At 50.1% G+C, this 69,462-nt stretch overlaps 5 protein-coding genes across 7 annotated transcripts in view; 2 read left to right on the forward strand and 3 right to left on the reverse strand.

Moving 5' to 3' along the window:
• STX4 (syntaxin 4) overlaps positions 1 to 807 on the forward strand; it is a 13,033-nt gene extending 12,226 nt beyond the window's left edge. Inside the window, exon 11 of the mRNA XM_044422577.1 lies at positions 1 to 807. This exon is cut by the window's left edge and continues 523 nt beyond it. The gene's annotated coding sequence lies outside the window, so the exon portion shown is untranslated.
• Positions 808 to 4,369: 3,562 nt separating this feature from the next.
• On the reverse strand, positions 4,370 to 7,778 carry LOC123019588 (perforin-1-like). Its single transcript, XM_044422569.1, has 3 exons — positions 7,737 to 7,778; positions 6,585 to 7,144; positions 4,370 to 5,720 (listed from the first exon to the last, which is right to left on the reverse strand). The coding sequence occupies exons 1-3, from the start codon at positions 7,776 to 7,778 to the stop codon at positions 4,571 to 4,573; spliced, it is 1,752 nt and encodes a 583-aa protein (XP_044278504.1). The 3' UTR covers positions 4,370 to 4,570.
• A 5,433-nt stretch (positions 7,779 to 13,211) lies between these two features.
• Positions 13,212 to 18,789, reverse strand: ZNF668 (zinc finger protein 668). 2 transcript variants are annotated; one of them, XM_044422560.1, is made up of 2 exons: positions 18,643 to 18,789; positions 13,212 to 15,457 (listed from the first exon to the last, which is right to left on the reverse strand). In XM_044422560.1, exons 1-2 carry the CDS (start codon positions 18,688 to 18,690, stop codon positions 13,640 to 13,642), a joined length of 1,866 nt encoding a protein of 621 aa, XP_044278495.1. In that variant the 5' UTR covers positions 18,691 to 18,789; the 3' UTR covers positions 13,212 to 13,639. The 2 variants fall into 2 exon arrangements, with proteins under 2 accessions (XP_044278495.1, XP_044278496.1); XM_044422561.1 differs by lacking the exon at positions 18,643 to 18,789 and adding an exon at positions 18,144 to 18,425.
• A 1,436-nt stretch (positions 18,790 to 20,225) lies between these two features.
• ZNF646 (zinc finger protein 646) lies at positions 20,226 to 32,478 on the forward strand. 2 transcript variants are annotated; one of them, XM_044422571.1, is made up of 3 exons: positions 20,226 to 20,469; positions 20,623 to 21,503; positions 27,228 to 32,478. In XM_044422571.1, exon 3 carries the CDS (start codon positions 27,359 to 27,361, stop codon positions 32,399 to 32,401), a length of 5,043 nt encoding a protein of 1,680 aa, XP_044278506.1. In that variant the 5' UTR covers positions 20,226 to 20,469; positions 20,623 to 21,503; positions 27,228 to 27,358; the 3' UTR covers positions 32,402 to 32,478. The 2 variants fall into 2 exon arrangements, with proteins under 2 accessions (XP_044278506.1, XP_044278507.1); XM_044422572.1 differs by having other exon boundaries at positions 20,226 to 20,450.
• Positions 32,479 to 39,482: 7,004 nt separating this feature from the next.
• Positions 39,483 to 56,355, reverse strand: PRSS53 (serine protease 53). The gene is given in 12 exon segments (XM_044422570.1): positions 39,483 to 39,511; positions 40,242 to 40,473; positions 41,959 to 42,122; positions 42,244 to 42,503; positions 43,418 to 43,568; positions 44,424 to 44,640; positions 45,339 to 45,505; positions 46,729 to 47,009; positions 48,307 to 48,481; positions 56,131 to 56,194; positions 56,196 to 56,261; positions 56,263 to 56,355. Coding segments are annotated over 12 exon segments (1,899 nt in total).
• Between the last annotated feature and the right edge of the window lie 13,107 nt (positions 56,356 to 69,462).

Consider the following 69,462-nt stretch of genomic DNA (forward strand, 5'->3'; position numbering starts at 1 on the left):
CTTTTTAAAGCTTCCCTCTTTCCACACTGAATGTCAGTTGTCTTAACTAGGAAGCAAAGGGACAGGTGGATATTCTGCAGAATGTCGGGGTGGGTCTTCGTCCTCCACACCACATACCCAGCTCTGAGTGCCTATTAGGGGAGGCAGCAGCAGACCTAAATCTGACGGTTCCTGGCTACTGCCATCATGCTGGACTGGCCTATGGGATTTTTGTTTGTTTCTGTGGCCTTTGAAAAGGGTTGTGGGGTCTCATTTGGTTGAAGCCAAGGCCTGCGGACCAGGTTTTGCCCATTTTGGCAAAACTCTTTTCCTGTTGCCTTCAGTTTTAAAGGTGAATCTTTGTATCTCTGTCCTCTCAGTGTTGACCCTCTCCTGTGTGCCTTAAGAGTTGCATGCCCAGCACTTGGGGAGCCTGTGTATTATCTTCCTGTCTCCTTCAGGGGTTTTTTAAGTCCCCCTTGTAAAGTTGAGAGCTACCCCAGTGCCAGCACTGAAAGGACCAGGACAAAGTGGCTTTGCTCTTTTGGGAAAGCAGGTCCACAGGGCTAGGTGGTATCGAGTCTGCAGTGTGGCTGCCCTCAGTTCTGGTTGAATTGGATGTGGAATTCACAGAGGAAACAAAAGCCAAGACCTTTGGGCTTTGTTCCTGAAAATTTGATACTGTACTACTTTAAGAAAGAAAACTATCTAAATCAAAGCATTGAACAAAATGTTCTGGTTGCCTTGGAGATTGAATGTATTACAAAGAAAAGTAGCCTGACTCAAATTATTTTGTAATATAAAAATAAAAGCACTTTTTACAACATCTACAAAGCCGTGGTCTCACTGTTGTCTGTAGTGCTTAATTACCCCCAAGCTTGGAAGCTTTGACCGGAAACTGGTGGGCAGAAGCTGTGAGCTCAGTGAGCAATAAGACAGGGTTGCCGCTCACCACTGATGTTTTGCTGCCTCATGGATTCCAGGCCTTGGCCGGCATATTAGAAACCATTTCTGGGCCTGAGGCCTAGTATGAGCTAAGCTCAGTTTGATAACTCTGCGCAGCCTGTTCCATCCCAGGCTGGCATTGTCTCAAACCCCCGAAGAAATGTTTCAGAGGTAGTTTGTTCTCTCCTGTGCTGCAGGGGAAAATAGCCACTGGCAGATACAAATGTTTCAGACCTGAGGAAGAGGAGGTTTTCTTACATTACAGACTTTTCTTGAATAGGGGTTTCAAATTTTGCCTTAAACCAGATCTCCCACAATATAAGCTCCAGATAGAACAAAGTTCTCTAACAGCTGCTTCATTCCACTGTGTTCCCTGCATCCAACGGGAAGGGATGAGGGATGGTACTGTATGAGACTTTTGAGATGCAAAGGAAAGTTACATATTTTGGGGCACGTTGTTACATTTTCTTCGGAACCTCCAGGAAGTGTCATCCATTTGCAGCATCAAGGGGCCATCAGATCCAAAAGGAAAGCTACAACGCTCTAGTAAATGCACTAAGGCTTGGTAGTGAGCACAGAGGTTTCCAATACATGTTCTAAGATTCAGAAGAGAGGAACCTAATTTCACAGTATAACCTCCACCATCCCAAATCATAAATCAGTCATGATGAGAAGTACTGGGCTTTTTACTCTAGAGATGCAGACACTTCCTGCTCTCTATTATCTCAATAGCTTTGAGAATTTTTATGGAATGAAAAGTTCAGGCTAGATTTTCAGGCCTGTAGGGGGTGCAGTCATCCTACTTCAGCATTTTAAATCAGGTGGACAGTTTTAAATCAGGTGTGTCCCTTCAGAGGTTCTGGACTAACTCCCTTTGGCTATGCTCGCTAAGGCTGATGGGAGTTGTAGTCAAAATAGTTGGAGAAGTATATAAGTGCTAAATATATATGAGATAATAAGCAAAAACCAAACTGTGTATAGTTCTTAGGTTCTGTAGCAGAAGGATGGAGGTTAGGGTCTAGTCTGGGAAGAAGAGAAGGTTTCTCTCACCTGCTTCTTTCCTCCCCTTTCGAAAGCGTTTAGAGGTGAAGTTTTTCTTCTACTGACGTAGCATCACTTCTCTATCTCCCCACTTCCTGCCTTACAGAAAAGACTGTGGGCAGGGCTGAAGTGTGATGTGGATTTCATGGTCTTATGCATGCGGTCACTTCAAAGAAAAAGTGTACTAAGCTTTTCCAATTCAACCTCAATCTCCTCTGTCTTGCTTACCATTCTGAACAATTTTGTTAATATAACTTGTGTGTGTAGGTGATTGTTTCCTAGCACACTGAATCTAGACATGAAACTAAGTCACCTAACTGTAGATAATTGGGGAATCTATCAAGCGATACATTTGCTTGTGTGCAATGGCTGGTTGCGAGCCAGCTTTCTCATAAAGAGCCTAAAGCAATACCATTTCTCACTTATCAAATGACGTGCGTGACTAGTGATATATCACTGAGTAACTTGATCTGAAACCGCCCCACCCACCCACCCACCCAAACATCCATTTCAGAAGGGAACACTTGGGTAAGTCCTGCATAATACTATAGGTCATATTTTCCCCACCGTTCTAGTATAGTCTATATTTGTACACCTGCTGAAGCATGTCTTAAGATGGCCAGCCTCTCAGGGTCATGAAATCTCTTACAGACCTTGTATTTCCATTTCTTCTATTTATTTTGTGGTGTTCTCCCTCCAGTTGGTTGAGAGGGGTTAGCTGAATACCATGCGTCCTTCATGATTGATTGGTCATGTTTCAGGTTTCCCTTCCATGGTTTGACCACCTGTGCTGATACCGCTTGCAGACAGTGTTGGCTGAGAAGTTACTGCTTTGCGAATGAGGGAGAGCACAGCACAGCAGTCATCATAGCTGTGGGATTTCAATGAAAACTTTCAGCAATCTTACAAAACAATTTCAGGTGTCTCTTGTGAGGGGCCCAAGCTAGTTAAAAATTTCTACCAGGTTTTTAAGTCTGGGAATGGGTAGGGGTGTATTTATAGGGTGCTTTCCAAAGAGTTTCCAAAGAGTTCTAGATGAAAAGTTTCTGTGTCAGAGCCTTGATTTGCTAGGAGTCCTGGCAAAGTCCAATACCATAATTTTATTCCAAACATTAATTGTATTATTTTTTCATTTCTATACTGTCCCACAGCCAAAGCTCTCTGGGTGGTTAGCTTGGCCCCTCTCCCCAAATCTTATAGTTGATAAGGAGGTGGCCATGGAAGGAGGCCTTTAAGCCTGCAATTTGCTTAGTATATGCAAATAAAGAGGTCTGAGGCAGTCACAGTTTGAGACTGAAAAGGATGCAGGCTGAGAAGCAAAGAATCTGGGCCCTGGGAACATACCTATGGATACCTAGATATCCAAAATCCCTGGAATCTGATGTTTTCACATTTTAATGGTGGTCCTATTTTATGGCCTGGAGTTTGTGCTGCTGCTGTGTGTGACCTCTAGTTTCTCCCAGGATCGATCCTGGCTTAAATGCAAGGCTACCGGAAGGCTTCGTTTCATTATTTGCAAGGCTCTCTGGGCTCTAGATTCAGCATCAGCATCTTAGATTTTATATATCTATACCTGAGAGCAACTTTGCAAATACCCTGGACAAGTTTTGTGAATACCCTGGACAGACAGAAAGACAAGCAAGTGGGTCTTGGATCAAAGCAAACCAGCACTTCCCCTAGAAGCAAACCTGACAAAGCCAAGGCTGTCATACCTGGGCACATGTTGAAAAGACACAACCCCCTGGAAACGACAATCATGCTAGGGAAAGTCATAAGCATGGGAAGAAAAGGAAGTCCAAATTTGACCCTTTAAAGGAAGTCACAGCCTTGAACTTAGATCAGCCAAGCAGGCATGGCATGGCTAGGATATTCTGGAGGGTTTTCATTCATAAGCTCACCATAAGTCGGAGTCGACTTGATGGCACATAATAACATACCTGGCAGCCACTGTAGCGTAATGGTTAGCATGTTGGACTGGGACTTGGGAGGTCCAGATTCTAGTCCCCACTCAGCCATGAAGCCCAGCAGGTGACTTTGCGTAATTCACGGACTTCAGCCTAACCTACTTCACGCAGTTGTTGCAGAGATAAAATAGATTATGTAAACCACCTTGGGTTCCTTGCAGGAAAAAGGTTGATATAATTAGTATGATTGTAAATATTTTAACATTCTAGCTGTCATTGTAGGGTTTTTTTTAGAGTATGGGTCATGGACTAGTAAAATGCCATTGAAAGTGGAGGCTGCTAAATTACCAAGGGCCAGAGGTATGACTTTAGCATCCTGCATAAAAATGTTGTGGATTATGCAAAACAACCAAACAATATTCTTTTTGTGTGACCTATACAGATCTTTGTGATACAGAAAGTACCTCTTCTGGGTGCAGGAATGGGTTTAATTTAAGTTCAGAGTGTACACTGATTAGAGAGAAATGATGTGAGAGTTCTGTGACATTTAAGGACTAACACAGATTGTGACAAGCTTTTTCAGGTGAAGCCCTTATTGCTGCAGGTCTGGGATTTTGCACTTAGAGGGAAAGAGGGTGGCTCGTGTTCTGCTTACAAGGAACACCTGTGGGCATCTCTGAAAGTCCAACTGCGCCACACAATCAAGGGGCCTTTTGCTTCACAGTGACTGCTTTGCCCTTGCGTAACAAGACCTCCCCACTTTTTGGCATCTGAGGAACATAATCGAAGCAGAAGGGGCCGCCCAGGTAGGGAGCACAGATCAAGTGGTATTGGAAATCCAGGCGCCCATGGTCTAAGTAGCAGACTTCATTATGTAGCTTCCCAGCCTCAAGAGTCTTCTCACAGAGCCCCAGACTGTCGTCGTCATATTTGTTGTCTTCATCCCAGACCTGGATTTGGAGCTTGCTGTTTTCCCCAAGTATCTGGATGTGTCCCAGATCCAAATGGATGTTCCATACTGGGTTGTCATTGTTCCACACAGTGGGCGTGCGAATCTCCCTCCCTTGGTAGAACACCATGACGTAGGCATCTGTCCGTGAGAAGGAATCTCCCCACAGGCCATGAGCCCGCTGGATCTTCACAGTCAGCTTGCCCAGGCCCCGTTTTCGTGAGCAGCACATGGAGCTGGTGGTGCCGTCACTGGGACACACGCAGGAACAGGGGTCCCGAACACTGCGCTGTGTTCCCGGTGGGCAAGGCTGGGTGCAGTTCCGCCAGAGGGCTCTTTCTGTCACGTACTCTCTCACGGCCTGCTGCAAGCCCTCCCTCCTAGGGTTCCCCTCGGGCACCAAGGTATGAATGGGGTCCAGCGAGTAGGAAAGCAGGCCGGGCACAGATATAACACCTTCCAACCACTCACTGAAGGTCTCAGGGTTGTGATTGTCGGGAAAAAGCAGGTCAATGTGACTAGTCCCACCCACCACCTCTGTGTGCCTCTCTCTGTACACCTGGTGGAAGCTGCCCTGGAAAGTCTGTTTCTTTTTCAGCTCTTCGCACGTCTTGTAGGCCGCATCCATTTTCACTGCGCCTCCAATACTGGCAGCTGCCTCAATCCTCAGGCAGTCTTTGACCTCATCGGCGGTTACCCCATTCAGCACCAACTCACACTCTCGCACGGCCGTCACGTCCCTTATGCGCCCGCCCAAGTGAAGCCGCGTGATGAAATGTGTCCCATAGGTGGCAATGAGCTGGCGATATTCCAGCTGGGTCGCATGGTGGTACTTCCCGGGGAGATTGTGTAGGGCAAGCTTGAAGTGCTTGCTGAGCTGCTGGTGGTGGTCAGTGCGGAAGCTGCGGCAAACAAGCAAGGAGCGCACATTAACCCAAGGAGAGTGTAACCCTTCACAATCCCTTTTTTGGAGTTACCAGGGCACGATGCGTAAGAAGATCTCGCAGAATTGGACAGAAGTTCCACCAAGTCCAGCATTCTGACCTTGATGTTGAATAACTGGATATCTCTGGAAAGCTCACAGACAGAGCTTGATGGAGAGGCCCACCAGGAGTTAGGACGCATCACTCTGTGAGCTTCCTCCGTTTTTTAAAAAAGGCCTTTATGCTAGTGGCCAGTCACAAGGAGCACCGTGGGGCCTTGCTCCAGTAAGATTCCCCCACCAAATTTTTGTTTTCAACCATGACTTATACTGTGGAAAGGGTTCTTGGCAGATATTGTTTTTAATATTGTTTTATACTGGGTTTTATTATTTAAGGTATCACTGCTTTACTAGCAAGATGCCTTGGAAAGATTTTATTCTGTAAAGAGGGATATAAATAACTGTAATAAAGAAATACACACCAAAATTGGAGGTATTGGACTGGGACTGGGAAAACCTGGGTTTAAGGCCCCACTCTGCCAGAAGCTCGCTGGGTGACTTTGGGCCAGTCAAGCACTTTCAGCCTAATCTACCCCACAAGGTTGTTGTGAGGGTAAAATAGTGACCATGAAGTCCACCTTGGGCTCCTTGGAAGAAATGGCAGGATATCAATGCAATAAATGAAACCAAAGATGAATTACAAGATTCTAGATGTTTCCATCGCTTATGAAGAAATTACTGATTTTTCCATTAAGTCCACTTGAAACCTCAACCTAACCTCAGTCTGACTCAGGGAGGCCCATCCAATTGAACCACGAAGTCCCTTCACCACCACCTTCCTTACCTGTAGTATGTGCAGGATACTTCATGTCTAGCGAAACTGTACTTGTCCTGTGAGGCTTTGTCCATGCTGAAGTCAGCTGTCTTGGAGTGGGATGCTGCCAAAGCCACTTGGATATTTGTCTGCGGCTTCACCTGTATATCCAGCCCGAGCTTCCAGTCATTCTGCACATCGGATCCGGCAGCGCTGACCACCCCAAAGCCATTGTTCTGCAGTGATGTGTGCACCTTCTGCTGGCACATGGTTTTGACCTCCCAGTCCACGGCAGCCAGCGGTAGCCTCTGGAGCGGCTTGTCCGGCAGCAGCTGATTCTGGCATAAGGTACAAGTCCCGTCTGGCTTCTGCCACTGATTCATATCCAGCACCTTGCCCCCTCTTTTTTCCAGTGTGGTGATGTCAATGCCCTCGCCAGCCAAGCTGTGGCCTGGCACGAAGTCCTTGTGCTCTTCGCATTCTTCAGCAGTGGCCACCTGGCATTGTGGGGAGACACTGGGGGGGGGGGGGGGGGGGGGGGAGAGGCCGGAGAGGGGCGGAGCGGGGGCCCACACCGGGCATGGCTGATCCTGCACGAGAGAGAGTATGGCAAGGTGTGAACATACCCATTGCGTGGACACGTCACACATTGTCTGGGGAGCAACGCATGGAGAAAGTGCTTTGAGAGAGCACCGCATGCAGTGATCACTACTTTATGGCATTTTACTGGCAAGAGATGTGGCTAGTGATGGCCACAGTTTTAAGAGGGGATTACAGAAATCCATGGTTTGCCAAAGCTGGCCACCTCTCTGCAGGCTAGATAAGGGGAAGCAGAAGGGGAACTGGGCAACAATGCTTGTGCTTCCAGCCTCCCAGAGCAATCGAACGGATTTCTGTTGACCCAGAACGCTGGTCTGGACAGCAGCACAAGCCTCGTGGGGTCTTAAAGGCAAGTGCTCGACTACGGCCTCTGGGCCTCCCTACCAGCACCTGCTCCCCTTTAACTAGCCCAATACACCTGGAGGGCACCAGGTTATGGGGAGGCTGCTCTTGCCTCCCTTTGGAACCTTTGGGTTGATGTTCGGCCACATTAAGGTAGGCAGCAAAACACAGCAGGAGAGCAAAATGCTTGGTTTCATTTCTGAATCTTCACTTATTTATTCATTTATTTTATTTCCCTACCGCTCCACAGTCGAAGCTCACTGGGCTGGTGGCGCAGTCCATAACAAGAGATGATAAAAATACAATTGAAATATCATAAAATCAGAAAAAATAAAAGTTTTAAACAGCTGAAAACAGACAATGGCAAGGAACAATACTAATAGCATGTGCTTTGGAAACACCGGTTCAGTGTTTCTTTCTAGCTTGGTGTGCTCCTCATCTCCACCCTGACGAGGGGCTAGGAAAGCTCAGCCTGAATGTGTCTGTCTGCCTTTGGTGCCAGATGCTGGGCGGGCAGGCGGGGGGTCGGGGGGACGCATGGTCCAGTGGCAAAGTGTTGGAGAATGACTGTGTGTGCTATTCAGTGCATGCTTGTGCCTGCCCTAAAGTGGCCACTGCCCTGGGGGCACTGAAGGAAGATTCACTTGTTAGCCTGGTACAAGTGTTGGAAGGGACATTATTTTGACCCGTGCCTCGGGGCCTGCCCTGATATTCTCCACGCGATTTGTGCTGTGGTCACGCCTGGAAAGAATCCCTGGCCTCGGGTTTCTACACATCTGCAGCCAGAAGCGTTGATGTTGGGGCCAACAGTGGGGACAGGGAAGGAGGGGGACTGTTCTGAAGCAGGCCGCTTACTATCTCTGCAGCGGTATTCTTTTAAAATCTGCAGTTGGGTAGATTGATGCCTGCACACGTTTCCTTTTACCTTCACAAGTAAGATGCTCTTTTGTTAAGGAAAGCTGAAAAGGCTGAAAAAGTTCCCACTTTCATTTTTTAAACAATATGCAATACAGTCCAGCTTGTCCTCCAAGCATTTCTGGTTCAAAGAAACAGAAAACCTTTGATGAAGAGAAACACACAGAGAGGGACTGCCTGCCAGGCAAAGTGTTTGGGCAGAGCTTCCTAGGGGGCGCTTTTCAGTTTTCCAGGCCATCCTCTCCCTTTAAAACCAATTTTACAAACTGGAAGCGGTGGCCATTTACGCATATCCCAAACAGGTCTCATATCTGCATAAAGCTTCCATGTGCTAATTTATAAGCATAGTCGCAAGGTCACAGAGCATGACTACAGTGTAAGTAGAAATGCAATATATTTCCTTGTGGCGGGTAAGCCTGCAGCCAGCTGACTTGTGGGCCTGCATGCTTAGCCTGCCCCTCGGCCGCCGACTGAAGGTAGCCGCAAAAGGCTTCTGTCGTGTTCCCTTCTGCTGTTGCACCGAGAGCTTTCAATGGGCAGCCCTTTACACCAGAAGTAATACCACAGATTGGCCCATTAAGGCTGGATCCCCAAATCTTTCCGTCGCAGTGCTGAATCTTGGGGAGGCCTCTGCTGCCCTCGCCCCCCCCCCCCAGATTGCTGTCAGTGGGCATTTGCTGAAACAAACGTACAGAGACCCTGAAGGTCTGGGTGGCATCAGACCCCCTGCCTGGCTGGCTTTTGCTGGCATGTGTTTCAGCTCCTGCTGCCTCCCCTGTCTTTCTGCCCAAGGTTTTTTCTCTAAACTCATATACCTTCCTTTCCCCTGCTCATTTATCCCTTTTTACAAATATAGCCATAGGAGATGAGGTCTTTTGAAGACACATTTTAAAGCATGGGCAAATTAGCACATGCAAATCCCCCCTTTTGTTCTGCAGGCCTGAGGCCTAGAGCAGAAGGCCTAGAAGGCCTGAGGCCTAGATCTCTCTGGCACCTCACACTTCCCCAGTTTAAACAGAGGTGTCTTCAAATAAAGAACCACCCCCAGAGACCCTTTCATATGGCGGCCCATGCTTTGTAACGTCCGGCACATAACCAGCCTATGGAGACACTTCTGCTGCATGAAATGGGCCTAAAACGGAGTTTCCCACAGATAGCGGTATCAGCTTTCCTCTGCCAGTGCGTCGGGATTGGAAAACTCTTCTCTGCCTCTTCCTCCTCATGGCCTTCATTACCCAAAGGTGCTGATTAAACCCCAGTGCAAAAGAAAACATTGCACATCATACTCTGAAGTGGCATCCAGCAGAGAATTCTGTACCCTGAAACATTTCACTGAGGGAAGTTAGGATGTGCCCACAACACTCCCGTCCGGGTGCTAAAGATGACTTCTTGCCGTATCCCCTCCACTGGCGTGCACCGAATGTCTTCACCACTACTTGCGCATCCAGTTACTTTTTACTAGACGTGCCCTATACTACTTTAAAAACCAAGAGGGGCAGGGGTTGGTGTTTTGATTAGAGACAGACTGTTGTTAAGTGTGTGTGGGGGGGGGGGCAGGGAGAAGTCTGTGTATTCTATCGCAATTTAACAACTTTTTAAAAATGCTACACAGAGCTGCAGCGTGCACATAATGGCAGGCTGTGCCTTGAGTGTTCTTGTGCATTCATCCAGCGGCCTTCTTCCAAAGATTTACCTTCTATGGGTCAAGGGAGGGAGAGATGCACCCTGAAGCATGAGGGCTTTAAGCAGGTCAGTTTTGGACAAAGCATCCTGCTCCCCTCCTGGTCAAATAGTCACAGTCATTTACAAGGCTCAGGAAACAGAAGTAGTTCAAATACATGCAGAATCTTACCTATGCTTTAAAACCAAAGCCAGCTTCCAGTCCTTCAGGTTGCTTGAAAGTGTTGGGAAGATGCCTGTTGAGATCCAACGAGAGATGAGCAGAATTTCCAGATGTGACTTGAGTTAAAAACTTGCATGGTCCCCCTTCACCCCATTTCCAGATCAGATAGAATGATTCACACCACGGAATCCAGTTTTATTCACATCTTTCTTCCACCCCAATTTGCAAGGAACCCAAAGCAGCGATCCTTTAAATCCCCCAGAAACGACATACCTCAGGCAGCATGTGGAGGGGTGCAAACTGCCAAGCTGTGGATACTGCTAGTCAGAAAGGATGGGTATGAGTTTTTGTGTGCACGCATCTGAATCTGTTTTCCAGGAACAGGATGTTGCAGTTTAGAAGGGGGAAAAGAAACTAAAGCTCAAATGTGACACCACCATAGATGAGCAGGGGTTTGCGAAGTGGACAGAGAGTGTGATTCTGAGGTTTGTGCTCATCATAGGTTCATCAGGAGAGTTTGAATATATGTTGTGCAACAACACAGCACAACTGCAGTAAAGCCTCAGCAATTCGAACCTCTGCAGATATTTTGCTCATTTGCTTCATTTTTAAAGTCCCACCTTTCTTTCAAGGGTCGGCGCATGCTCCTCTGCATTGTACGTCCTCAGAATGCCCCTGTGAAGTAGGGACATCCGAGAGAGGATGCATTTGGTCCCCCAGTGAGAGCAGTAGAGTTGGAAGGGGCCGTGCAGGCGGTTGGGTCTAACTCCCTGCTTTTGAGGGACACCACCTGACACCATCCCACTCAGATGGCTGTCCAGTTTCTTTTTGAATGTCTCTAGTGTGGAAGAGCCCACCACCTCTCTAAGCAGCTGGTTCCACTGCTGTATAGCTCTGACAGGGAGGAGCCTTTTCCTGATATTTAGCCTGAACCTGGGTTGTTGCAACTTGACTTAATTATTCCATGTCATACACTCTGGTATGAGCAAGAAGAGCTCTTGCTCTTCCTCTTTGTGACAGCCCTTCAGGTGCTTATAGTGATGTCATGTCCCCCTCAATCTTCTCTTCCCAAGGCTGAATATACCCAGTTCTCCTTCTCTCCTCCCAGGGCAATGTTTCCAAAACCTGGATCCTTTTTGTTGTCTTTCCCTGAACCCTTTCTAAAATTTTTGCATCTTTCTTAAATCTTGGTGCCCAGAACTGGACACAGTATTCCAAATGAGGTCTGACTAGTGAGGAGTATAGGGGAGCTACTATTTGGAAGTGATACTTCTATTAATGCACTCCAAAATAGCATTTGTCCTTTTTGCAGCTACATCACATTGTTGGCTCATATTTAGCCTGAAGTTCACGTAGCTGCAAGGCCTCTGAGCCACATATTCCCCATCTTGTATCGATGCATCTGGTTCTCTTAAATCAGCAGAGGAATTGGCATTTGTCCCGACTGAATCTCATTCTCTTGCTTTCTGCCCAGCATTCAAGCTTATCCAGAACATCCTGGATCTTCATTCTGTCTTTCAGGGTGTTCACTATTCCTCCCAGTGTTGTATCATCTGCAGATCTGATGATCAGTCCCTGTACCTCCTCATCTGGATCATTAAGAGATGTTGAAGAGCACTCCACTAGTTACCTTACTCCAGTTTGAGGTGCTGTTGAGGAGCACTCTTTGTGTCCAATTTAGTAGCCAGGTTTGGATCCACCTAATAGTTGAGTGTAGAGGCAGAAGCCATGGCTGCTTCTTTCATTGCTCAATAATACCATTAAAATAATAATGTTATTTCATTTTGTTGCTTTGTTTTGTGATTTACTGTTTATTGTTTTATACATTATTACTGTTTAATTCATTTATTTGAAGTTGTTGTTTTAAATTGTTCTTTTAAAGCACTGTAAGCCGTCCTGAGATATTTATATAACAGGACAGCATGAAAGACGGAAGGAAGGAAAGGCAAACTTGGCTGACAAACCACAACACATGATTGCAAGATTGGGCCAAATGGATGGGGTGGGATCATTAAAATCAGGGAAAGGTTTAAGAATCTCAGATTGGTTGCATATATGATCAACTCACAAAAGGACCAAACAGGCACAGCTACTACTATGTCTTTGGATGTGTAGGCCTTTGAAAAAATGCACTGGAAATTTATTTTTGCCACATTGAGGAGTGTTGGGCTTCCTCCAGATCTTCAGAGCCGAGTTAAAATTACACACGAAACCACAAACATGTTAAAACTTTTTTTCTTTTTTTGGTGATTTTCCCACTGATGTGATATCAGTATGATATGAACTGGCAGGAGTGGAGAAATGAGCTATGCGAAGCCCAGAGAAGCCACTGAATACAGAAGTGGTTGTCTGGTCACCCAGTTTGCGAGAAGATGAGGTGAGACAAGACAAAGAAAACATGCCTGAAGTGTCTGATCCAAGACAGCTTTCCGGCTAGATGTTTAGCAGCGTGTGCCCACAAGGTTTCCGCCTCACCTAAATTGGCTGAATGTGTCTGCTTTGCCTCAGCAGATTTGCTACATGGACCCTGGAAGCTGAGAACAGCCTCCAAGCCCCCACCATTGGTAGCCATGATGGTGTGCCCCTGAGACTTCTGGGAAAAGAGGGGGAAAGCAGGGATCCAATGCCTGCAGCCAAACCACTGACTTGCCATTGCAAAGCAACATTGCATTTCAGCACTGCACTGACGGGAGAAGCCAAAATTGCTAAGATACCCCAGTCTGGGCCTAGCAACCGCTGTCTCTGTGGCTCCCCACATGGCCTACCTTTGCCTTCTTGCTAATTCTGCATAAAACATTAGCAAGTTGCACCTCTGGAAGGATTGCAGAGTTTCGAAGCAGCTGAAGTGAGTTACGAAGGGACAAGAAAGGTACAGATCTCCTGAGTTGGGGTTCTGTTTCTCATAGCCTGATGTACATGACCCATGAGACCCGAAGTACATTGATTTTCTTAAAAACTCACACAAAACCCCCAAGGCTTTTATTTCAAGCTGTTTACATAAACCAGGGCAACATGAGACAGATTAATAGAAGTTCTAGAAGAGATAGAGGGGGTTGCTTTTATTTCCTTCTCCCCCTTCGCCACTGGTTTCTCAATTCAGTCTTGTTCCTCACCCAGAAAACTGCACAGTGTGATATTATAAACCAACAGAGATACACACGTCATACTGCAGGAGTGCACACACACAACAAATATAACCCCCGCCCCATTGTTGCCCGGGTTTGGGTGTCCATGTTCCAACAGTCCCTCCAGGCACATCTCTCTTTCGTCTGATACTGCGGAAATGGGGGGGGGGGCGAGGGGAGGTGGGGCTGCGAAGCAACATGGCCTGGTCTGCACCTGCGCGAAGTGCCGGAAGTCGCACGCCAGGGAAGAGGGGCAGCGCCTAAGAGGGCTCCGTGAGCGCCTCGGTCAGGCAGTTGGAGGGGGAGGCCTTGTCCGTCTCTGTCCTGTCGTCAGGGGCATGGGGGTGAATGTGGGCAGAGAGCAGCGGCTCGTAGGTGGCTATGGCAGCCGTCACGACGGGGTCCTCGGAGCGCCTGTTCTCGAGGCCCACATGGGTCTTGAGGTGCTTGCGCAGGTCCGAGGCACCCAGGAAGGCCTTGGAGCAGTGGGGGCAGGCGTGGGGGCGGACGCCCGAGTGGATGCGCTCGTGCTTGCGCAGGCCGGCCCGGTCCGAGAAGCCCTTGCCGCACTCGGGGCAGGGAAAGGGGCGCAGGCCAGGGTGGTGCAGCCGCTCATGGCGGCGCAGCTCCTGGGTGGAGGGAAAGGCCTCGCCGCACTCCCCGCAGGCGGGCACCACCGTGGCCACGACGATGGCCGCGGGGTCTCCAGGGGGTGGCTCGTGGCCGCCGACCAGCAGGGCCTTGTCCTCATGGTTCTCGCCACTGTGGGTGCGCTCGTGCTTCCGCAGGCTGGAGGACACCACAAAGGCCTTGCCACAGCGGCCACACTTGAAGGGCCGCTCGCCGGAGTGCACCCGGTAGTGCTTGGTGAGGCTGGCCCGCTCGGCAAAGCTCTTGCCACACTCCCCGCACTGGTGGGGGCGCTGCCCCGAGTGCACCAGCAGGTGGCGCTTGAGGTCCCAGGAGGCCACGAAGCTCTTGTCGCACTGTGCGCACTTGTGGGGCCGCTCGCCTGTGTGGATGCGCTGGTGCATGGCCAGGTCGGCCGGCTGGCGGAAGGCCTTGCCACACTTGTCGCAGGCATAGGGCTTCAGGCCCTGGTGGGCCCGCTGGTGCCGGCGGAAGCTGGAGGGGTCGCTGAACATGCGCCCGCACTGTGGGCAGAGGAAGGGCTTCTCCCCGGAGTGGGTGCGCTGGTGGCTCTGGAAGGAGGAGAGCTGGGTGAAGCCCTTGCCGCACAGGCTGCAGCGGTAGGGCTTGTGGGCCGCGTGGATGCGCTGGTGGCAAGCCAGCGACGAGGAGCGGGAGAAGGCCTTGCCGCAGTCCTGGCAGAGGAAGGGCCGCTCGCCCGTGTGCGAGCGCTCGTGGTTCTTGAGGTCCTTCAGCTCGGCGTAGGTCTTGCGGCACACTTCGCACTGGTAGGGCCGCAGGCCGGCATGGGTGCGGCGGTGCTTGCGGAAGACCGAGGGGTCGGCAAAGCGCTTGCCGCACTCGCCGCAGGCGTAGGGCTTCTCGCCCGTGTGGGAGCGCTGGTGGATCTTCAGCTTGGAGAGGGTGCCGTAGCCCTTGTGGCAGTGCTGGCAGCGGAAGGGCAGGTCCCCCGTGTGCCGGGCCATGTGGACCCGCAGGCAGACGGGCTGCATGAAGGCCTTGCCGCACTCGTGGCACACGAAGGGCTTCTCGCCGCTGTGGCTGCGGCCGTGGTTGCGCAGCTCGGGCGCCGTCTTGTAGGCCTTGCTGCAGAGCTGGCACTGGTGTGGCCGCTCGGTCTGGTGGCTGAGCTGGTGCTTGCGCAGCTGGCCACGGTCAGGGAACTCCTTCCTGCAGCTGGAGCAAGCAAATTTACCCTCCGTGCTCCCCCCGGCGCTGGCCGCATGGGACTTCAGATGCCGCAACACTCGCGGCACACTCGGGAACGTTTTGTTGCAGGTCAGGCATTTATAGCGCCGTCCGGACTGAACGTAGCCAGCCTCCTCCTCTTCTTCCTCCTCCTCCTCTTCTTCCTCCTCCTCTTCCAGCTTCACTTCCACGCCTGCCTCTTCCTCCTCTGTCTCAGCCATTTTCGGGGAGGAGACTGTCTGAAATGGAGTCAGGAAAAACGGTTCAGGGTGGGCTCACTGTGTGAACCACATTGTACAGCCCTCAGAGCACTGAACTTAATGCTGGAAGAAACCTCCCTGCAGCTCATGTGCTGCATGATACTGGGCCCACCACCTTTCTCAGCCAAACCCATCTCACAGGGTTGTTGTGAGGATAAAATGGCCAGGGTGTCAGGGGAGAATCTTGGACAGCACCCTGTCTGTGCTTCTAAGAGGAAAGCACAGTCATGCTCTATGAATGAATTCAATGTTACATCGGGCTACAATTCTCAGCACCCTCCAACAGCAGCCTGGGGAATGCTGGGAATTGTAGTCCAACACATCTGGAGGGCTTCAACTTGGACAAGGCTGATTCAAATGGAAATTCATGATTATTGAACTGTATTATTTTAACTAGGCATTTTAGTGCTATTTAAAAGATTGATTTTAAAAATTAAGGGGCAATTTTTAAAAAACTGACACCCACTGTAAAGGGTATGAGGTAAGGTAGGTTAAGTGGAAAATTACATCTGTGCATCCTTTCTCTTCTCTAGCAAAAGAGGTCTAGCAACTTGCTAGAGTTGGTTTCTCCCTTATTTAGCCCCCATTTGTGCTTGTCTGAGCCTCTCCAGGCCTGTCAGTGCTGAGCTAAAAGAAAGAGTGTCTAAACTCCAGTGCTTGCTCCAGTCTTTCTTTCTAGACTCAAGGGGGTCCATGTTCTTTAAAGGCAAGTGTAAGATATGCAGAACCACATACTTTGAGGGGTGGGAAGTGGGGGCAGATCTAGAAGAAGAACACCCAAGTGGACAGGATGGCTTCTCTGGCAGCCATCTTTGGGATGATCGGAAGACAACACACCTGGATGGTGCCAGATTGGGGTACCTGATGTCAGTGACAGCCATTCCCTGCAATCCTAGTCAAGCTGTTGGCATTGAAGTGATCCCTAAGGGATTCAAGAGGCTTTCCATGAAACCAAGAGAGAAGAGTGTGTCTCTTTGACAAAGCGGAAGACTTTGGGAGCAAAGGAAATGCTCTTCATATAAAAGAGACTCTGGCCTACAGGCAGGTTGTAAGGAATGCAGTGCTAAAAAGAATTTAAATTCTCCCTGGCTTCCAAAGAGCCATTGCAAAATGGCTGTCTGTAGGAGGAAGGGCCATTTCCAGCCACCAGGAGAAAAGAGAAAACAAAACAAAACAAAACAAAAGGAGCTTGTATAGAAGAGTTTGAAATCCAGAAGGAAGGGGTAAGATGGAGGAGGGGAGTTTCCCTGCTTAACAAGAACAGATTGGGAAGGAACTTTGCTTGCTCCCATGAGGCCTGGATGATGCTCTTTGCAAGATGGCTGGACTTGGAATACAGAGGAGAGGGAGGGAATGGGAGAAGGACAGAAGAGAAGAGAGCATCTTAAAATGCAAATATTGCTAGATCTACCAGACAAGAAGACAATTTTGGCGGAAGAGAAAGTAAATTAATCTATAATTCTCCTTCTTGTGGAGATCTGGACATTTGCAAGGGAGAAACAATTTTGCTTGGTTTCATACAGGCAGAGAGCCAGGGATGTAAAATGGCTGGCTTTAAGACCAAGAAAGAGAAGACAGCTGAAAGTCATGGAATTTGCACAGCAGGGGTGGGGGAGTCAGAGAGAGATTAAAAAAAAAAAAAAAAGCCAAGCTGCATAATAAAGGCAGCATGGAAGAGAATGTTTTCCTCAGGTTTAATCTGAGCTAAGGTTCAGTCTCCAGGACCCATTTCTAGATCTGGAACACAGAAGAGCCTCTGAGCACATCTAGAGTGCCTGATTCCTCCTGTAGGATCAAAGCCAACCAGACGTTATAGCCTACCCTATCAAACGAGGGCAGAAAAGCCTCCTTTTGGAAAAATCCAGCTTAGCACTTACACTATGGCCAAACCACAAAGAGACAGATTTGACGTGGCTTGGCAGCAATCTTGGCTGGATCAAGGAAAAGATCTAGACAATAGTCAGTTCACAGATTTAGGGGAGGGAGAAGGAATTGCAGAATTTGTAGCTCATCCTGCTTGTACTGGGATGTTGTAGACACATCCGATTGCCCCTATTTATCGGATACCGTTCCTATTTGGGGGAACCTGCCTCTTATTAAACACTTGGGTTGGAGAATTCTCCATGCACGGTGAGATTAAGCAGTCTATTAAAAAGCGTGGTGCCATGCAGTGAGTCCGCTTAACATATAGGGCACAGAAAAGATGCTTTGGCTTGGACCTAAGATGAGCAGTATTTTCGTCTCTGAAATGCATAAAGGAAGGGGTCTATTTAGAATCGAGACCTGCCTTCTTGGAAAAGTAAAGACATTCGAGAAGTGCTTGTGTAGCTTGCGTGGCAGGTAGGTCTGTGGCAAAACTCAGCCCCATTTGGAGAACAGAACCGCAATACACGGCATGTAAAGGCATTCTGAGCTTGTTTGCTGAATGAATTGGAAGGACAAAGGGAACAGGCATGTATCGTGGATGAGACAGCGTTTTAGGGACCAAATGTACAGGGACCAATTACAATTTCCAGGGAGGTAACCGCGTTAATGCATGGCAGCAAATCCAAGGAAGGGTCTTGCGGCAACTGAAAGGCTAACACATTTACTACGGTATATATTCGCGGAATAGACAGCTGATGCACCACGTGAAGTGGACCCTAGTAAGTGAAAGTTTATATACCGTGTGTTGAATCTTTTAAAGTTCCACTTGGTTGCCATTCCTAAGAGAAGCCAGCCAAAGAAATGTGATTCTCCGTAGCTGCATAACAGTCCCAAGAAACACAAAGGTTTGATCTGGCAAATGATCTCCCTGCAAAATGGCTGTCTCTAGGACCAGGAGACAAAAAGGAGAAAGAACAGCCCGCATCGCCTTGGCTCTTTTCCGCCCAGATTAAAGGAGCCCGCCGTCTGCTCTCCGCCAGAGGGACAAAGGCCCTCGGTGTCCCTCCGCGACGCGATTTAGCGGAGCTGCGCCTTGCATCCAGAGCAGAGCCGCATCTCCGGAGATGCCTCGCAAAATGGCTGTCTTTAGGACCAGGGGAGGTGGCCGCCGCGGCGAAAGAGGCATGCAAGGGTGCAGCGCGAGCTGTTGCATCGGGACCATTTTCTTAAGCAAGCAAGTTCAGAGAACGCATCATATCGCAACTCAGGATGGGCCAAAAGCAGCTTTCCCCCCTTACCTGTTCTCTCCTTTGTCTATTGGCTTTCCTCTTCCACTGCAGTGGCATGCGGACGAGCGCTAGGACCCCGGAGGAAGAAGAGGAAATGGAGACAGGGAGGAAAGGGGGGGGGGACCCGCCTCCACCCACAAGCAATTAACTGGGACTTTCAGGGATTTGGTGCATCTCATCGGCCAGTTCAGTTTTACTCTACAGTGAGAGGGAACTACTGCAGTTTATATCAAGGGTGGAGTCTTTGATGCCTGTTTCGTTAAAGGGAGGGGGCTGATTAAGGTGGGTGGAAGACCGATAGGAAGTGTGGCATGTATCGATTGAGGCAGGGAAGAGGTTTGGTGTTGCTCAAGGCGGAAGTGTTGCACGCCAACGAAAGGCAAAGAGTAAGGACGGGTGCAGAGACCGGAGGAAGTGTGGCAAGGCTGCAGGGAATGGATTGAGTGGTGCACTTGAATGGTGTGTGGCGCTTAGAGAACCCTTTGAGTAGCACTTTTTGAAAAAGCAACATCCAACAATTTTCAGCGTAAACTTGTTCTGGTTCCTGACTGCATCATACGGAAGATGGTTCCAGCTACACCGTGAGATTTGCGGCCATGTGATATGGACTTGGCTTGAGAGTATCGATTGACCTTTTTCTTTTGCCAATACCTCAAACCTCTTATACGGCTTTACACAATTCGTGTGCATGTTGCATTTTCACTACAACGAGTACTGGTAGATTTCCTGTGCATGGAGGGTATCTGGTAGGCGAGATTCCCCTGTCGAATTTCTGACTGGCATACAACCATTAAATTTATAATGGCTAATAGGGTGGGTTAGAAATCCAATAAATTTTTTAAAAAATATTGAGTTGTATATAATATTAGTGTTACTTGGAGTTGATCTTTTGGTATGAATGGGACTTACTTTAGTAGTGACAAATAACTTAAACTCCATAGATTTCAACAGGTTTGCTATCTAGTGGGATGAACATTGGTTAAAATCCAGTAGCAGGCAAAAATGTTGGCAAACCTAGAAACAGAAACGGCAGCTATTGCCTGGGCTTCCTGAAGATCTCTGAACCGAGATACAGAGGCAATGTAATCCCTCTTTCATTGGACGAGAGGCGCAGAGCTAAATAAGTGGTCCATGAAGAATTGCTGTGGGGAAGTATATTTCTGCAACACGCCGCAGAAGGCAGTCATAGAGACAAAAAAGAAAGTCACACGCCAATGAAATCTCTGACCGAAACCGCATGCTCCCATTGTCCATTATTCTCTACTCTATGGCAGACCCCCCGCCGTAGCAAGTCACTCCCTCCTATAAAAGATAGAAAACGGATGGAGGGAGCCACCCCTTCTACTGATAGCGCTTCCGGTCCGATGGAACTGCTCTTCCAAGTTAACCATCAATTACAAAACAAGAGGATTTTATTTCAAAGTAGTCGGAGACTAGAACGATGCCACTCTGAGCCTATGAAGAGGTACGGTTCTCTGGAACTCCATGTCAACTGTAAATCCGAGCAGCGTGTCACTCTCATCTTTTTCGAGAGGAATATCTCTACATGATGCCAAGTTTGAGGGGAACGCTTTGGACGTGGCACACCACTGGTCTCTCCAACCGTCCGACGACTGAAGAAACTTGCAGGAAGTGAAGCCTCATCTAGTTGGAGGGGGAAAGCTTTAAAGGGTGCACACTTCCTGTTTCCTAGCAACAAAAGGAAGTATTTGTTGTTGCCCTAGCCCCTGTGACTTCTTCAAATCCAAATCCTTGGATCTCAACGTAGAAGGTCTGGGGAGGAATCGACCCCTCCGTGAAAGATCCACCAGGGAGAAGTACGGGGCTCCTGAGGGGGTCAGTTTTCGCTCCTTGGGGTGCCCGTGGTGCCCCAAAAGGGGCTGGGCAGCAAGAGTTTCCTTCCCACGTTTTGTTTTCCCTCCTTGCCTTGACCAAATTCATCCTTTGCTCTTGGAGAAGAGGAGGATTGTGTGTGTGTGTGTTTTCCAGGAACCCGAGGCAGCGACGTGGGACCTGTCTTCTACCTCATGGCTGGATCTTGAGTGGACTTTGGAGTTCTTTTGCTCTTTCTCTACAACTGGAATCGCCCAGGAACTGGGACGGACGACTTGGTACCACAGATGTTAACTCAGAATCCTAATCTCGCGGTTTGCAACACTCTCCCTTTCATGAAATATGGTTGCTCATCACCGCCTCTCCCCACGACCTACTAGATCCAGGATCATTCTCTCTTTTCGATGCCTCAGCGGTCCTGGAGTACAGACTGTAGCTGATCACTACACATCCCTGGGCAGTTTGGGTGACGAATCTCCATAAAGTACAGCTTCTCTGCTGGAGGTTGAGGTTTGAACCCTTGTGAAAAGTTCTTTGATTTTGCTACCAAGGGACCTTCCATACTTGAAACTTTCAGAAGTTAGACTCTGAAATTGCTATGTGTATTTTTAAAGTTGGCATTGTGAAGTACTCCTGGAATCAAAGTGAGGCCCATTTTGAGGTCCAAATTCCAGGCTCTATACACTCAGGGTCCTTGTGTTCCTTTTAAAGTTCTTATTCTTTGACTGTTTCTTTCTTACCTCCTGAATGGAAGATGGGATTCTAAGGAATCTCCTGGGATCTGAAGATCTGTGCATTCCCTTTTTTCATGGAAAACACAGACTATATGTTTGATGACTTGAACTTTGCGAAACACACTCTTCCAGTTTAGAAACTCACTCCCCATCTTTGCTTCCCCATCATGTTTTTTAATAACACAAGTCAATATGCTTGCCTTCTGAAGTTTATTCCCTGTCTTTTTGGGAAGGAAACTTTTGCCGATTTCTCACATTAGAGAAGTTTTCTGTTCATCTGGGATGATCAGCTTGATTTGAGAGGTAAGAAAGTGATATCCTTTGCAACCATGCCCTATACCGTGACTTTTGTGCTAGCTAAACTTGTTTATACAGAAACCGAGTGTATCCCTTTGTGCAACCTGCAAAAAAGATGAAAGGTGTATTTCTAAGGCAGTTTTAGGGTAAAACATCTTCACATGGGGAAACAGAGACAAACTATTATTGTTGTAGAAAAAGCCCAACTCATTAGATCCATTATATTCCCAGTATTAAGGATAAAGTTCACAGGTTCTGTTTGTGCGAACATGTTACATTTCATTGTCTTCTGAGAAACACCAGACTCCTAGCCCCAGTTTGCATATTCCAAAATGGCTAAAGGGCCCTTCTCAAATGACAAAAATAGCTTTGGCTCTTTCCTGCTATTCTTTGCTGTTACTTGGGAAAGCCTTTTAAGGGCACAGTACTTTGTATATTTTGACAGAAAAAGTTCAATAGTTCCCGATATTCCCTAGCCAGCGCTGGTGCTTGGGGAACACTGGGAGTCGTAGGACTTTTTGTTTTGCTGCCTAAACATGCATAGGATTTTATCCTAACCAGTCTTCCTCAACTTGTAACAAGTTGTGTCCAATGACATCGCCTTCATCTCCACTCATTTGACCATGAAAAAGAACAATGGAAGTTGATGCTTTCCAGATTTGTTAGACGACAAGTCAGGGAAGGTGGCCCAAAATGTTGCTAAAAGAAACCTGTAATTGCATGCATGCACACCTTCCCTCCCAAAATCAGTTACCCCCTTGCACCCAGAGTTGGAGATCTGTTCTCAAATTCTTAGCCCAGCTTGGCTTTGTGGCACAAAACCCCACTTCCTGCCCAATCCAAAGTAACTTCCCAGAACTTTACACTTCCATATTTACATTCAGGTTAGGCAACATTAATTTCTTGTTGCATTTGTTCTCATGACGGCCCTGTGAGGTCAGTCATTCCATCGATGGGGAATAAGACAAACTAGCACTTTTATGTATTTATATATTTATTGTCCAGATTTTCACCCTATCTTTCCTAATTCATACCCTGTGAGACTAACCATATATAGACAATAAAAATATAAGAATGGCCTGGCTAGCTCAGAGCAAGGGCCACGTTGTTTAGCATTTTCATTCAAGTCTAACAAATGGTGTGAAGCCGAGGGCCTTTCCTTTCTTATTTGCCCACCACCTGGTATTCAAAGATATGTTACTTCTGCAGGTGGACACTCCTTTTAGCTGCCGTAGCTCACAGCTATGGATTGCCCTCTTGCTTATGAACATGGATACACGCAGTCCTTCCTTTTAACTTCCAGAATATCTAAGATTGTGCTTTGTAGTCATGAAGTGCATGTGATCCTCATGTATTAAAAACAGAAGAATACTGCCTCTGCAGCATCTTCTCAGCAGTGGCCAACCTGATGCTTCTAGGAAGCTCATAAGCAGGACAGAAAGGCAGGGGCTTCCTCTCTGCCCCCAGGCCCCTTCCCAGCCACCAGAGTTCAGTGGCATGCTGCCTCTCCATATGTGGCCTCCTTTGTTGGAATTAACATTAGGCTTCCAGAGGTGGCAGGTTGCTGAATTCTGCATGTGGCATTAATGCCTGTGAGTGGAAAACACCCTTGGCCTAGGCTCTCCAGATGCCTGTTCCAGGGAGTTGTAGGTGGAGAGGTCTGTTAGGAGGAGAGAGGTGGCCAGCGATCAAGCATCATTCACACGGGCCAGAAGCTGAAGCCTCCTCGGGGCAACACTGTCGTTTCATCCGTGGAAGCAAAAGGTAGCAGGGCAGCAAAAGACGCAGCACGGTGGCCATGCTGGGGAGGCTACAAACCTTGCGTTGCTGCCATAGGTGACCAAGGGTTCTAGGCAGGCTCCTGGGGGAGGGACTCTGCTTTTCCTCTGGTTTTTCACTGGGTGTCTGTGCTTTCTCTGTGAGGAGCATAGAAAGCAAGCAGACTAGCTGAGCAGGGGCAGCGCCCTTCCATCTCTTGACAGACTTGATAGAGTCTTGCCAAGAGGCAAGCAGGCATGCATTTCCATGCAGCCAAGGCAGGGGCCTTTCCTTTCTTTAGCAGCCCCCTAACCGCTTCATTTCAAAACAACATAAAAAAGCGGCCAGTGTTAGGCTAGTCCTTGTCTTATTTACAAGGCTGAGATACTATCTAACTTCCTTCCCTTGGAGAAAAGAAAGGCCGGAGCAGCAGCTTACAACGCACTAGCAGAACTGTGTGCTGATCAATGGGGTGCTAGCACTCATTCATGCCACCCTGTAAACCAATCCAAATCCGCACTAGTGGAGTGAGGCCAGTCAGCAGAGTTTGCAGGGCTTGTCCCTCTCCAGAAGCCCTGCTTTGGGCCAGTTTCCAGGGTTGTGCTTGTGTTTGTTTCCAGTGACACACGGTGCTCAGTGCTGGTGGACTGCCAGTCCCAGATACTAAGAAGGGCTGTCCCGTTGCTGGATAAGAAGGTTGCACAAATGAGGAACCTACACTCTTGTATTAATCCCTGCCATAGGCTTGGGTGTGTGTGTGTGTGTGTGTGTGTGCTCTCCATAGCTTTGGGCTAGTGGCAAAAATACACTGATGAACCGGTTGGCAGCATCCAATGTTTTGGGGGCAGAATTCTATTTGACAGGTTACCAGTGGGGCAGGCTTGCTCTAGGCAAGGACTGGAAGGCAGGAACTGAACAGCAGTCCTCCTCTTTTCTGGGTGGTCGCCGAGGGTTTCCACTCACGAATTTCTGCTTTGCTCTTGTGCTTTCGGCCGACCTCCCTCGTTCAGAGCCCAGCCCTTAACTGTCAGCTGGTGGGATGGGGTGGATGAGGGGAAGAAGACTGATGAAGCAAACTCCTGGCAGAAGCAGCCCCGGTTTCTGTCTGTCTTCTAGAGGCAACCACTGTGGATTTCTTCTCGGGGTCCAAAACCTGCTTCGCCATCCCTGGGGCTAATCCCCACAGTGTGAAAGCCCGGGTGGGTGTGACCAAGCTTCAGGACACCAGCTCCTCCCAAAATCTGGAAAGAGACTGATTCCAGGATGGAAAACGGATGATCTGAGTCAAAGTGCCGCTTGGTGTCCCCCGCTAGCCTGACCTGGCAGCAGTGGACATCAGCCACCCCCGAGATGTGCCGGCGGCTGGGCCCATGTGCCATGTTCATTTCCCACAATGTTCTTGAGTGACCTTACGTTGAGGCATCGGGGGAACTCAAAATGGCAGATAGAATTGGCCTCCTGGCCCTTCTTGGCGTTCCAGGCTGGGAGAGAAATGTTGAAAGGGTTGGCAAGTGTGCTGGGACATGGAGGTGCTTGGGTCACTGGGGCCCTTTCCCCCGGCCCTTTCCACCTTGCTGCCTTCAGTCTCTTGGGGGTTCAGGCTGGAGAAGGCTGCTGTGCGCCCCGCCACCTGTCATGTCAGGCCATTAGTGAACGCGGCAAGCCACCTTAGGCCGGGTCGGTTGGCCTAGCTCAGTACTGGCTACTCTGACTGTCAGCAGCTTTCCCAGGCCTCAGGCTAATGTCTTTCCTCAGCCGGTTCTTTATATAAAATAATAATGATGCGAAAGCACATGCAGACTGAGGCCGGGACTTGCTGCTATGTGCAAGCTGCGTGCTGTACCAGAGAGCTGTGCCCCCTCGGTATTAGCCAGTCTTTTTGGTGGGCCGTGCAAAGGGTGTGGGTCTGGATATTGGGCCACAGCAGCTGAGCATGCAGGGAGCGTGAGTTGTAAGTCTCAGGACCAAAGCTGGGAAGCATTTAGGGTGTAGAGTCATTGCAGGATCAGTTGTGGGCAGGCAGCTGAGCCAGAAAAGGCAAGTCACAGTGGTGCTGGGGTAAAGCTGCAGGCGTGTGCAAGAGCGAGGTGTCTAGCAGAAGGTGAGTCATCTGAGATACGGCGAAGTTGGACAGTGGTGCAAGGGAGGCCTGAGGTCTGTGTGTTTTCTCAGGCGGTTCCCAGAAGCAGCCACAGCCAGGCTAGGGCAGGGGGCTGCGATGAGAAACCTGCTTCGAAGGGTGGAGCCGCCTGGGCAAGGCAGGGCAGGGCAGGGACAGTGTTGTTGCCTCTTCTTCCCATTTGTGGCTTCGCTTCACTTGCAAAGTGCTTTCCAAAACAGCGGGTCATTCTGTAGCAAAAGCTCTTTATTCGCCAACACACTTCCAGCAAGTGCAACCAAAGAAACATGAGTCTATGAGCACGCACAGCGCAGTTCACTGAACCCATGTCGCAACAACTTCTGAGTATCCTTTCGAGCACCCCTAGTGCCTCTCCCTCTGGGATGTCCATTTTGGAGACAGGCAAGCCTTTTCTGTGTCCATTGCCCTTCTAGCTGCTTGGCCCATCTCTCCTGACATTGCATCATGGGGTCAAGAGTTGTGCCAGGCTTAGCTGGGTTTGGAAGTAGTTCTTTCACACCCCCTCCCTGCAGTTGTAAATCCTGACTAATCTCAAAGTCCATCTGAACACCTAGGTGGGGCCATTGAGCTAAGCCCCCCCACCCTGCACTTCAACTTCTGGGAATTCTGGTTCCCAGGACCCTCCGTCATGTGATGAGTCTGTCTCTGCCTGACCTTGGAACACATGCCAAGAATAACTGCCCCTTTCTTTCCCGACACTAAGCAGGAAAGAACCTATAGCTCACGGTGCATGTCTACTCAAAAGTAAGATCTGTTAAGTTCAGTGGGGCTTCTCCCAGTGAGGGTGAATAGTGGGGCGGGCAGCTTGTGGTCTGAGGGTCTTGTCCTAGTTTGATGCAGGTGAGGCATGCCCAGAGGGAGAGAAGGGCTGGAGCAGAGGGAAACTGAGGCAGGTGGGGTAAGAGAAGGAGTGGCAGGAGGAATCCTCTGCAGGCAGTCAGTTCACATCTCAGGTAATAACAACCCTTCTCTCCCCTACAGACAGTTGAGCAAGGAGTAAGAGGAATGGATAAAAAGAAGGTGGCAGAAAGAGAGCAAAATGGGTTGCCATGGCCACTTTCCGTTCTTCCCTTGATCTTCCCTGGTCTGCACCCCTTCTGTGTTTCTACAGATGATCAAGGGACTAGAAACAAAGCCACCTGAGGAGGAACTGAAAGAACTGGGCATGTTTAGCCTTGGAAAGAGAAGACTGGGGGTAGGGGGAGATAGGATAGCACCCTTCAAGTATTTAAATGGTTGTCCCAAAAAGAAGGACCAAGATCTCTTCTTGATCATCCCAGAGTACAGGACATGGAATAACAGGCCCAAGTTACAGGAAGCCAGGTTCTGGCTAGAAATCAGGAAAAAAATTCTGACTGTTACAGTGGAACCAATTCCTTAAGGAGGTTGTGGGCTCTCCCACACCAGAGGCATTCAAGATACAACTGGACAGCCATCTGTCAGGGATACTTTAACTTGGAGTCCTGCTCTGAGGAGGGGTTGGACACAGGAAGTTGATGGCCCTCTGGCCCCTTCCAACTGTACTGTTCCGTGATTCACAACAGATTGCCTTCAAGGGAGTGTGCTCCTCAATATACTTTTGGTATATTGAATTTCAACTACATGCCAATATTTCTCTACTCCAGAGTCTGATTTGCATTCCTGTATTTTCCTATAGCATAACAGTGCTTGCTGTTACACAAAATCCAAGCCAAGCCCCAGAATGCAGTGTGGCACAGAGCTGAAAAAAACTTAAGTTCCCTACAGTGGGAATTCCCACATTGTCCAGATGCGTGTCCGTTCCCCCATTTCTAGCTTCTGATAATCAGGTTTTCTCATCCTCTTCTCTGTAGGTCTTGGTCTTAGCGCACGCGGGAAAGAGAAAGACGACCTCGAGGCCACGAGGGACTGCATCGTGCCCCAGAATGCCCACAGTTTCCTCTTCCACGAGCGTGCGAAGTAGAGGGGGCATCTGATGTGAGAGATGGCTGAGGGGGATGCAGCCCTGACCCACGAGCAACCCCCCGGGCAGGAGGAGCGGCCGTACAAGTGCAAGCAGTGCCCGCGCAGCTACCGCCACGCCGGCAGCCTGGTGAACCACCGGCGCACCCACGAGGTGGGGCTCTTCCGCTGCCTGCTGTGCCACAAGGACTTCTCCAACCCCATGGCACTCAAGAGCCACCTCCGCACCCACACAGAGGAGAGGCGCTACAAGTGCCAAAGCTGCGGCCGCGGCTTCCGGAGCTTTTCTCAGCTGACGAGCCACCGCTGTGCGGCTTCTGCCACCCGGGACCAGGAAGAGGAAGAGGGGAGCAACGGCGGGAGCTGCACCTTCCCCAGGGGCCAGGACACCTCGTCTTCCGATGCGGACACCTACACGGGCATGGAAGGCAGCAGCGGGAGCCTGCTGAGCAACCTGGAGAAGTACATTGCCGAATCGGTGGTGCCCGCTGACTTTTCTCAGCTGGAGTTTCCAGTCAAGATGGAGACGGAGGGCAAGGTGCCCCTCCCCATGTGCCAGGGGGAGGAGGAGGAAGAGGAAGAGACGGGGCTCAGGACAGGTGGCGCAATGAGTGAGGATGAGCGGCGCTACAAATGCAACCAGTGCGACAAGGCCTACAAACACGCCGGCAGCCTGACCAATCATAAGCAGAGCCACACGCTGGGCGTCTACCAGTGCGCCATGTGCTACAAGGAGTTCTCCAACCTCATGGCACTCAAGAGCCACACGCGCCTCCACTCCGAGTACCGGCCCTACAAGTGCCGCTTTTGCCACAAAGCCTTCCGGCTGCCCTCCGAGCTGCTGAGCCACCAGAGGGCCCACAGCCCAGATGAGGGCAAGGCTGTGGGCCGGCCGGCCTGGGAGGGCTTGGAGCACGGCATCTGGGAGGAGGACTCCATCGAGACCTTGGCCAAGCTGGACATCTATCACCCTCCGCCCAGGGGCGCGAACTTTGGAGACGGTGCCCCTTGCAGCCTGAAAGACGCCTGCAAGGTGGGAGGGGGCGAACGCTGCAACCCGGACGGGGAGCTGTGTGTCCGCTGTGGGGGGACCTTTGCCGACGAGGAGGAGCTGAAGGGACACAGTTGCCTCTATCCAGAGGTGGCAGAGGAGGAGGAGGAGGAGGGCAGCACCCCCTCCAAGCCAGCACCTGGGGCCAATGGGACTTGGGAAGCAAGCCTGAAAGGCGAGGAGGGCTATACCATGTCGGAGGAGCGGCCCTTCCGCTGCGGGGACTGCGGGCGGACATACCGCCATGCAGGGAGCCTCATTAACCACAAAAAGAGCCACCAGATTGGGGTGTACAGCTGCACCGTGTGCTCGAAGCAGCTGTACAACTTGGCCGCCCTGAAGAACCACCTGCGGGTGCATCTCAAGTCCAAGCTGAGCACTTCGTCCTCTCCCGAGGAGGCTCCGCAGCATCCGTCTGCCGCCACGGACAGCCCTGGGGAATCTGCTGACAGCCAGGTGCAGCCCCCACACGTCTGGAAGGCCGCCTCCTGTCCCAAGGAGGAGGAAGAAAGAGGGGCAGAGGAGGAGGAGCGTCCCTACCGGTGTGGGGACTGTGGGCGGAGTTACCGGCACCGCGGCAGTCTGGTGAACCACCGCCATACACACCAGACGGGGATCTTCCAGTGCTCCATCTGTCCCAAGCAGTACTCCAACCTGATGGCACTCCGGAATCATGTCCGCGTGCATCTGCGAGCGGCGCGCATGCGCGGCCGGGAGCAGGGGGGTGGCCTGACCTGCAGCAGCTGTGGGGAGAGCTTTGAGGAGGAGGCCGAGTTCCAGCTCCATCAGCTGCGTCACTTGCCCTGCACGGAGGACATCGAGGCAGCGGCCGTCCCGAGACTGGGTGTCTTTCACCCACAGGAGGCGGACCTTCTCCAAGCCATCAAGCAAGACGTTGAAGCCCTGGAGAACGGTGCAACTGTGGCTGAGGATGTCCTTCCCACCTCTGAGACGGCGCACGTCTGCCCGCCGTGCGGGATGACCTTTCCCAGCGTGGCAGACCTGCAGAGTCACGCCGTGCAGCACAGCAGCGATGGGGACTGGCCGGAAGGCCTGGCCGTGCGGGCCGAGTCGCCTGGGTCTCCCCAGCGCCTCTACGGCTGTGACCAGTGTGGCAAAGCATACCGGCACTCAGGGAGCCTCATCAACCACAAGCAGACGCACCAGACAGGCGACTTCAGCTGCTCGCTCTGCAGCAAGCACTTCCAGAACGTTGCCTCCCTCAAGAGCCACTTGCGCAGTCATCAGAGGCCCAGAAGAGGACCGTCTGGGACAGCCGTGACCACAACCGAGGACGAGGATGGCGAAGTGGAAGAGGGCTCTGCCGTGCCCAGGACCCTGCCCTCGGGGGAGGAGTTCAAGGGCAGCTATGACATTTTGGAGGAAGGTGCTCTCACCAATGGCTGGGAGTCGCAGACACGGGCTCCCTCGCCGTTGCTGGGGGAGCCAGAAGGGCTTCCCTATCTTTCTGAGCAGGGTGGGCTGGGCTTTGACCAGGCCAGCAGCTTGATGAGCCACAAGCAGACCCAGCAGCTGGGCATCTACCAGTGCTCCCTCTGCCCCAAAGAATATTCCAGTCTTCTGGCTCTGAAAAATCACTTCCATGGACACGCCAAGGCCACATCGTCCAGCCAGGGCAGCCCTGGCCGGGACAGCGGTGCTGAGGAGCAGCCCTTTCTCTGCAGCCTCTGTGGCATGATCTTCCCGAGCGAGGAGGGCCTCCAGCACCACAGCCTGCTGCACGAGGAGGGAGAAAGCCAGGGGGAGGGCTTGGATGCGGTGCTCAAGCGGGAGGCTGAGGTGCAGGTGGATGGAGCAGGAGATCGAGAAGAGGAGCAGCTTCTGTCCCACATCTGTGGCTATTGTGGGCAAACATTTGATGACATGGCCAGCTTGGAAGAGCATAGCGACGGGCACCTGGAGGAGAAGGCCGCAGCCTTGGCTGACACATCCATCCAGCTCCGACGAGCACCTCGCCTGGAGGAGGACCCGCTCCGACGAGCGCCTCGCCTGGAGGAGGACCAGCTACCTCCAGCTCCATGCATAAAGGAAGAACAGCCCCTCTCACACCCGCTGGAAGTGTCAGCCACAACGTGTGACTTCCTGGACAACCGACCGTATGCTTGCGGTCAGTGTGGCAAGACCTACCGGCACGGTGGCAGCTTGGTCAATCACAAGAAGATCCATCAGATCGGCAATTACCAGTGCGGGGTCTGCTGCCGGCAGTATCCCAATATGTCTGCCTATCGGAACCACCTGCGGAACCATCCGAGGTGTAAGCTGAATGGCAGTGTGCCGGAGGTACGGCAGCCAGCACCCGCAGAAGGAGGAGCGGGGGAGCCTTCCTCTGCTTGTGAGATGCCCAGGGAGGAGCCTGTTGCCGATGAGGTTCTGGCAGCCCAGACCGGGGCAGATCCTCCACATGCTTCCTCCCTCATGTCTCCCTCTGGAGAGGAAAGATCGGGACAAGGCAGAGAGCAGAATGCTAACCAGCCGGAGAACAAAAAGGCCCGGGTGTTTGACATCTGTGGGGTGATGTATGAAGCGAAAGCAGCATCAGAGGCACTTCAACCGCTACAGTTTTCCAAAGAGCAGAAGAAGGTTGGGAGAGACGAGGAAGAAGCAGACCAGGAGGGGGGGGACGGCCCCAGCGCTGAGGAGGAAGGCTCCCCGTCTGAGCGCCCCTTCCAGTGCGACGTCTGCGGGCGCAACTACAAGCACGCTGGCAGCCTGATCAACCACAAGCAGACACACAAGACGGGTCTCTTCCACTGCGGCATTTGCCACAAGCAGTTCTACAACCTCATGGCACTCAAGAACCACAACCGCACCCACTTTGAAACCAAGCGCTACAGGTGCCCGGAGTGCCCCAAGGCCTTCCGGCTGCAGAAGCAACTGGCGAGCCACCAGCGCGTGCACCGCGACCGGAAGCGGGAGCCTTCCTCCCACTCATCCAGGAGATTCGCTCAGGCCAAGCGGGCAGCCAAGGCAGAGACACTGAGCCGCCCTCCTGGCGCTGCGAAGCAAGCCCTGGAGCCGGAAGAGCGCCCCTACCGGTGTGGGGAGTGTGGGCGCACCTACCGCCACGCGGGCAGCCTCCTCAACCACCAGAAGAGCCACAAGGTCGGACACTTTGCCTGCGCCCTCTGCACCAAGGCCTACCCCAACCTCATGTCCCTCAAGAACCACCAGCGCATCCACTATGAAGTGAAGCGCCACCGGTGTCCGGACTGCGGGAAGGCCTTCAAGTGGCAACGGCAGCTGCTCAGGCACCAGCGCCGGCCCCACCCCTGCAGCCAGAGCACCCCGGGGCCGGGATCCGCACGGGACAGAGTGGCTCCCCAAAAGGCGGCGCAGGCGGGCAGCTCGGCAGAGGCCCGGGCTGGCCCTTTCCAGTGCCCGCTGTGCCCCAAGCGGTTCCCCAGCCAGGCGGCCCTGAGGAACCACAGCCGCGTCCACAGCAAGAAGCGCTTCGAGTGCTCGGAGTGTGGCAAGGCTTACCGGGCCTCCCGGGACCTGATGCGCCACCTCGGGAGGCATCACGCCAAGGCTACAGGGGAGGCAGCTGAGGAAGGCAGTGCCTCCCCGAGCTCTGTGGCGGCCAGCAAGAAACTGGAGGAGCGGCCTTACAAGTGCAGCAGCTGCGAGCGGACGTACCGCCACGCCGGCAGCCTCCTCAACCACAGGAAGGCCCACAAGACCGGCCTCTACCGCTGCAGCGCGTGCCAGAAGGAGTTCTACAACCTTCTGGCCCTCAAGAACCACCTCCACACCCACACGGACCGGAAACGCCACCGGTGCCCCCACTGCGGCAAGGCCTTCCGGACTGCCCGGCGCCTGGCCGCCCACGCCAGGGCCCACGGCGGGGCGAAGGAGGAAGGGACCTTCTTGTGCGGCGTCTGCTCAAAGGAGTTCTTCCACCCACTCAGCTTCCAGCAGCACCAGCTGTCGCACACCGCGGACGATGCGCATCCTGTCGCCGGGGATGATGGTGCCACGGGAGAGGCGAGCTGAGGGTTCTGTGCACGTGCGTGAAGAGCGTGCCGAGGATTGAATGGCAGGGAGGTTGTGCTGCAGGGAAATCTGGGAGTCTGGGGGTGGCGTGGGGGAGGGGTGGCGGGGAGCCATCTCCACGGGAACAATAGTCCATGCATTAAAAAAGGAAGAGGGAAATGGTATGCAGGGGCTTGTATGGGGCAAAGAGGCACACCTGTGGGGAAGTGGTCTGCATGGGTCCCCATTATCTGCAGAACATCTGACCAGGGAACTTTGGGGGTCTGACTCCCTTCCTCAAGGGAATGTTGCATTGATCACTCCAACTGTACCTTCTTGGTGTCCCTTGAAAATGTCCCTCTGCAGCAACATGTATCTTTTTTAGCCTTGGAACATATTTGGAGAACAGAATTTTAACACCTCTGAACCTTGGAGCATGTGCTTAACCCCTCTACTGATTTGAGTTTTTGAACTTTTTAAAATACTTTTAAATCTGTTTGGCAAGTCACATGAGTAGCAAGTCCATGTTTAATATGGTATTTAAATTACTGTTTTTTTAAAAAAAAACATGCGAGTATTGTCTTAACAGAAAAACAGACAAGCTGGGGTAGGAGGAACTCAGTTAGCTGTTAAACAAAGATACCAACTCTTGGCATGGAGTAATCCTTGTTGTTTCTACCTCCTTATCTAGAAAATTTTACTTGTTTCCTTTACATGAAAGGCAGTTTTTAAAGTTGTCCCCAGTTCATCCATTTTGATGTCCTTCAAAACCTGGTTCTGAAAAAAATTAGCCAAAAGATGGTGCTGTTAGTTAGAAGTGATTCCTGGGGGCCACTGAATGAAGACATTGCGTTATGCAAGAAATGGATTTGTCCCAGCGAAATTGGGGCACAGTCCACCAGGCAGCTCTCTTGCACTAGTCCAAGTGAAACAAGTGGGGACTGCGCTAGAGCAAAGTCAGTGAGAAATGTCACCTTCTGAAACTAATTGGACAGATTTCCTGCAGCCTCGTTCTCGTGGAAAGTCATAACGGGTTTGCAGATGCAGCTGTGCGGGGACTGTCTTCTGCAGCAGTCTTTCCCAACCTGGCCTCCCCAGCAGCTCCCATTGCCCCGGCTCCCATGGCCCCAGCCCTGTGGTGGTCAGGGTGATGGAGGTTGTAATTCAGCAGGTCTGGGGGTGCCGTACGGAGGAAAGCCTCACTGTGCCCATCCTTGTGCCACAGGAATCTCCGAAGGCGTGTGGATACAGGCAGGCATCCACCTGTGTAGCTCTAAGGCCTGTCTGCTTCACAGGAAGGGAGGGAAGGCATCCAGAGCAGGCATGAAAAGGGACGTCCATTCTGAGATGTCGTGTAAGCCGTTTTTGGCCTCTCTCTGAAAGAACTGAATTGGGCCAAGCGGGAGTGCTAACCTGCAGCTTCTTTGGCTTTTAGCATTCATACCAGCAGGTTTGGGCAGAAGGGGGGTTCGCAGTCGGGGAGGAGAGAGCAGTCACCCTTCCCTTCCATTTATCCCTGAATGAGGAATGCAAAGGCATATGAAACACCCATCTAAATCAGCCCTTGGGGACCCCAGGGAAGAGGAGTATCACGCCCAATGTGTTGAGCAGTTGGTTCTCTCCCTCTGCTCCGCACCTCATTCTCTCTGCACCAGCAGAAGGATTGCGTGACACTGAGGAGATGGCTGGAGGGGCTGAAGCAGGCCCCCTGGATGCGTCTCCGGCGCTGATCTTAAAGAGCTGGTGGTGCCGTTAAGCAGCAGGGCACAGGTGCTACTTCACTCTTGGTGTCCGCATGATGGGCGTTGTCTTCTCCTTCACCTTGGGCAGCAAAGTCTCTTGGGCTGCCCTAGTCCTGAGAGAAGTCATAGCGAGAGACCTTCGAAAACATTTTCTGGGGTTTCTGGCTCGATCAAGTTGTTTTAACAACAGCTGTCAGCCCTCTACAAAGCTCCAAACACGCAGGATGGGTTATCCTCTGATAGAACCCTGTCGGGGCTTGGCTGCTTCACTCTGCGGGTAACATTTGGAAGCTGCCTCACTGAAACCTTTCCCTGCCACTAAATCGCTCGCGCATCAAGAAGGCGGCCAGCTCAGAGCACTGTTTCCTGTGGTGCCAGCTCTGCAACGCCTGCAAGGTTTTTAGAAAAACGGAAAGAGAAAGATCTGAAATGACAAAAGCCTCTGAGTGCGCAGATGGGCTCTTCCCCACATGGCCTAAAATGTGTAAAGGACAAGCCACATTTGTAGCAATCCGTTTTTAGAGCATGGGGCCAGGCGTGAGGAATCATTCAAAAGATTTTGCTGAAGCCCTTTAAAACAAGAGGACTGGCCAGTTGACTGGCACAAGTCTTCTGTTGGCATGGACAAGAGGATTGCTGCTGTTCTGATGCCAGCCCTCGTTTTCCTCATCCAGGCAAAATTTCTCGGCATGTCACAACCTCACACTGGGTGTGCATATCTGAGTGGAAGCCATCCAAATTTTTCAACAACTCATTTCAGTGGAAGAGTAGCCGTTTTTAAGTAGTTGAGAATCCTCAATTGTGATGAATGTTTTATAGAATTTCTAACATAGTTGGGTAATATTTTTTATTGGGGCGGGAGGGACATAGATATGTTTGTTTGATTATTTTGCCAGCTGAAATTTGTTTTCCACCCTTGATTTTTTATTCTTATTTCACCCAAAATATACTAAATGTTGGCACTCTAGTCCTGTTTTATGCTGCTGTTTTCAACAATTGACATATTGGCTCTTGCTCAGTGCAAAGAAAAAGAAAAACCCCTGCAAAAGTAAAATCCTTTTCCAATGAAATGCTGTTCCACCCTCCTCTTTAAAAGAATTCTTGAACGATCACCATTCAGTATGTATTTACCATGTGAATGTTACTGGGGAAAGAGTTGGGGGTTTTAGTTTTCTTTTAAAGGGGTTTGTGATGAAGAAATGTTGAAAGCATAAGATGACATTTTCCTTCCTTCCTCCCCGTCTGCCCTTCCAGAGACGGGGAAACAATCCAGAGGTCCTACTCCTCACTGAACCCACCCTCTTAGACTCTGTTGGTTTGGCCCAGGTACTTTAATAGTACAGAATCTATTTCCTAGGGTATTTGGTGCCTCCTGGTGGCCATACCTTATCTGTGAAACACTTCAAACTACAAATAAATTGTTCTTGGTTTTTAAAAGGAGCATTTTCTCTCTCTCTTTCTACATGAGAAAAGCCAGGCCAGATCAGACCAAATGTCCATTGAGTATTCTTATTTTCATTATTATTGCAATGCATTTATATCCTACCTTTTTCCTCTTGTGAGGAATGTAAGGGGGTTTACCTAGCTCCATTTTTATGCTCGCAACAACAGCAACAACCCTGTGTAGTAGTTTAGGTTGAGAATGGGTGACTGGCCCAAAGTCATGACTGAGTGAACTAGAGCCGGGATCTCACGGAAGCCATCCTGCACTCCAAACACCACATCACACTGGCTCTCCCAGTTATTTGAAATACTTTTTAGACCTTCTTTAAGAGTAATACCTTACCTACCCTTAGTGGGATATGGGGCTGGTGGATGTAGATTAGCCCTACTGAAAGAACTAGAAAAGGCAGTTTAAGGGAGATGTTGGGGATGCTGGAAAACTGCCCTTGTGCATGTGCACTGGGTGTAGAACCCCATGCACCATATCCAGTATATGGGGCCTCGCATTGGTGGGTTTCTGCGGCAAGCCGCACACCTGGGTGAGCATGTGAATAAGCCAGTGGAACTGATTCCAGATAAGTATATCTAGGATAGCAGCCTAAACGTGTCTCTCTGATGCAGTTTCAGAGCATTTTAACCCAGTCTTCTCCAAACTGGTGCCCCCACCAAATGGTTTGGACTACAAGTCCCATCATTCCTCATGATTAGCCATATTGACCGGGGCTGCTGAGTGTTCAAGTCCAGAACAATGGAAGTCGGGGAAGCTGGCTGCTTAAATTTTGTGAGGGAGCCTGGTTCATCCTCAGAGCTTTCTGGGGGCGGGGGTGGGGAGGCAGTGCTGGGATTGGCCATAAATTTTACTTATTAAAAAAAAATGTATCCCACCCTTCACTGTGTCTCAGGGCAGTGATAACATAAATAACACACAGCATCACAATAATATATACAATCAATGGTAAAAACAATACAAACATTTAAAATACTGGGAAAATAAAAGAGTTTTGGCCTGGTGCTGAAATGAAAGAAGTGTCGGTGCCAGGCTGGGGAGCCCATTCCATAAGCTGGGGTGCTACCACAGAGAAGGCCCTTCTCCAGGTAGCTTCTCTTCTGCTTTTCTTCAAAGAGGAATCCCAAAGAAGGACCTCTGCTCCAGATCTTAGAGGCCAGGCAGCTATATATGGAAGGAGGCATTCCTTCCATATATATGGGGGTTAAGAGAGCCAAAATATATAAAAAAGACCTCCTTTAGCTTAACTCTCACTGCAAATAACTAAGCCTGAGGGGAAAGGTTTCCACAATGGGACCCAGAGTGCACAAAAGCTGGGAAGCTGCCAGAGAGCTTGTTGGGGGTGAGGGGTGGTCCATAGAGGAGTGGGCATGGATATTTAGGGATCCTAGGAGGGTTGCATTGTGGCCCGGGCCTCAGGTTCCCTACCCCTGCCATAAGGACTACCCTTCCCATTTAATGGTCTTCTGAAATGTTTTGGATGCATGAAAACCTCACAGACACCCCGAGGTGCCTTGTCTGGGATCGGGTGCCAGAGTATTACTGCTTGTAAGGTCATTCAGGATCCCCAGAATTGCCTAGAAGCTCTGCTTCAACAGGTATCAAAGCAATCATTTTGGTTTCTTATTAGGTTACATCTGAGAAAGCAACTGCTGACTTTTGAGAGTTGCTAACAATAGTTTTGGAATCAAATTGGGCAAGAAATCTGTATTTGGTCTAAACTAAATACAGTTCATATTAATGGAGTTGGTTGAGAAGTTCCATAAAGGGCCTTCCGTATATGCAAACCCGTATTTTTGTCAATTGTGTAGCCACAGATGCCACTTGAAAGCTGAGGTGTGTGTCATGAATTCTGTCATCATAAACAGATTCTGAAGTATACAAAACTGAGCAGCTCAGCACGGAAACCAACAGCCATCCTAATTTTCTGGCAGGGTTTGCATATATACTAGATGTTTTACTATGGGTTCTTGGGACAGGTGCTGTAATGTTTACTGTTGTGACACAGATAACAATAGTGCTTGAGTTTAATTTATTCTCATTATTTCCCATTTTTGCAAAGCATTTTCCAAAGTGATTTACAGAAATAAACCAAAATATAATAATAATAAATACAAAATGTGAAATAGATCAAATATAAATAGATATAAAAAAAAACCCCAGCAGCATTACAGTTACAACAACAACACAGTTTGGTAAAAAAAAAAATCATTAAATAACTTCCAGAATAAAAGTTTTCAGCACTGGTCTAAAAACAGTACTGGATCTCCCCATGAGAAGAATCCCTTAAGTGCCATCTGGGACATGCATGTTTAATATTTCAAGCCTCTATGAACAGCAACCATTCTGATCCTGCCCAAGCATAGAAATTTAACAGTGAATCTCTTGAGAACATCAGGATTCCTCAAATAATTTACTTTGTACAATAAAATATTATGATAAATACACACATAACCATGACAGTTTTACAAGTGTGTAACCTTTTAAGGCCACTTGGAGACCACCAATCCACTGGAGAAGGCCTAGATTTAGGACTCATGTTCAGCTCCAAGAGCAAAGCTTAATTTCTAACAATCCACCAAGGCTCCAGAAGAGCTGTAGTGATACATTGACAAGCACATTCCGCTTTGATGAGGGAAATTCAAGTTCATATTCTGGCTCATTTACAAGCTCAGAGCCGGTCTAAATGCTTCCATGTCTTGGGGGCATGTTGAAGGACTAGAAGAACTCTGGCTATCTTGGACCCAGAAGAGCCTTCTGTACTTATTCTCAAGGTCTCTTCCAATTCCCTTCTCTGGCATGCATGTAGGGAAAGCCACAGAAAGATCTGAGGGGCTCCTACTGAGATCTCAGAAGAAGGTATCCAAATCTGTGGCCATAAGCCTGCCTATTTAAGGGATTTGTGAAGATACCAAAACACTCTGAAACAGCATAAATTAAAAATTACACACACACACACACACACACACACACACATATATATATTCTTGGGACTGGCTGATGGGTGCATTAAATTGTTAGGGTACATCCATGACCTGAAAGCTGAAATTTGGCACATACGGCTTTCAATCCATCACGGCTAGCTAAAGAAATAGAACAAGACAGCCTAATTACTGGAAAAATCTGAACCCTGGTCAAGTTGCTCGTCTCCTTTAAGGTTCTCATTACAAGAGCTGGCAGTGTTCCAGCACAGCAAGCAAAACCACGGGTGGGAGGAAGCACTGTACAGTGCGAGTTCAGTTTTGTTTGAGGCTGGAAGTCATGGCTGGAAGACTTTTCCGTACTTTCAGAACATGATGGATTCTATAATAAGTGACAAAGCCTCTGTTCCAATTTGTCTTCATGATTCTGTGGAGCTCCAGCCCTGGGCAAGGCCTTAGAACAGGCCCTTTGGATTTTGCTTTCCCTCTGAGAGTAGACAGATGGGGGGTTTATCCTGTTCTAAGGATTGCCAGACATTGCTCTCATTTTATCACTCACAGCATGCATTTGAGGTAGACGGAAAGAGGCATTGATCCAACTTGCACTTCAGTGGCTGAGCATGGGATGCGTCTCTTTTCCTCAGTCTGCATGTTTGCAAAATGGGAGAAATGAGTCAAATCCTGCCAGGGTTTCCTTTTGTTGTGCTCAGCACGACAGGGCTCCCTCCTCATCTCGGAGGGTTTGGCTGTCAGGTATGAAAAATGTCCCCTCACAACCCACACAGTATCTACTAAATTATTCTGCAGCAATATCAGGGAAGGATCAGGGTGGGAGCCCTCGAAAAGTACATCTGCCCAGACATCTGCATGAGGGAAACCAGCAATACTGTCCATTCAAAGGTCTTTTCAAGGGAGTGGCAAGAGAAGAGCCAGGAGTTCCAAGAAAACCAAATCAGGCCTGTTCCATGTCATGTTTTGCCCTTCCATCTTTATGCATCGTATTCCAGCTGTCCCACTTCTGCAAAACAAAAGAAACAAAACTGAGCAAATGTTGTTTATTCAGGAGATGAGTGCTATTAGAACTAAAAGCATGTTTTATTGCTGGAGAGAGAGGGAGAGGGAGAGGGTGAGGGTGAGGGAGAGAGATCAGGATAGAGTGTGATGCATATCTAATAATTAAAAATGTGTGTCTCTATCTGTCCATCCAGACCATATTGCCAAGATTATGACATCTGAAACTGTACCTCAGGGTTATTTTGTTTTAAAAATCCCTTCCTCAGCCCATGACAGTCACTGGCTGGGCCTGGTCAAGCCAAAAGCTCTTAGCATAGCCTTCATTATCTTTTTTTTTTTTTTTCCAAAAAATGGGAGGTCCTTTGCCAGCTTGATCACCGTCTGGTGAAGGGAAGAGTAGAGGCCAAGGGCAGTAATGTACTAAATGATAAAAGGATGAAAAAAGGGATGCTCTTTTGATCAAAGAGCATCTTGGTGGAAAAAGATCCTAGGAGCATCCTTCTCCAACTTCGTGCTCTCCAGATTCCTAGCATGCCCAGCCAGTGAAGTCCAACACACCTGGAGGACATCAGGTTGGAGAGGTTTCTACACTGGGGGGCTGTGATAAGGTGAATGAATGCATGAGTGGCACACAAGCACTTCAAAGATGGTGAAATGTGCTGAAAGACCCCTGTTGAGCCCATGAGTCTCCTACTGCAAGGAAGACCATGGTTGGTGGTCTCAGGGCCCCTTACCTGGAAGAGATGCATTCGTGCAGCTGTCTTCCTCATGGACCACGGGGAGAGGCGTCTTTTGCACACCAAAGTAAGTAGTTGAGCCAGTTTTCATGACCCACTCCTGGTAGGCATGGACTGAAGTGTAAACTCCTGGGTGGACCAAAGTCCCGCAGCCCTTTCCAAAACTGGAGATGCCTGCCAAGAACCACATCCCCTCATGGTTGCAAACCAGTGGTTCTCCAGCACTTTCCTAGAAATCAAAGAATGAAAAGGTTACTCTCTCAATGCAAGAGAAACCAAAAAAGGGAAGAGTGTGACGCCACCAAAACTAGATGCAAGGCAGGGACGTGGGAAATGTTTTAGAATGCAATCCTGTGCATGTGTAGACAGAAAAGGGCCACCTTTTTCTCTGGGGTATGCTAGGAAGTGCAGGCTTTTTTCTGTCTAAACATAGTTGCATTGCACCTTTAGTATCCATTGGCTTATACTGGGCCACCATTGGGCTATCTGGTCCTTCTTCATGGGTAATATTTAATACTAATAGTAGCTACTCCTGCCTTCATGTAAAGTCCCAAAGATGACGGTACTTTGCTTAGGTGACACAAGAAGATCTGTAGAACGCTGTCTCTGGCAGGGAGGTGGATTCTTTTGGTTTTAACAATTCCTAGTCCAAAAGATCATTTTGGAGCATTTTAAGTTTCACCAGCTGAGAGCAGTTTTTCCCAGCTAAATCCATCTGGACTTCCACACGGCCAGAAATGCTGGGAGCCGTGGTTCTGCACAGCTGGAGGGCACCTGGTTGGGGGAGGGCGGCTCAGAGGAAGGCCTGATCAGAGGCAGCCCCCCCAGGTCCTTTGGCCTCATCGCCAATGGAAGTCCATTAGGGCAGGGTAACTCTTAGAACTCAGGGCTGTCACAGCTCGATGCCCCTTTGCATCTGGGCTCTGCTCCCTGAACGGGCCTAGCTGGTGGCAATTTATTTATTTATTTAAAACATCTCTATACCGCCCCATTCGCCGAAGCCTCGGGGCGGCTCACAACATGAAGTTAAAATACGAAAAATAACAATATAAAAATAACAATATAAAATAAGTAACAATATAAAATGCGAAGATACTCCGTCTGGAGGGAAGCACGGAGAAATGGCACTACATTGGTTCCTCCATGCAGCTTCATCAAGCAACAGAAAAGGCTGGGAGCTTTCACATTTGGAATGGAAGGCACTGGAGAATCGGCAAAGACAGTGGCCGAGAACTTCAGCACCACACTAGGAATGGACAGCTCCACACAGCGAGAGCAGCTGCGCCTTCTTCCTCTTCTCGGCTTATTCAGGCGAGCTAAGAGGCGTCCTACAGTTTGGGCCTTGAAGGTGGGGACAGGCCTGTTCTCTAAATTAATTGTCCTCAAAAACTATTCCATCCAAATGTTTGCAGGCACAAACGAAAGAGGAAAATGGCTTGCATTACACGCTGTTCAAAAAGCAGTATTTAGCTGAAACGTTTTCCCCACATGGGAATGAAAAGTCCTCCTCCAATAAATTGTACTGATTTCACCTCTGCTCTCTTTTCTTTTTCATTTTTTAGGGGAAGGGGGACAGGCCAATTTCAAATGGCCGTGTTCCTGTCTGTAGAAAAATTGGTACACACTCTGGGCAATCACTGATAGGGCCACCGGCTTTCCCCCTTCCCATGTATCCGTTTGAAGCACCCCAAGCCGAAAGGCCAAGGCTCCTTACCTCACAGCGCATGCTGCTTTTGTGGGGTCTGGCGCACATCATGGAGTCGGTGATGGGGACTTTACTCCCCGGGTTGCTGTTCTTGTCATAGATGCAGTTGCAGTTCTTGGAGCTGATAAGCTTTACCTCCACGCCACCCAAAGAACCGGACGGCTTGTCCCCGTCTGCACAGAGATGGACAGGCAGTGTTGATGAAGGGAAAAGCGGGCCCCACAAGTCAGGAATCCACCCACACCGGCCCCCAAAGGGGCATCCAGGACACTTGTATGCTGCTCCCCAACATACCAGTCCTCCGTCCACGGGTCCAGCACGTAGAGCCGAAGGGGAACTGGTGGGTGGAATAGGGGGCGCAAATGGTGCGGATGCTGTCGCCGAACACTACAGGCTGGGCCAGCTTAGCCATGGCGATGTCGAAACCCTCCGTCATGTTAATGTAGGCAGCATGGAGGGTGTTGCTTTGCAGGGCTCGCTTCTCTTGCCACTTCTGCTGCCCTCCTTCCAGCGTCTCCCCTAGCAGGACCTCCCAGCCCTCCGTTTCCTGGCGCCTGCAGAACACAAGACAGAAGGAATGATGCACCGGGAAGGAAGGGCGAAATATATGCTGGCAGGTCCAATTTGAATCCTGAATGGCTCTTCCTGGCATCCATTCCTTTGATCTCTATCCTGCCTTTTCCCCAAGAAATCGGGCTTGAGGTGGGTACCAAGAATAAGACCGAGATGAAAACAAAAACCACATGAAAAGGACCCTGAAAACACGTGAATGAAAAGCACAGCCACAAAAGAGATAAACAGCTGCTAACCCAATATGGGCCCCTTTTAGCAAGAGGCGAGGTTGTATGAGGAAGACCTGGCTGAATATAAACGGATTTGCCTGCAGGTGTAAAGATGACAGAGAGAGAGCCAAGTAAGACTCTCTTGGCGGGGAGTTGCAGAGCCTGGGGGTGGCCACCGAGACAGCCCTGTCTTGTGTCCCCAGCTGTATCTCAGATGGTGGCAGGAGTACCCGAAGGGCCTCTCTGGAAGGGCAGGCTCATGCGGGAAGCAGCCGTCTTCAGAGAGCCTCATTTCCAGGCCCCGCACAGTGTGTTGCACTCCACGGGTGTGCGGGCACAGGCACACGTGTGCATTTGAGTGCACAAAGGGCGGTCTGGCAGGCCAGAGCAAAGATTTCCAGGGCATAATGGAAACCCTGCTCTGTCTCGCTTAGCGAGGGTCACGTCTCCTGATCGGCCCCTGCCCAGAATGTGCCAGGCCTTTGGGCTGGCAGACCTGCTGTGCCTGTAGCAGAGGAACTTTCAGGAAGACACTTTGGCTTCTGCCACTGAGGCTTTCGTCAGTGCTAGGGGTGCAGAAAGCTTCTCCTGTTGACCGTCTGCCTGCTGTTACTCTGCATGCCCCGCCCTTCCCCTCTGAGATAGCTGCGGGAGCTCAGACGACCCGCCCTGCACCCTCCACTCACCCGATGAAGCACTGCGCCGCCGTCAGGATCCAGTCCTCGGCAACCAGGGTGCCCCCGCAGACGTGCTTCCCCCTGTGCCGCAGGCTCACATACCAGGGCCAGGGCCCTTCTGCCCCACGGCCAGCTGAGTCCTCTTTCATCACCCCACATCCTGGAGAGCAGAAAGGGAGAGTGAAATGGGGCCAACTCCCATCACTTCTTGGAAGCCTTCAAAGCATACCCCCTGCCACCAACTCCCCAGATTAGGGGAGGTCCCCCAAAGTAAGAGATTCCAGGAGTCAAGCCTTCTCAGAAAGTGAATTTAATCGTAGGGAACATTAAGAAGCAGGTACTACACAAAACTGCCCAACTGCAGCCAAGGTTGGGGGTTGAAGAGCTATCCATGGTGCTAATCCTATTTGTGGGGGGGGGGTTCAACACGTGACAAGCCGGCCCCTTTAAAGTTCTGACCAAAACCCAGAGTGGATACACCACCCCACTGCCACTGGGCCCCCAGACCATGGCAAAAGTCATGATGCCTTTTTGTACCTGGGTGTTGAGCACCCATTCCATGGGTCTAATTTGGCCTGCCTGGAATCCCAGTCTGGCCATCCTGGTTTCCCTAGATAGCCGCCACATCCCCTTCCCCACAACTGCCAGTAGATTCCTGACCTTGCACAGGTTTCCCCCCAGTCTAAAAGGCTGAAATGCCCCCCTATCCAAAGCTTAGTTCCTGGCAGGGAGAGCTGTAAGCCAAGATAGGCTGCTGTTGGGGGATTTTGGACGGACCCAGCTCCCTCCCTCTGCCTTCGGGACCAGAGAAGTTCTGCGGCCACAGACAGCTTCTTTGGAGCTCAGTTTGGCTGTCAGGATGAATGAGGCTGAGCCCCACTGTGGTGCAGCTACGGGCTGGGCCAGGTAAGGATGGCAGCATTTCAGAGAAGGAAATCACGGGGCGAGGGACTTCTTTGGAAAAGGTAGGCTGCACAACAGGGCATCTTCCGTAATCTGAGAGAAAGAACCATACCTGTGCATAAGTACTTGTCAGAGGTATTCACCACGGGCTTGATCTGATTTGCAAAGCTGGCCCCTTCGACATGATTCTGGATCCAGCTGGCATAGGACCTTGTCTCTGTCAGGATGGTCGGTCCAACGAATCGGCCGCAGTTGAGAGCAGCACTCATAATTCCTGCCTGGAACCACTGACCCTTCTCCAGGCAGACCACAGGGCCGCCGGAATCACCCTGCAATGGGAAGAGGGGCTTTAAATCCGGGACACAGAGCTCATAGGTTCATCGAGCGGCTAGTGCCAGTGGCCTTTACTCTGACAAACACGTCTCTAGCCTGGAAGAATAGCTGGTAAGTGTGGCATTGATGGCCACGGATAGCTGGGAATGGGATACCCTCTCCAGGCTCTGATGGGGAATACTCACGAATCTGAGAGGGAATGGATTGGGCAGTGAGTGTGTGAGACAGCACAACTGACGGTTGTGGAAGAGGAGAAAGAGAGAGAGAGAGAATGACCCACCCGATCAGGGAATGTGTCTTTCAACAGAGAGGGGGCTCCTCCCCCTGCTCTTAACATTGACCCCTTACATTTAGTAGGACTAATTTCTGCATAGAAGTACATAGGCTTGTACTCTTATACTCCTTTTTCCTCCCCATTAATTTGTGTTTTCCAATAAGGCACAAAATCAGTATGAAACTGTAAAGCAGCTGGGCAGGGGGATGCAGGAGTAAAGCAGGACCCACAGGGTCAACGTTTCACTGCTGGACCCCTTGGCCAGACACTGCCTCCATATCTGCATCCATAAGGGCTAGAAACTTGCTTTCCAGCAACCACTGTGGTCTGATCCAGCAAGGCAAGGGCCTGCAAGCTCAGGAAGAAATGCCAGTCACACGTGCCATTCCTTTGCCAGCTGCAAACCCATCTTTTGCTCACCTGGCAAGGGCCCGCCCGGTGGTTGGGACTCAGGGCACAGACTGTCTTGGGCAGGGCTGGGTTGACGATCTGCCTGATCCGTAAGTTGCTATAGATGCAATTGCAGGTGTCGGCGGTCAGCAGCTCCACGGTCATCTCCTGGAGGATCATGGGATCTGGCAGGCTGACTGGAAGGTGGGAGAAAAAGAGGTGAGACATGCAGACACACCTGCAGAGAGGCAAACGACTCATATGGGGCTCCTCATGTCTTCTTGCCTGGAGAACTGACCAGGCCTACACCTGCACTAGGTCCTCCCAGTCGATTGCCTGACAGCTCCGTTCCCCAATCCATCTCCTTCCAGAGCAGAGCAGAGAAGCTGGAAGGCTGGCTCCCAAGAACAGGCTCCCTGCTGGCATGCCTTAGAAATGGAGAACCACATGATGTGATGCAACCTGCCAACCTGAGGACTCTCAGATGGCCTAACCTAAGAAGGGCCTTTTGGAAGCAGATCCAGGGACCATCTCATCCAGGTGCCTCCCGGAAGCCCAGAAGGAGGTCTGAAAGGAAACAATCCCCCCTGGCAGGTGGCTTCCGGGGGCACGTGCTCCCTGAACCTGGCCTTAGCCCAACAGCCCTGGTGACTAGAACCTGGTCCTCCATGGACCGTGGACTGCCTTGGAGGCCATCACCACATTCTGGAGCAGCAAATTTCGAAAATTACTTGATGGCTGTGCAAAGATGGCCCTTCTTTTGCCTAGCCTGACTCCACCTTTGATCCCTTTCACTGGGCAACACAAGAGTCCTGGCATAACAACAAAAGGAGAAAACTTCACTTTCTCCACACATAAGAGAATTTCATAAATCTCTATTGTTGCATCCCTTTGGGACCTCATTTTAGTCATGTTCAGACAGAAAAAAAAGTCCTTCGACTTCCAGCATTTGCCAGTCAGCTTGGCTGGCCGCGGAATCCTGCGTGTTTATGTAGGACTTGGGGGGGGGGAGCAACATGCCTAGGATTTGACCTTTATTTGTCTCATGGCTCACCCCACCCCCAAAATGCACTATGTGACTGCTTAGTCCTTTCCTCACACAGAAGCTGCTTCAGCTCCTTTATCCTTTTGGCTGCCCCCAGATCACGTCATCCGGTGGGTCCCTCACAAATGCCCTCAGCCAGGCAGTCAATGAGGATGAAGCCCGCTCTGGATTATTCGCATAGGAAGCTGTCTAACCATGCATTGGTTCATCTAGGCCAGTACTACCTCCGTGCATCCTGGCCAGCTGAAGGTCTCCAGTGAGGGCCTTTCCCGCCTCCTGCCTTGCAGCTGCAGATGCCTGGAGATGCCTGAACTTGCATGCTGCCCCTCAGCTGCAGAAACACCCCACACTCTCTTCCCTTCTCTTCCCACTCACCATCGGAGGCAATATTCCCCCAGCCGCTCAGCCAACACTGCGTCCCAAAGGCAAACTGGTGGTCACTGTAGGGCAGGCAGATGGGTGAGATGTCCCCGCTGTAGCTGACGGGCTTGTCCAGGTGCGCCAGGGCGATGTCGCTCTGCACCGACCCCTCCTTGTAGCCCTCGTGGAGGATGACTTTGGAGATTTTGCGGTCCACCCCTGTCCTCATCTCGGCTGTCAGTTTCACCTGGCCCAGGACCACCTGGCAATCCTCAGGGCAGATTCGTTTTCTATCCCTGGAGGGGGAAAATGTGGAAAAGGAGTGAGAAATGTTGCCCACTCTGTAAAATTATATCAAGGGATGCCAGGGCAAGATGAGTCCTGGAGCAAAGCTGGGGAAGGGAATGGTTCCTCCTGTCAGCCCTATTGAATATGGCGGATAGTGTGGGATCATCTTCACTGTTCATTTAGTTTCTCTGCTGCCCAGTAGCTAGCGCTCTCTGAAACAGGACCTCTGCTGGCCTCGGCAGGAGCGTGAGGCCGCGAGGTGGGTAAGAGGGGCCGAAAGGGCCCCGCTTGAGCCTCCATCGTCCCCCCTGCTCAGCGGCAAGGAACAGCAGGGGAAGGCGCTGCCTGAGGACCCCTGCTGAGCTCGACGGTGCATCTTTCACTGCTTGGCCACTTTAAGCCCAGGTGGCTTGAAGGCCATCCTGGCCCTGAGGCCTTCTCCAAACCCGCCGCATGTTTCCTTGAAGTGCCTGCATGTGGGAACAATCTTATCCTTCAATACAGTGGGCTGTAAGGCTAAGAAGAAATGTTTGTGATGATGGCTAAATAAATACTGGGACTGTGGTCTTTCCTGGGATAGCACGAAGGCGGCATCCCTCCCACGAGATGGTCCAGCCTGCCTTCGGCATGCGTGAGCAGCATCTCAAGAAAACGTCTGCGACCCTTACAAGGACCTTTTACTATAAAGATCCCCGAGAAAGTGCAGCCTTCCTCAAGTGGCAGCTGCTCAGAGACCCTGAGGTTGCCGCCCCTTTCCCCCCTCGTGCCTCCCGTGCCGGCCCGGGTGATGAGGAAGGGGAGCCGCCAAGGCTACAGCAGCCTAATTCCTCAGGCATGTGAGCCAGTGAGGAAGATGAGGAGCAAGAGCTGCCGGTGACGAGGGGGTGACCAGGGGGACTCGCTGAGGGAAGGGCCTCTTCAGGGGGTCCTGCCCAGAGACCTGGCTCAGGAAGCCACGGCGGGTGACTGCAGAGGCGGGTGCCGGCTGAGCTGATTTTCATCTTCCCTTGCAGCATCCTGAATCTGCCCTCCTTCACCTCGGATTAGGTCCTTGTCTGTGTCCGTGGCATCTGGGATGGCGCCAGCACACTCCGAACCACGGGACACAAATGGGCCCGCCAGAGAAGGCCAGAAGTCCAAGGTCCTCCACGTCACCTAAGGCCCCGGAGCCACTGGAAGGGCTGGGGGGCTGCGAGTCTGGGGCAAAGGGGAAGGGGACGTGTGTGGGCGAGGTGGGGGCGAGGCTGAGGCCCTTCCGGGAGGCCATTCCCAGAGGACCCCGGAGGGCACTCCGCAGCCACTCACTTAAAGAAGCAGTGCGCCGCGGTCAGGATCCACCGCTCATCGATGAGGGTCCCGCTGCAGATGTGGCGCCCCTTGTACTGGAGGCTGACTTGCCATGGCCACTCGCCACGCCGCACGTTCTTTCCGCCCGCCACCCGGAGGACGAGAATGGGTTTTTGACGCCCACACGTTAGCCCTGAGCAAAAGAGAGACAGAGCGGTTCGGTCAGAAGAGGCAGCCTGTGCAGAAATGGCTGTTCCCAGGACCTATCTCCCCTGCAGATGCGGGACGCATTCACACAACACACCAAGCCCCCCTTCGGATAAGCTGCGCGGTGTGGGCTCCCTCTTGGTGCTCTGGGCTGCACCCGTGTCCTCCGCAGCCTCGTCCACAGCTCCTTGTTCTGGCCTTTGTTTTTTAAAGCCTCATAAATGCGCCCCACAGTCATTTCTTATTTTTGTTTTTCTGCCTCAGCAAATTGAGCAATTGTGTAAAAAAACCCCTTTTTTTAGAAATTGCCAGTCTTTCACAAGTGTGCACGTGCAGGCCTATGGGTGCCCGATAGGGTCAACCCTTTCAGGTCAACTTCCTCCTCTGTTGCAGCAGTCAAAGGGAGCAGTAAATCAGATTAGGTAATACATAGAGGAGCTGACACAGCCAGACGGCCCATGCTGCATGCAGTTGGCACGGACCAATTGCTGAATTGTCCACGGGGGGGAGGAACAGAAAAGGGGGGATCTTACTTCCCCCTTAACAATGCACTCTTCTGGGTTTTAAGTGTCGAACTGTCACTTCTCAGTGTCCTCCACCTTTTCAGTTCTTCCCCAAATCTCCAACTTCTCCAGGAGTAATTAACTGCTAAAATTGCTCCTTTGCGGCAGGTACACAAATATCCCCTCCTTTCACAGCCAAAAAATAAGCACTTGAGAAAGACCAATAATAATGTATTTTTTAAAAACTGTCCATGGATCTGGGCAATGCTCTGCGGTTGAAAGAAATTGGTGGCAAGCCAATGATGGTGGCCGCAAAGGGCCACTCGGGCCTGACGGAGGGGCTGCCGCGGAGGCAGCAAGGGCAAGATCAGGGATTTCTGCTGTCCTTGCTGGCAGCTTGCCTGCTGATTCCCAGAACCCACAATGATCCCATGATGAAATCGCTCTCCTGGGCTTGGGCAATATGACAACCCATCATTGGTCAAAGAATCCTGAGAAGAAGCCGAGAGTGGCGAGAGTGACTGGCTATCAAAACATAGGCCACCCTCCAGGAAGTGCTCTGGGTTCAGCTGACTAAACCGTTGCGGGTAGTTAGTCACCAAGGCTTGTTGCATAAACCCAGTCTTAGAGAGCAATCCTACCGATGCTTATGCAGAAGCAAGCCACCGTGTCTTCAGCAGGATCTCCTAAGCTGGGTGCCCCCCACAGATGTTGCCCTTCACCTTCCACCACCCCCTGGCTGGTTCTTCATGCACGACCAGGAGCGGAACGACTCTGGCAGTTGCTTTTCTAGGCAATGATGAACGGGCTGCACTCTCCCCTCTTCTCCTCCTGCAGTGAACCCAAGGCAGCTCACACTGTTCTCTTCCTCTCTGTTTTATCCTCACAAGAACCCTGTGAGGTAGGCTGAGCCAAGAATCTGTGGGCCAAAGTCACCCAGTGAGTTCCGTGGCTGAATGGGGACTGGCATCCAGGTCTCCCAGGTCCCAGTCCAACACTCTGCCCACTACACCACTCTGCCCTCCACCACCCCTCATTGCATGCTAAGATGCTGTGGCATAGTGGAGCCGGGGCTCTCAGGGACAAAGGGCCGACACTTCCTTTGATCAACGGGGCACTGCCACGGCACCCAGCATTTCCTGTTCCTTCTGAGCATGGCTCCAACCCTTACAATAGCTGCAGGGGTGCAGATGGCTAGAACTGGTTCCTTGGCACTGCTGAATCCAGTGCCCTTGGCCCTGTGGCGAGGGGTGCCTGCGTTTGCAATACTGCATCGCTGCTGGGACCTTTCAGCTACTTCTATTATGTCTGTACTGGCTACAACATTTAGACAAGGGGCATTAAAAAGCAGGAAGATGTAACAAGTTCAGAGCACATACCTTGTTTAGATAATCCTTGATGAAGACCTGGAGGAAAGAACAAAAGGGACTAAGAATATTTATCATTTTCTCATATGTCTAACCATTATCCGTTGCACAAATCCAGCAAGAATATTGACACCACGTGAACAAATATCACTTCATCTTGTGAATATGCTGGAATACTTCAAAGAAAGAAAAAACCCACTAGGGGCTCTTTTAAAATGCAGATTTTTAGTTCTCATGATCTGTAAAGCTAAAGTTTGCCTGGAAGTCTCAGGATGGGTTCACATCACTTGATTTTTCTAATGTTGAAAACCAGCACTGAACGAGAAAACTTACTCCACTGAACTTTGCACCGGAGCAAAATTAACCCCCCAACCCACCCCACCCCACCCCACCCCCGCCATGTGCTTCTCCCTCGGTTACACAATTCAGATTTACAAATAGTGAAGAACACGTGTCTGCATGAGCGATGCATCAGACGGGCTTCACAGTTTTACAACAGGCAGTTTCCAGCGTCTTGCAATGGTACCAGAAACAATTGTCTTTCACAACACCGCTTCACCTCATGGATGAAGCAGTTTTTCTCCCCTGCAAACCAGTCACAGGAATGGATTTTTAGATTTGGGCTGCACTGGATTTAATTGTCCCTGTAGCTGCTCTCCTTGATCTGCAGCAATTTTAAAAGCAGTGACATTTTGCATTATGCTGTGGAAAGCTTCCCCCCTCCCCCCGCCCCCACCCAGCAAAGTACTGTTAAAGCACAAGAACAAACCAGGACAGCGTGTTTATTTTTTCTACCTCCTGGTAGGGTTAAATTGGAACTTGCTGAAGTCTAAACAATGTGCCATATTTCTGTCCCACCCCGCTGTAAATTGTTGGTACAAGAAAAAGGACAATGCAAATAGAAAAGACAAAAGTTTCTCTGTCAATGCATACTTGGCAAAGATGCAATAAAAATAAATAGCATTAGCTTTACAAGAAATTAGGATATCTTAGCATTTCTGAAAACATTTAATTGGCAGAAACAGAAGAGCAGCATTAGAAGTAATGCAGCCGATGTCTCTTGGTATCAAGTTGCCAAATGATAGTTTACAAAGTTTATCAAATTAGAGTGAAATGCTAGGCCTTTTCTTCTGTCTAACCTTGCAAGGATTGGCCCCTTAGTCTGTCTGGGTGTACTCAGAGAAACCTGACAACAGGAAGTCTTAAATTTTAACTCATTTCACTTGTGCCTGAACCTGGTGCCTCTTGTCCAATATCTTGCATTACACCATCATCACCCCAGGTCTTTACTGATATAACATGTGCCCTGGAAAGATACAGTCCTTGCCATGCCCAGGCAGATCAACGTACTTCCACTACTCCGTTCAAGAGCAATTCTGTCGCCACCTGCCAGTTCAGCCACTGAACTAGTTTGAAACTCTTCCTCCGACTGGGTCTTCTCTGGATGTGTGGAAGCACAAATCCCACCATCCCCAGCTAGCATGGCCATTGGAAAAAGCTGCCCTCCAGGTAGGCAGGGCCCCTGAAATGGCATCTACAGTTGCTATTTCTCCTCCCGTCCCAGCTCAGCTTTGCTATTATGACGATGGGACCCATCCTAGAGAAGCTAAAGCATGATAGTCCAAGCAGTCAAGATCTGACCTGATCCAACTCTGGAAGTCAGATCTTTTGAGAGTCGGGGGCTGTGGCTGGATGGGTGCGGACAGTTTGCCTCCAGAACCGCGGCCCAGCCCCTGACCAGCCCTTTGCAGAATCGGGAGGGGAATTCTGGGCAAGCCTCTAGCAAACAGTGATTCAGGGCACTTCCCCAGGTCAGCCACCTAAAGCCACATTTCTCCCCTGGACAAAGCCTTCCCAGAGAAGAGGAAATGGGCACCCCATCCCTGCCTTCCATAAAAAGGGATGTTTGACTGTTTACCAAATGCACAAGGTCAACATCCGTTGCCTGGATCCCTGCCATATCCTGGTTCTCGGACTGGTCTTACGCCTTAGTACAATAAGGTGGTATGAATTAACCCTCCGGAGAGAGTGAAGTCATGCAAGCTGCTTTTGACTGTTGGTATGGGGTGTGGTGTGCCATAGTTTGAACTATCTCCTGGGCAAAACAAACAAACAAACAAACACACCTGCCTTCAGGTTAAAAATCTTGCACCTGAGGTAGACAGGTTCTTTCTTGCCCAGTCTATACCTCAATGAGCTACTTTTATCCTTGCCAACTGTTTTACAAATAGGACTCCCCAAGGCTCTCTCATTTTGGTGTTATTCCACACCACTACAAAATTGTAGCTGAAGAAGAGCCACTAATTTTGGTACGGTTCAAAACAGGTGAAGATTCGAGGAAGAATTGTCACTATTATTGCATTACATTTACATCCCACATGCCATTCCCTTGCAAGGAAGCTGAGGTGGTTTACATAATCCTCCTCCATCCCTTTAATCCTCATGACAACAGCCCTGTGAGGTAGGTCAGGCTGAGAGAGAATGACTGGCCCAAAGTCACCTCATGAGCTTCATGACTGAGTGGGGACCTGGGACCCAGATTTCCCAGGTCCGAACTCAATACTCTAACCACTCTGTATTGTATTTGACATGATTTGCATGAAGAATTAATTGGTTGCCTTTGCCTTCCATGAAATTTAAATAAATCTGAGTAATTATTTCAAAATGTGCATATGTAATTATGAATTAAAATATGCAGTTTTGTGTCCTCTGGGCTTTAAATACCTAGTCATGGTCCTGATTCACCCCCCTGTAATAGGCATTTAATATACTGCCACCTCGGGGATTTTCCTGACTCAGCTGCAGGTGTAAACCAGTTTTCCCTGCAGGAATTAGAACCGAGGCTGGGTCCAGGTTTCAGAGCCTCCCAGGCAACGTGCCACGTAGTCAGCCTCTTGGCAGGCTGATGCTCTCCCCTCTCAGGTTCACTCCGAGACTGGCTGGGAACTGCTGTTTTAATGTCCCACAATGCCATGGAGTGCCCATCATGATGCGTTGCAGAACAGGGGGGAAATGAAAGTGGGGATTTATAGGCCCAGCTGACTGATGTGGACCATGTCAGGCAGGTGTTGGCCCAGGTGAGTCTTCACGAGCCCTTGGGGCCCCAGCAATTGCCCAGGGATGCCAGATCCTGCTGCTGAACTTGACTAGAATCTCTCCCATTTTGAAGTACGATTCCCGAGTTGTTGGCAGCCCCTAACATCAGCCTAAGCCGAAACTGGCCCAGGGCAGGGTAAATTGCCAAGAGCAGGCTAAGCTTTTTCAGAGCTGTGCCCAAAACTGGGAGAGAGGAAGATGACTGCATAGAAAAATAACCACTCTGTTTCTTACTGCACTATCTCATGTCCCGGCTCAGAATTAGCCCTGGGACAGGCAGCAGGCCGTTGGCATCCTTGGCTACGCCCTGTTGCCATGCTGTCCTTGGGAAGAAAATCCTGGACTTGCTGCCTCTGCTTTGTGAGAACAGAACTGCTGGCTACTCTGAACAAGAAAGATTAAAGGTGTCAAGAAACCCTTTCCTGAGGGGCTGCCTAGGCAACCTCTGACTCCAGGGCTGAAATTTTGAAAAAGAGAAAGCCTAAAAGCCATTCCTTCTATAGTTAGATTGAGAAGATGAAGGAACACACCACATGCATTTGGAGAACAGCTTTTTAAATAGCACTTCTATCATTGCTGGTTGAACTCTGGTAGCTGAAACAGGTTGTGCAGCTAAGCTAGGCTGCTGTGGAGAAAAGGACTTCCTTCCCATGACCTTTTCCAGGGAGGAAGGCTGGCTGCTCTGAAAACACCAGGTGGGGTGACATTCTTTTGGCACCAAGCCACAGGTGACTTCCCCCCATCCTCAGACATCTTCTAGCAAGGGCCTTGGGGAAACTAGGCATTGAGGAACCTCATAAAAAGCAAGAAAAAACTGAGCAAGGTTGGATCAGAAGTGACTGGGCAAACTTGATTTTCATGATAGAAGTCTTGTGCCCTTCCTGATTGTGTGGGAGGCTGAAATTCAGCAGGGATGGCCTTTTCCATTGCTACAGCTTTGTGTGTGCATATGTGGGGAGGGGACAGCCCCTGTTGAACTTCTGCCCATTCCATAGCTGGTAAAGGTATGATGTGGCTGGCTGTCATCTGTACCAATAATAGCTAGTATGAAATAAGGGCTGGTCCCTGAGTAGGGACCAACTCATACTCATGAGAAGCTTTAGTTCAGTGTGTAACTCCAAGCTATCTGGTGTGGGCACACTCCAGATTAAATGATGGCATATTGAAATCCAAGTGAAAAGTCAGTCTTAACAGGCTTCAGTGCCAAGGATTACATGCAACTAATCTGGTCTGAATCCAGCCACAACATATAGAATCAAAGTACGTACTCTGCCCTCTCCAACAAATTCAACAGGGCAAGATGGAAGGCCATCACTGCTCCCATACCAGGAGAAGCTTTCTCGGTTGAATTTCTGCACGTCAGACAGATGTGAAAGGCACAGCAGCTCCAGCAAGGATGAAGCGTGGAAGCTGTATTTATTCCCACCCAGGGACTTGGATGGCAAAAGGTTAGATGAAAAGCAAAAATGATCCGTGGAGATGTGTGCATCACACCACTCAGTTGGGTCTGGCAGGAGCCCAAAAAGATCTCAGCTGCAGCTCTGCCTTCCCTGGCGTTTATCCTCCCAGGCTCTGACCCCAGAGAGTGACTCACCAGATGGGCAATCTCTCCAGCACCACCATCGCTCCAGCTCTATTGTGACACTCTAGCCTATTATGCTTAGAGGAAGCACATCCTTTGGATAATCCTCCCTGCACCGAAGTGGTACCTTCCTCATGCCTTGCGCCACAGCGCTGGCCAAGCTGGCTGGGCATGAAGGGGGCTGCAGGCTGATACATCTGGGAGACACCACACTGGGGAAGGCCGCTTTATGTACCGATTGCTGAAGGTCAGGCTGCTGCTAAGGAAGATGGTCACTGGGCGACAATTCCCCCCTCCATGGCCAACACTGCATAACCCAGCCTCCCCCAACGTGCTGCCCCCCAGATGCGTCACTGGCTGGGGATGATAGCTGTGGGAGGAGTTGTAGTCTCACACATTTGAGGGCATTGTGCTGGAAGGCTGTCCACGTTCTCTCAGAATGAGAGATGCTGGAGCTGTGACAGGAAGACCGCCACCTGCACCCTCCCCAGATGCTGCGCATTCTGCCTTGCAGCGGAAAGTCTGTAGGAGAGAATTTGCACCTCTCCTCCTGCCGGTTGTTCCCAGCCCTGTTTGTCACAGCCACAGGTCAAGCAACCCGGGCACTAATGTTGCCGCTTGGCTGAGGCTGGTCCGGGCTGGAATTGGGCCCCCAGACTTTTCCATGGCCAAGACTGCTTTGCTCTATACTTAAAGAACGCCCCTATTTGCAATCCCTCTATGTGCATAGAAACCTCCCTGCTTGCCCATCCAACCTACCTCTGTTTTGCCCATCATCTGCTCAGGTAAGGCTGCACTAAGGCAACACAGCAAAAACGAGCAAAGAAATCCCCAAACACAAGCAATCCTATACCTTAAGAGACCAAAGCGTTCACTGTAGCAGCAGAAACTTTGCTGGGCTTGATCCTGCTTCATCCCTCCGGCTTCCATCCTAGCTTTTGTCCCTGCCCTGCCTCTCTTCATCCATCCATTCTTGCAGATTCAAATGTCCATCTTCTTGCGTCCCCACCAACCCCCCTCTTTCTCCAGCCATGGGTCCCTCCTCACTCAGCCACCCGCCTGCACAGGGCTGTGCAGACAAACTCACCCATAAGGACCAACATCCAAAGCAGCCCGAAGCTGTGAAATCCTCTGGTCAAGCTGCTCATCCTTGGACGATCGTCTTCTCCTCTCTGCCTGCTCGGTGCAGCTCTGGATTTTTATATGCATGCTGGCCCCTGTGGCAGGGGGAGGCAACCTCCACCATCCCGCCCTGCCACTCCTCATCAGTCTTGCTTAACATGGCATTTTTCTGAATGTGCAAATTAGTCATCTTTATTTCCATAGAAGTGTGGATATTTTCACAGGATATTAACAACATTGGTTCTTCTGACCTTGCAGAAATTTAATTTGAGGCATTGTCTTTCTTTATACAGGTTTTTTTTTTCATAGAGAACAAGGAAAGAGATAGATAAGGACTAGGGATTTTGCAACACTTTGTAAAAAGTCGTATTATAGTTATTATCATCAACAGTGGGAGCTTTCTCTGACCAAACACACAATCAAAATGGATTAGATTAACATTAACTTTAGATTAACATTAAAGTTCTCTTATCAACACTGGATTTTGATTAGCTATAGCCTGTGGGTGCCAGGAAATTCTTGGTTATGGGATGGATGGAATCAGGCTAGGATTCTAAAATAGCCATCTAGGAGCCAGATCCAGTGCACCAAATTTAAAGCTTGCCCATAATTTAATTAATAAATAAAGTAAAAGTTATTTCCAAGGTGTAGGAAGTAGAATATTGCAAAATTTCAGGTGTAGGAAGTAGAATATTGCAAAATTTCAGGTTACTCATTCATTCATTGTTTCACAGAATTATTAAAATGTCCACAGTGATTTATAAAAGCTAAAATGCAACATTGGATTAGTTCCAGGTTTACTAGTACTTAAAGTTAACCCACTGAAATCAGTGAAATGGGTTAGGTGCTAGGCACCTAAACCTAGGAAAGGGAGACCAGTGGCTGAGGACTGTGGAAGCCATCCTGGTGCCTTGCAAGAGGAAACTCAGCGGGATATAAGTGCAAAGTAGCAGTCACTCGTTCCTAGTCCTTATGATAGCGGAGTTAAATTTGGAAGGAAGAACAGGAGTAGCAGCAGGGGGTTGGACTCGATGGCCTTCTCGGCCCCTTCCAGCCCTACTGTTCCAGGATTCTATGAAGTGCTTGCCGTGTGCGTGTTTGTGCGTGGCACTCGCAGCGGTAGTAAAGCTAGTTGGGAAAAGCTCAGCTCCTGGGCATGCAGCAACGAAGGGATAACGCACGAACACCTTGGGGTTGTGTGCTCCAAAAGCGCAGCTGCAGGACAAGAATGCGGAACTGCTCGTTTGCGGCTCCGAGAGCTCCTCTTCCGAGGAAGGCAGCGGGCGCCCCGGCTGGGAGAACGGAAGCCGGCCGGCCGAGCCCCGCAGAAGTGCCGGAGCGCTTGCAAAACGACGGCAGGGGAAGCGCTCTGCTCGGGCCGCAGGTGCAACGTGGGGTAGGTTAAGCTGGGCCGAAAAAATGCTCGGAGCTTGCCCGTGCGAATCAAGGACGGGGAAACGGAATCCTGGCTTTGGTCCGGGTTTCGCCACCCCCACTGAAATCAACGGGACTTTATGACCCATCGATTTCGGTGCGCCTACACGATTAAGTCGTAACTTCCTCACAGTGCGAGATTCCGAGGGCAGCTAGGCCGCTTCCCTCATCCCCTTTCAATCAAACACATGCTTTCTGGTAAATGCCCTTCTGGTCCTTTTTAAAATTTCTGCTGAGCATCTAAATACATTTCTAACTCGTCTTTGGTTTCCTTCGTTTTCCTTCTTTGGGCTTTGCGGGGTGGGGTAGGAGAGAGAAGCTCTTCTAGGCCCCATTTGCCTGTATCTGTATTTATTAAAATGTTTCTACCCCCCCTGAAAACAGGACCCTCAAGTGCAGTGCTTTTTGGCAAAGTAAATTAGGGGTGTGTGGGGGGGGGGGGGGAGACTTGATCTGGATCAGGACTGAAGAGTGGAGTATAAGGTTAAAGACCCTGTGCCCCCTCCCCATTCTAAGGTCCCTGTCAGGCAACCAGGGCTAAATGTTGATGAAATATGAAAAGCATTCTACCAATGCATTTAAAGAAATTTATTTTTAAGGTTTTTGTATAGCATTCGACTACTATTGTCTTTACCTATACTAAAGCTAGGATGGGTGTTCCTGACTCTGTATAGAGGATATTGGACTTCAGTTCCCATTCGCCCTAGCCATCATGGCCAATCATCCGGGGTTATGGAATTGTAATCTAACATCTAAGGGCTGCAGGTTTCCTATACCCACTTTAAGGGGCCCTCGCCTTAAAAGTTGGCAACAGTTCTTTCCTTGACATCCTTTGCTCTTCACTGAGTTTAGCCATATAAGATTCAAGCTTTTCAGTTCTCTCCCACAGCAACAAAATTCCTGGTTATGCCAAGAAAACACTCCTCCTCCTCCTCCTCCTCCTCCTCCTCCTCCTCCTCCTCCTCATCATCATCATCATCATCTAGTGTCTGCAACTCTGGTCACCTCACTCAAAAAAAATAAATTTTGGGGTAGACCTGGAAGAGGTACAGAATTGTACCATTAAAATGGCAGACCTTTCACATGAAGAGAAGCTAAAGATAATGAGAGTTGAAGGGACATCCATCTTGTCTAGCTTAAACTTCAGGTTCTTCACCCACATCCTGTCCATCATTGATTTGAGGTACCAATTCATAACTTCAACTTTACCTGTTTAGGATCAAAGGGAAATAAGAAAGAGAGCTGAATGTTATCTGAATATTGATGGCACTTTGGCCTTAACTGTCAGGGGACTTTTACTAGTGGCTTTATGCCGATGTCAAAGCCTACGGGGAAGCAAGATAGATGCCTGCAGTCCATCACACACCACAAGCAGAGCAGCAATCCCCCAGCATCACCTTCTGGCAGCTGTTGCTGTTGTCTTTTGCTATAAAGTCATCTCCAATTTATAGCGACCCTATTAATAAAAGCCCCCCAGAATGTTTTATCTATGATGTTCCTGCTTAGTTGTTCTAAGTTCAAGGTTGTAGGGTTGGAAGGGGCCAAGAAGGCCATCCGGTCAACCCCCCTGCTGTTGCAGGACTCCACACTTTCAGATGAAAATGTCCAGTTTCTTTTTAATGTCTCTGGCATGGGAGAGCCCATGACCTCTCTAGGCAACTGGTTCCACATTTGTATTGCTCTGAAAGTTGGGAAACTTTTCCCGATAACTAGTCATTTGTCACAACTTGAGTTCAATATTCTGTGTCCTATACGTTGTGATTAGCAGGAAGAGTTCTTGTGCTTCCTCTTTGTGACAGCCTTTCAGATACTTGTAGAGTGCTATCAAATTCAGTCTTCTCAATGCTAAACATGCCCAGTTTTCTCAGTCTCACCTCACAGGGCAGTGTTTCCAAACCCTGGATAATTTTTGTTGCCCTCCTCTGGACCCATGTCAATCCATCTCATATTTGGTCTTTCTTTTCTTCTTCTGCCTTTGACTTCCCCTAGCAAATGGTCTTCTGCAGGGAGTCTTTACACCCCTGTAATATGGCACCCCATCCTAAGGACAGAGGATCAGCATGGACACACCCTGGCCAAGAATCAAAAGGCCAGCAGGGGCCCACTGGCAAAAGCCCCCTGGACTTGTTCCTCCTCCTCCTCCTCCTCCTCCTCCTCCTCATCATCAGTGCAACCTGCTTATTCACCTGCTGCTCTCTCTGGCCAAGACAACAGTGGTGGCAAGAAGGAGGAATCGTTGGGGCCATTCCTCAGCAAGCAAGCGACAGCATAGCTTAGAAAGAGGATGAGGAGCAATAGCAGCTGGGGATAATGGCAGTGTGAAGGTCAACTCAATGAGGTGGGAGGCCCATCGAGAGCATCCAGCCCAAGGGCCTTCAGAAAGCTGGAGCCAGCACTCCCCATGCCCGCCCCCAGCCGGGTAATGTCAAAATATGCAGTGCCTGATGGTATCAGTTGTCACTGAGATCCAAGAGAGACCTGTCAAGGTCACGCTGGCCCATCTGTGTCCCAGCACGGATGGTCCACTAAAGACCTCGGTACCAAAGCAAGGTTGGAAAGGAGGCTAAAATGCAGTGGTGCGTTTGGTTTGCCCTTGCAGTACATGTGCTTCCATCTTTGCCACCGAGTCCTAGCATGCTCCATTTGAGAGCAACCAGTATTTTTTTCACCTTGGTTAGTGGGTGCTGGATAAAGTGCATTGCCTAGCAACCATGAAATCCTCCCCTGCACCCCACCTTCCATCATCCCGACTGATAACATAGTTTTGCCAAACTGACTTGTGGCTAACACCTCCAGGCAGAATTCTCCAGGTGTGCACGTCCTGAGCCAATGAGTGGTCTCCGTTTTATTCTGGAAAGACTATATCAGCACCCAAGGGAAATGCGGATTTTCTTTAGAAGTCGGGGGTGACTTCATGAGTGATCATCCAGTTGCGTCAATGATCTGGCTACTCCTTAGCCAGGTGGGGATGAAGGATACCCAGTGGCTCTGCAAGCCGAGGCATGCGTTCCCTTGGCTTCTTCGTACCTGGAAAGCAATTCATCCAGCCGGTGGCATATCAGGCACATGAGCTTCCTCCCTCTCCCTCCACAAATGATAGATGAGCTTCCTTATCAGACAGGCATCGCACTAACTCAACTCACTGGTGAACAGCCATGAAACTGCCTAGGCTGGCAGTCAGGATTCGAGTTCAGCAGGAATCATGCTCCCCGTGACACCCTGAGGGGAAGGGGGAGCCCGAACTGGCATGCAACTGGCATGCACAGTAAAGAAAGTGAATAAGCCAATGACGTTTCATAAGGGAGAGGTCTTGAAGGGATGCCTTTCATGGTGACTATGTAGCTCACGTGTCGATAGCAATGGTTGGCCTTTGGAGCTTGACTCTGGGCCCTGGAATGCCCGAAACGGACCACGCCACTGAAGCAGAGTCACGAAGACCCACGGTAGGAGCCCTGGTGCCGAGTCGCTCGCTAAGGGTTGCTGCTTGCAGATGAGGCTTTTGTTCTGCCGTGACCCTGCCTTGTTCATGGCATTGCTGGGGGCGTCCTGACGGTAGCATCATCTCCAGTTGTGACCCTCCTGTGTTCGCCCCATCTTTTTTTCTTACCACAAGAATTCACTAAGGAGGAAAAACCAAGATAGCTGCACAGTGCTCTGCCCATTGATAACCCTTGGCGCCAACTCTTTAGAACTTGTGGCCCAGCAAATGTGTTGGCTGACATCTCCCATCAGCCCCTAACCAGCAGAGGCAATGGTGAAGGCCAACAGAGGATGTCAGCCGAAACAGTTGGAGGGCTACAAATTGTCCATGCCTGGTTCAGTTTATATCTGGGCAGTTTTATTAAAATGAAAGCCCCTTGCTAAAAAAAGACTCATCATTTGACATGACAATGTAATCCTTCCAGTCTTGACCATGTCTAATACTTTTCTTTCGCTTATCTCTCAGGCTCTACCGCATGGCCCCCTTTTCCTTCTCCTCCCATCATTCCTCTGGACAACCTCCTCTCCAAAATCACCACCCTCATTTCCTAGCCCGCCATCTTCACTTTGCTTGAGGCTACTTTCCTCAGTGACTTCTACTCGGCCTCCCATGGGTCCTTTGGCTTGTCCTGCCTTTCGCCACTTTCTGAGGATCTCTGCCAATGGTGGCTGGAGAGCTTCGCCAGCTGAGCTAATTGGCCAATGGCAATGAAGAACAGCTCTGCTTTCTCCTGCACAGGCCCTGTCATCAGGCCAAGTGAGATGGCAACGTCAGGCATGCACAAAAGTAGGGAAACAAGTGGTTGGTGATCGGGAAAAAAGGTTGGCTTCTGGGAAGGGACCTGGTACTCTGGGGATCCAAGGAGGACCAGAGGTGCTGCACCCTGATTCTAATGCCCACCAATCTGGCTTTTTTTTCCTTCCTCCCCACACCGCTTCCGCCTTCATCCATAGTCTTTGAGACAATCTGGAGATCATGAAAAACTCATCTTCCTTAGAAGAGCGTGTGATCTTATCTTGGGTGACGTGGCTTCCCAGGATGTTGAGAATGATGATGAAGCTTTGGATAAGCTGCATACCCCAAAGGAGATGTGCAAACTCTTGCTTATGATCCAGGTCAAAGGTGAACAATCTTGTCAGCAATTCCTGGAAGGTGTATGAAGTTTCTCTCCAGATTTGTCTGCACAGTTATGGCCTCCAGCAAGTTGTGAATGGGTTATTCAGCGTTCCTGATTCACTGGGTGAGTTCATACAACATGGCAACTTACACTACAAATAAGCTGCACGGCAAGGGTTGTTCACGGTACACTCATCAGATGATCAGGTTTTCTATGGGTTGTTCTCAAGGTTCGTCCCTTGGACTTCCAGCAATATTCCAGGGTCCTACGTGGCAGAACTCACCCTGTCTCCCTCTCCTTGCTCCAGTCACAGGCCCCTTGCTTTTGGCTTCCTTAGCATTGCTCTGGCAGCTCTCAGCCTCCTCCACATTTTCTACACCTCTCCCAGCCTCTAGGTACTCCGGAAAGGGGACATTTACATCCTGCCCCTCTTCTCAAGCACTTTTTATTGACAGGTGTCAAAAGAAAGGGTTCTTTTCTTTCAGCCAGAGGGGGACAGCTCCTTAGGGCTGGAGGCTTAAATCTGTTTTTCAGAGTGCTGAATTTCTCGGAGGCCATCTGGCCCACAAGCCTGGGTACTTCATGGGTACTTCTGAAATAAAGGTCCGGGGGCCCTGAGGATTTCTACTGCATTGAATCCCCCTGGATTGGTTGGCTTTTTGTCCACATTTGCTTTGCTGGCCCTTGAAGCTTTCCTTCTGGCTGAGTCTTTTTTTCCTTCCTGAAATCAATTGCCTTTCTCTCCTCTGCCCATACATCCCTTTTTTCTAATAAGGGTATCCGTAGGAGACAGTGTAATACAAAGACACACAGAGAAAGACTTTAAAGCAAATATAGCTTAGCATATTTAAATTAGTGCATTTTTAGAGCCCCAAATATTTTTAATTCCTAGCAGCACACAGCTCTCATCCTGCCTAGCAACTTTTAGCATTTTCATTGGACAGGAAAATGTATAGTAATGAAATCTGGTGCTATCTACCTGCCACTCTGAAAATGCTCACAATTGCTAGATAGACTAAAAGGAAAGCAGCTGACCAAAGGAAGTGCTTGTGAAAAGGGGTGGATTGTGATCTTCTCAAAGTGTGGGAAAGGTGGAGGAGACAAAGAAAAATCAAGGCAAGTATAAAAAAAACAAAAACCCAGGAGTTTGCACCCAAAAGAGGCAGAAATACTTGTCCATACTTGTAAAGACAAATTGATGCCTCCCTTTTCATTTGACAGCTTTCCAGTTGACAGCCGTCAGGCGTGTACAGTGCACAACCTCCACGCACACTTGCTCGGTCAACGTCCACAGATGTTGTCTACTTCACTTTGATAGCAGACACTTCCCAGGACATTGAGCAGACGAGCCTCCGAATTTTGGTGCTTTGTAAGTGCACAGCTGTGAAGGACTAAAAAAAATAGGGATGAAATAGGACACATTCATGTGGCCTTCAATTTTTTAAGAAGAGTAATGAGACAATAACGGTCACTTCAAAGTGCCCCTTGGGCACCAGCACAACGGCTGTCACAGGAGGTGTGTTCACCACAACATACCAGCCAACACTATGTGGTTACCATGGTTTGCAAGGGTTTTTCCCCATGAATTACTTGTATCTGTGCTGTCATGGCTTCCATCTTCCTTGTTCAGTCTCCTGCTGTTTGGCACATACCCCATCGGTCACTGTGTCTGAAATTCAGTCCCGGGGTGCATTGCTCCCCGCTTACGTCGCCTGCCTCTTTTCAGATGGCTGGAGCACTCCTGCGGTTGCCACTCTTTCCAGAGCACTCTGGCAGTTGCAAACCAGGACCATGGAAACCACTGTCCTGGGTTCAGAAAACACGACAAGCCATGGTGGTACGGAGAAGCCATAGAACAGACCATTGTTTCTTACCCTGATGTCTAAAGACCAAACTCTTCATAGTGAAATACCATGATTTGAACAACATAATTGACCCACAGTGGTAAAAAAACCACCATGGCTTGTTGTGTCGGCTGAAGCCAGCCAGGCGGTGGCACAGGCAAGTAGCACAGGGGTTTTGCTGCCGTGGCCAAGTGGCTCTCCCGATGCTTTCGCAACATACACAGGGTTCGGTCTCCGCACGTCAGATGGACACCAACTTACAGCGGGTCCCGCGTGGGTTGCCAGAGTGGCATCTTGCCCTCGGACAAACTGCTCTGTGGGACACAGTCCAGGCTGTCATGACAAAGCAACCCACTGGATTGTCACGCACGGTGGATTGCGGTGCCATGTGAACCCACTTGCCGACTGGGTTTACACAACATGTCACGCTGCTGTGGCTGTAAAGACACTGTGACTTACTATATTATCCAAACCCTGTACACTTCCTGCGGGGTAGTTTCCTGTGGAGCTTTCTGTGGCTTTGCTTAACTCTCCATGGCTTAGGAAAGAGCAGCAGAAACACTGCTGCCACTCCTGGTTTTGTTTTCCAAGCTCTGCCTAGCAACAGGTTGCACCGTACCTGCCAAATCCCCCCTCTCCATCCCCGATGCTGCCACACCTGCCCAGCAGGTAATGCCATCTGCCAACCTTGCCTGCTGTCCGTGGCAGCTTTCCACCGGTTGCCTGCTGCTGTGCCCTGGCCTTGCAGGCACCTGTTTCCCGGCTCCGTCCAGCTGTGGGCTGGATGCGGCTTCTGCCTGCCCTGCTTTATTTCCCCCCACACAGAGGGGATGGGCCCCTTGGCACAGGCTTATGGAGGAGGCCAACCCGGGTGTTCCCGGTCCCCTTGCAGGACCACCCGGATTATTTGTCCCCATTTCTGCTCCCCCGATGGTTGCCACAGCCTCTCTAGTAGGCAGAACTTGCCCTCCTTGGGTGCCCTTTTGTGGGCACCGTTCCCACAGTCCGTTCCCTCCTCCTCTGAGTCAAGGCATTTCTGAGTTTCTTTCCCCACCCAAATTGGGGTGAGATGGTGTGACTGGAACACACTGAGAGAAGCTTGCAAGCCACTTTTTAAATAGTGAAACTTGATTTACTACCATGGTGCTTTGCTGAATCGCTGTGTGGGGAGAGAGGCCACCAAGGCCAAAGGAGCCGGTCGGTGGGCAGCCAGCAGAGGGTGTGTTGGGGGCCCGGACTTCCTTCTGGCAGGGAAGGAAAGGCAAGCAGCCACAGACACAAAGCGGGCAACGGGAAAAGCCCCTGCTGACCTGACCTGACCAGACCTCACCTGGGCAGGACAGGCTCTTCTGTGGAGGTGGGGGTGGAAGGACCCGGGGCGAGCCCTGCCGTTCGCCACGGCCTGGCTGCAGCTGGCAGCTGGGCGACTGCAAGATGCTCTCTGCAGAGAACGCAGAGCAGCGTGCAAACGGCTCGCACAGGCACTTCGGTGGAGAGGGGTTGTGGGGATCGGTCGGGGAAATGGTGGGCGGGAGGGAGCCTTGGGAATGCATGGACGCGCCCAAGCTTGCAAATCTAACATCTGGGAAATGCTAATGAAGTAGCAGGAATGGACCAGTGAGGGAAGAGCCGGTGATACAACGCAACTCAACCAACATGGGCGCTGATTCTGCCACAAAGATGGTGCCACCCTGTGCGCGGTCTTAGCAGGGGGATGGGTGAAGGTGGGTAATGGGGGGGGGGACCCAGTGGCAGGTCGCCTGCTTGAGGGTCCAGCAGAGAAAACATGCGGTGCAGCTGATTAAACCTCCAGGCCCCTCGTGTCACACAAATCTGCCCACTGTGTCCTTTGCGAAAAAGCCCCACAGCAATGAATGTTCTTCTGCACCAGTTCCCTTTGCAATCTTGCAGGCAGCTCTGGCATTTTTTCCAGGTGCCCAGAGGGAGCGCTGATTATACTGCATTGTGATTATAGTTGTTATTATTAATCATAAATGCCACGCCTCATGTCTGCATTGTTTTATAGCCTTATAATAGCTGTCCTTGCAACACACCCACGCACATAGGCCACTGTTATCCCTATTTCCTAGAAGGGCTCACTGAGGCTGAGAGCTGCTGACTAAATAGCACCTGACAAATCCAGCGCCTAGGTGGGATCAAGGCTTAATGTGACCGGTCTCAGCCCTTCAGGAGGATCCGTCTGTACCACACTAAGGAAATAAGGAAGAAGATGGTGTCCATGATTGAAAGAGGACCACAGAGGAAAGAAAGGCAGCTGGTCTTCCTACATTTTGGTGTAGCAGGAAGGGCCGTTGTGTCAGAGGTGCAGCTTGAGACCTGGGACCTCTCCTTATTTACAGCACTTTCCCAATTGCTGGCCTTTCATTAGGCTGGCTGCAAGTGTGGGTGAGTTGGACTGGAGATCGACTTGGAGCAAGACTCACGGGTGAATTCCATCCCACTACGAAGAGGAAAGGAAGGGATCTAGTGTGCTCGCCATGGCATGGAAGAGCCCATCCCGCTCCTGGTGGGTAATGTACGGTACAGTCCTATCAGACAGACCCTCACTGCTTGGAAGCCCCCAGCGTCAGAAGCTTCTGAGTTTTCTGTGCCCTGCTGGGCTGGAACTGGCTGGGCGGAATGAACAGCAGAGTTGGTCTTTGCCTTGCCACCTTCTGACCGCCTGCATTTTGCAAGACGGTTTTTCTGCCCATCTAACGGGGTTGCTTTGGAGGAAAAGGGAAGAAGGCCCAGGATAACTTGCACTCTGACTTCTCTGCTCTCCTTGTCTCCATGCCCATGACAAGGCTCTCTTTCCTGAGGCTCCGAGGTCCCTTTTCTGACCTCGGAGAGGCAGCAGTGCAGGTTTTTCCCTGCAGGCTGTGCAGCGGAGGCTCTGGCGTCAGACCTCTGACTCCCGCTGCCAAACAGGGGTTTTTTGAGCCATCCTATGGTCCTTCTTACTGAGGTTTCTCCAGAGTAATCACTTTCCTTTCATTGTGATGACTCAGACCAACAGAAACGGCGCTTCCTGTTCTTGATCCCACTACAAAGCCCTGTTTCCTGCCTCTCTTGGTTGTAAAAGCATTACCAAGCGCTGCCCACTGTCCAGAGGGCTGAGGGCAACGGGTTTAGTTCAGATGCAAGTGCACCGGAGGCGTAAGGGATTCTTCATAATATCTGCATTATTTAGAAATCATACAAAGGAAGCACAGTGAGACCAAAGCGCTGCTTCCTGCTGGTGGGGAAGGCACTGACCAAGCTTGCGTGAGATTCTCAGTTCAGGAGCAGCCTTCTTTTCAGTACATTTAAATTTAAATGTACTGAAACTTTCTTCTCTGGCATGAATTCAAGTGCTGTGCATTCTCTCTGCTCGCCAGAGGTCTGGTCTCAGGTTTTGCTGCTGCTCTGGATAAATTGCCCATGTAGCAAAAACCTCTCCCAAGCAATCAGTCCCTGATAGCTATGAGAGACAAGGGGGGAATATTGAGGGTGAGCGTGTCACTATTTAGCTGCTTGATCTCCCCAGATCCCATTTTCAGAAGCAAAGAAAGCAATCTTCCCCCAGGCTTGTTAGAATGCAACTCCCAGCATCCCCAGCCAGCCAGGTGGGGACAAAGGGTTAACGTTTCCCTCCCTGTAGGCTGCCACCACGGGCCTCCTCCCGCTGTGGCTATTTCAACAACGCAGCCAACACTCAAATGCGTGACAAGGGTCATGCTCCATCAGGCAGTCATGTTCGAACAATGCATTGGGCAAGAAAGGGCCATCCACGCACCGCAGAGGTTTTCCCTGCTTGTTCCCGCATTTGGTGCCCTCCCTTCCTCTGACGCAGAAGGACTGGAAAGCTTCGTAGGTGGATGCGTCTCAAGGTCACAGGCCTTTGATGGCACAAGGATCGGCGTGGTGCGGGTTTCCGCAACATGGAACCCTCTAGAAATACACGCCCATGCCCCCATGGGTCCCCAGAATACGTTCTCTGAGGGAGAGACGCTCTGAAATTGCACTCTTAAGATGGAAGGCATTCGAGGCCCGTATCCTGGATAAACGTGGAGTCAGGCTGTATAGCACCATACGAAAAAAGTATCGCTGCCACTTCCATGGCATAAGGCTCAATTTAACTGTATCGTATTATACCAACATGCAAGGTGACGTGTATGTAAAGCGAGGTCAGTATCTCGGCCTGTTTTTCTGGTGCTTCTCATATGTCAGGAGTACAAGATGCCTACCAATTTTTGTTTCGCTATTCATGGTTTCACGGGCCCTTTCATATGGGTATATTTCTAGCAAAAATCTGTGAATATCCCTAGAAGAAAACTCCAGTATCTCAAGGAAGAAAGCACTGTCTCTTAAAATGTGAATCTCTCTAGCGTCTTTGAACCTACTGAGAGATACAAGACGTGAGGGCAGGCGTGTGATGAAGAGTGTGGCATCCCCAAACAGAGTCCGTAGGGAGATTCATGTTTTTTCATTAGAGATATTCATGTTTTTCCACTTTTGTGGGGGTCCTTTGGTTTCAGGCATCTGCTCGGGTCTTACAACCTATCCCCCATGGATCCAGGGGCTACTGTATGATGAATTTTCTTCACCTGGTGTATAAGACAACCCCTGATTTTTGCCTCATTATTTCCGTTTTCAAGGAAATTCATCTTATACAACAGTATAGACAGTATTTACAAGTTTGTTAGTGAATTTCTCAAATGTAGTATATTCATTTTTTATCACTTTTTAAATGTGTGGTAGTTCCAGTCCTTCGACAGATATATTTATTAGTTCATCCCTAGGATCAGGAAGGAGATGACTTCTTTTAAAACATGACATTATATTTAGTGGGGAAAAAGAACACTGAACTATAGTTTTACCAGAATTTAATGCGTAGTTTGTTAATTCCAGGAAAAAGGAATCTAGTCAGAGAATTTCAAGAGAGACATAGGTGACTTTCTGTCCACCATGAGGTCTAAAATCTTTTTTAAATTAACACTTAGTTCTCCTATCCCAAGTAGAATGAAGATTTTTGCCACTGTGTTAGAATTCAGTAATTATAGAAAAGTTTTATACTGTGCTATCAACGCATATGGTGAGTTAGATATAATGCAAACAAAAAGATTTGATTTTTGCTTGAAGGCGCTTATAAATATTGACAAGGTAGCAGACAACAGGAAGAAGAAAGGGCAGAGAGCTGAGAGGAATGAAATATGAGCACATTCGGGGTCATATTTACTTAGGCTTAAACATACTTCTGGACATTTAACTGCAAAGACAATCTGATCTGTTCTACGTGTGATCCCAAAAGGAACCGACTGTCCCTTGATAATTTGAGCAATACTTACATTTCTGGTTCCTCCTGATGAAATATTGGTGATTTTTTTTTCTCTGAAATTTCACCATCTCCAGCCATGATCACTGGACACAGTTTGTCAC

The sequence above is a fragment of the Varanus komodoensis genome, unplaced genomic scaffold (genome assembly GCF_004798865.1).
Source record: "Varanus komodoensis strain SLA01 unplaced genomic scaffold, ASM479886v1 scaffold130, whole genome shotgun sequence".
Taxonomy (NCBI): Eukaryota; Metazoa; Chordata; class Lepidosauria; order Squamata; family Varanidae; genus Varanus; species Varanus komodoensis.

Excerpts from the sequence above, each read along its gene's own strand:
- LOC123019588 (XM_044422569.1), bottom strand. The coding sequence starts at position 7,778 with ATGGACTGCGCCACCAGCCCAGTGAGCTTCGACTGTGGAGCG. Across the intron at positions 7,145-7,736 it reads TGAGCTTCGACTGTGGAGCG|GATCAGCCATGCCCGGTGTG; the intron begins GTAGGGAAATAA and ends TCTCTCGTGCAG. Across the intron at positions 5,721-6,584 it reads GTATCCTGCACATACTACAG|CTTCCGCACTGACCACCACC; the intron begins GTAAGGAAGGTG and ends TGTTTGCCGCAG.
- ZNF668 (XM_044422560.1), bottom strand. The coding sequence starts at position 18,690 with ATGCCACTGCAGTGGAAGAGGAAAGCCAATAGACAAAGGAGAGAACAG. Across the intron at positions 15,458-18,642 it reads ATAGACAAAGGAGAGAACAG|ACAGTCTCCTCCCCGAAAAT; the intron begins GTAAGGGGGGAA and ends ACTCCATTTCAG.
- ZNF646 (XM_044422571.1), top strand. The coding sequence starts at position 27,359 with ATGGCTGAGGGGGATGCAGCCCTGACCCACGAGCAACCCCCCGGGCAG.